Source organism: Silene latifolia, unplaced genomic scaffold (genome assembly GCF_048544455.1).
Source record: "Silene latifolia isolate original U9 population unplaced genomic scaffold, ASM4854445v1 chrun_scaffold_16, whole genome shotgun sequence".
Lineage (NCBI taxonomy): Eukaryota > Viridiplantae > Streptophyta > Magnoliopsida > Caryophyllales > Caryophyllaceae > Silene > Silene latifolia.
The window spans coordinates 538643-610731 of NW_027413123.1; the positions used below are offsets into that span (position 1 = coordinate 538643).

General features: G+C 37.5%; 1 protein-coding gene across 1 annotated transcript; it reads right to left on the minus strand.

The window, feature by feature from the left end:
* Nucleotides 1-14536: 14536 nt before the first annotated feature.
* On the minus strand, nucleotides 14537-52599 carry LOC141637288 (uncharacterized). Its single transcript, XM_074446846.1, has 4 exons — nucleotides 52293-52599; nucleotides 51772-51976; nucleotides 51376-51662; nucleotides 14537-14559 (listed from the first exon to the last, which is right to left on the minus strand). The coding sequence occupies exons 1-4, from the start codon at nucleotides 52597-52599 to the stop codon at nucleotides 14537-14539; spliced, it is 822 nt and encodes a 273-aa protein (XP_074302947.1).
* Nucleotides 52600-72089: the final 19490 nt, after the last annotated feature.

Consider the following 72089-nt stretch of genomic DNA (forward strand, 5'->3'; position numbering starts at 1 on the left):
TGATCTAGCAACATTCAAACGAAACAAACAAGGCTTAGGGGGAATGGGGGAGCCGTTGGGATCTACCTATTACAAACCAGGCATTTCATGCCGACATAACAACAAATTAAAGATACAACTCGATCTAAATACAAAGCTATACACACGACGCAATACATGGCCGTTTGGCCTAGAAAACCGTGCACAAGGGGGGGTGACTCACGGCCTACATGACACACGGCCTTGGGTCACTCCTCGTAATGCGTGCTTTCACTTAATCCCATCGAATTAGACATAGGGCTACGCATCAAAGCATGCATTAGCATAAACCGGGCCATGTTGCTTTAGACAACATGCGGTTTACTACGCTCCTACAAGCATTGGAGAACAACCGTCTAACCAAACAAGACCAAGGTTTTTGAAAAAGGTTTTGACTCAATAAAAGAAAGCTAACTTGAAAAAAAATACAACTCGATAACAAACGATAAAATACAAACAATGAAACAACGAGAAAACAAACGGTATAAAAACAAAACGAGAAAGGTAAATAAAACGGCCACCCCACGGCCCAAACCAACGGCCAACCTAGTTCCTAAGTTAGATTCATTGATTAGATCGAGTGATTGCGAAAGGGGATAAGAAACAAGTTAGAAAACGAGTAAAAAAACGATGTTGATTGATTGTCGGACGAGGGTGCATTCACACGGCCTAAAGGGTCTAATTAGGTCAAATTCGCTAATTAATTTAACTCATCGAGTGTCAATAAGAAGGTGCTAATCACGCACTCTTATACTAGCGAGAAATTAGGTGAAAGAGAGAGATGCATTCAATTATTTACAGAATCGTCGATTGATTTTATAACTTATGTCGAAGCCACCTATCGTGTCTAATTAGGTTATTAAATTAAATTAAAGTCATCTAAATACGTCATAGGTTAACAATCAGAGGTTAAACTAACATGCAACGGGTCCTAGGGTCTGCATCGATTTGGCGAAACAAAATGGGGTCGAAAACGAAGAACAAAGTTAGATAATTGTTTTATTTATGCCCTACCTTGAACACGAGGATATGTAAATGAGACGGGGGGTACGACCGACAGATGTAGCGGTTTCTTTTCCCATCTCAAGTCAACGCGGGTGTTCATAGTGGTACTTTAACTCATACTCGGACTAACTAGTTTCATAGTTAATTAAAACAAACGATAAACAAAACGAAAACAAACAAAAAACAAACTATAAAAAAGGCATAAAAAAAACGAAATAAAAAAGGAGAGAAAAGGGGATTTGATGCACCCTCAACCTACATGTATCGTTGACACCGTCTTGGGTCGTAATCGATGGTAGATTTTATCTCGAGAGGCCGTCGTCGACGAAGAACAAAGCAAACACGGGTTTTGGAAAGTTTCTGGACAGCGATTTTAAAACAGTGATATCTCCCTCGTTTCACGACGAAAATTCGATTCGAAAGATGTTTTGGAAACTAGAAAGAAAGGAGAACAAGGATCTTAAAGCAACCCTGGCTCGTTTTGGGTTAATGGGCACGAAAAACGAGCACAAACAGAACTGGACAGACAAGAGTAAACCGCGAAAACAGAGTGTTATTTCACTCTATTTTTCGAGGGATCTCGTGTACTCTCAAGGGCAATTTGGCTCGTAAATCTTTGTCTAATGTGTAGATGGATGTTATGTGGTTAATTAGGAACAAGACACTCGAATTTTTATGGAGTTTTGATGGAGGAACGAATGGGTTTTCGAAGAGGACACACAAACAGTTTCAGTTTGTGTGTCGGTTTTGTTTAGGGTTTTTGGAGGATGTTTAGGGTTTGTTTCTGAGGTTTAAAGCTTGTATGTGATGCTTGGATGTATGGAGAACTTAGAGGAATGAATGTATGGTGAAGGGGTGGTATTTATAGGGAGTTAAAGTAGGTTAAAAGAGAGGAGGAGGCAGTCGGGCTCAATCCCGTATGGCTGCTGTCCATCGGTTTTTGTGAGGGTTTGAGGGGGGTTTTCTTGGTGATTAAGCTAGGATAATATGGGTAGGATACTAGGGTATGGGTTAGGGTTAATGGGTACGGGTCTTGGTAGTGTTTGGAGCGGGTTTGGGCTCGAGAATTGGCGGCCAAAACAGGGGGCTCGGTTTATGCGTGGGCTGCTTGTGAGGGGTTTGGGACGAGAATTTGGGCTGCTTGTGAGGGGGTTCGAACATGGGTTGATGGGTATTGGTCTAGGTGGGTTAATGTACTCGAGATTCGTGCCAATTCGCAAAGGAAACGGGCTTAAAAACCGAGCTAAAACCGAGCTCAAAACACACGGTTAAAAAACGAGTTCTTCGCTTTTAAAATCGATTTTTCAAATCAATTAATAAATTAAAACAAATGACTTTTCAAATCAAGTATTCTCATAAAATGATTTTTCAAATCAATTATTTATTTTATTTTCAATAAAATAAACTTAAGAAAATAAATTCAAAATAAAGCTTTAATTTAAATATCATTTAAATTAAATGAATAATGAATTCACTTAAAAAACACATTAATTTTAAATATCATTTAAAATAACAAAATGAACTTACTAAAAACATTAATTTAAATATCATTTAAATTAACAGAATGAATTCACTAAAAACATTAATTTAAATATCATTTAAATTAATAAAATACTAAATCGTCGAGGCGCCCATTCCACCTCGTAAAACGAGCTCCAAATAATGACAGTGACAACTAAAGAATACATGTGTCCTATCATCATCGGGTGTTTGTCGGGTTCTCTATAAATTCCAATATCGACGGATACGGGTATCTACAATATCTCACATGATTCATGTAGATAGTTGCATATAGACTAGAATTCATGCATAGTCACTAATGGCCAAACCTATTCATTTCTACATTAGAAATAGTGTTTAAATCGGTTTGGGGAGGTTTGATCATAGGTGACCATAGTTTACTAGAAAACATGCATCATATAATATAGTTTAGATTGCATTCATTTGTTATATATGCATGTCATATAGAAATGCATTTAGCTAGAGCATGCATGAATTCATATCATATCATTGCATTTGTACTTTATTTCAAAAAAAAATATAAAAAAGAATAAAAAAAACATGTATTTCCTTTTTATTCCTACTCTTACATGTACATTGAGGACAATGTCCAAAATAAAGTGGGGGATGGGAATTTATATTCCAAAATGCATAAAAATTGAAAATTTTCGAAAAATCACAAAAATATGTCCATTAATTTCATAAGACAAAAACCCATAAAAATTGAAAAATTGAAAAAATCATAAACATGTTCTTTAATTTAGTAGTGTAGAATTGTATATACTTGTGTTTTTGTTCTCTTCTCACATTGATATAACACTACATTTGAGGCATTAGCAAGGGAAAATGAAGACCGCTTGGTATGATCGTTCTAATCTCTATTTCTCGTCCATTTCTTTTTCATTATATGAGGAGGATGGTGATACTGTCGTTTTGTACCAAAAATAAATACCTAAGTTACTACTAACAGAAGTCAGCGGTAAGTAGGGTCGATCTCCACAGGGAGGCTAAGTTGCTATCTATCTATTTAATTCGGTCTGTCAGGGTGTCACAAAAATGGGGGTTTGATTTGATTTAACTAACTAGAGACTAAGCGAGGGAAATGAAGAAGAAAAATTAACAATAGGAGAAGGGTAGTATGCTAAGAGTCGGTCCACCGTGGCAGCTATCAGATCTTATACTATCGGGAATACTAAGGCGATTAGACTATTGATAAGAAGAGCTATGGTCGTCACCTTTCGGTCCTTAAACCGCCCTAGAGCGTAAACAACTTAACTTTCGCCCTCACTGCAATACCCTATTGTAATTAAGCAAGCCTTCCCTTCCAATCTTTCGATCTAGGTCGGGGTTAACTAGATTTATGGTCTCCTGCATGCATTCATTCGACCGGATAACAATTAAATTGCCTAATACAATTCTTATCGCAGGGCTAATCTATTTAATACAATTAAAACATGCTACCACGGCTTCCCTAATCCTAACATACTACGGGGAATTTAGCTAGACATAGAATTAATAAGAGCAATAAATAAAGAAGGAGAGGGAATAATAACCATTAAATAAAAAGAGAGAAAGGAAGAAAGAATTACTGAATTCAAGAGATCCGGAAATGAACAGGAATAAAAGTAACAGTGTATAGAGAAAAGGGGAAGAGCAACGTGATCCTTGGATGATTACAAATGACATCCTAACTCCTATTTATAAGAAAATAGGAGTATAATTAAACCTAATGACGGAAAATAACTAAAAAGCCCAGCCCGTCAGCAAAATCCACTCGATCGAGTAACTAAATCACTCGATCGAGCAAAGGCATAAAAGGAACTGGTCGATCGAAAGGAAAAATAGTCGATCGAGTACTTATTCATCCTAAAACCACTCGATCGAGAAGAAGTGGCTCTCGATCGAGCAAATGGGCTCTCGATCGAATAGAAATAGTTCTCGATCGAGCACTTCTCAGCGCGTAATTCTTGCTTCGCGCACTGAACTTCAAACGGCTGCCATTTCTTCGTTACTTGGTCAAACAGGGTGATTCCGGTGGCATTGGAAAGCTAAAAGGACAAACTTTCATCTCCAATTGGAATCACCTGAATATCTGTTGTAGAACTCGAGATATGGCTCTTACAAGCAGGAACTAGCAAATTGAAGCACTCTCTTGGCTCGCCTAACTTCCTTACTCCAATGCGCATCTCAAAATAGCTTCATTACCGCTCCAAATTCAACTCATCTCCTAAATGAATGCGTAAGGACATGTTTTAGGCTTGTTTTCACTCCTTTCGGGTTCATTCCTGCAAATAAGACAAAATAACCCAAAGTAGCATATTCGGGGCATTTCGTAGCATAAAACCACGGTAAAAGCATAGAGATGCGTGCATAAAATAGGCTAAAAAGACTATATAAAATGCACGTATCAAATCTCCCCAAACCAAACCTTTACTCGTCCCCGAGTAAACTAAAATGCAACTAAAGGAACGGAAAAAGATAACTCAGAGCTAGCTACAAATGCCCACTTAAGCCAATTTAATGCAAGCAAACTAACACTTAAAGCTAAACAGTCAAATGCAAACGAGTTATAAGATGTTTATAAATAAAGCTGAACCGTCGACCTTGCAAGACCTTTAATAATGGACTCTCACGGATCACTCTTTCTCTCATGAAGCAAAGGGTGAACATATATATGTAAGAGAGAAAGGAAAATAGTCGCTCACCTAGACTACGACCCACATAAACATGCATGCAACTAATATGATAGACAATTCTAGCTACCTTACACACATTCCAACCAAACGAGGTCCTGTCACAGCCGAGGGCTTACAAAAATATGGTAAAGTAAGGCAATGGGTAAGAAAAGGCAAAACATTTATGGGAATGTGGAGGTATAGGTGATCAAGCTAGTACCTAAACAAAACCATATATCAACATCCGATTCCAACTCAATTATAGAATAAGCACAATGCCCTTCATTTGGCATAAAACTCACCAAACCGAACCAAAGATACTCCTCATATGAAATAAGATAGAACATAGGAGCAGAAACCGTCTCATCAAACATTTTTTCGAATTTTTTTTCTTCTTTCTTTTTCTATTTTTTTCTTTCTTCGGTTTCTTTTTCTTTTCTTTCTCCGAATTCCTTTTTTCATTTTCATTTTTTCAACTTCTTTTTTTTTTCTTTTTTCCACGTCTTTTCCATCAACCTCCTTTTCTTCATAAATTACCAACTCCAAAATCAATATGATACAAGCCAAAATTTGATATTATAGACAATATACCGCAGAACAATCTAAACTAGCTTGACAAGGCAGGCTAAATTTGGAATGTAGCTAAGGGTCAACAGGCAAATTTGGCTAATGTGGAGTTTAAATGGGTAAAAATGAAAGAAAGGGAAATTGTAAGCACCTCCCTGCATGTGACACCAACCACTAACCCGAATGTATGAAGGCAAAAAGCAATTGAATTTCATATACGTGCAAATTGATGAACATGCTATGCAAGGAGTATACTACTCACAATCCTACATGAAACTGGTCACAAATGACACCAGTTTATACGGCTCTAAATCTTAGAAATTATAAGTAGGTTTCCAAAATTTCAGGTCAAGTCTATATGTTCAGCTAAATTTAACATTAACTCGTAGATTATGCAAAAGACAAAGCTAAAAGATAACAGTTTAATGCAAGGCTTAAGCAAAAAGACAAATGCAGTGCAATTTCATCACTGAAATCTACCGTTCCGACTCAACCTATATGCTAAAATAAACGTGAAATTTTTTGAATTTTAACAATTTTTTCAATTTTTATGGAATTTTATGGAATTTTTTTGAATTTTTCTGAAATAAATAGCAATGCAAACAGAAAATTAAATGTGATAACTGAAATGCAAATAAAAACAATGTACAGACACAGATATGGATGCATAACCTCCCCAAACCAAACCGTACAATGCCCCCATTGTACCAAAACATGGAAAGGAGACGCAAACTAAAAGAGAAAAAGAAGTAAAAGCGGAAAAACTCACAAAATGCGCGAATAAGGGGAACTCCCCAAACCGACCATGAAATGGGAGGTTGCTAAAGCCCGGAAAACCGTCTCAGGAAGCTAATCCAAGTCAAATACACTCGATATCCGTCCAACAGTGGTCGATCGAGTAAATGGGCATCCAAAAACTGCTCAATCGACTGGAATAGTGGTCGATCGAGTAGATTTCTTCCTGCAGGCACTCGATCGAAAGGAATGGTAGCTCGATCGAGAGGATTTCTCAGAAAAAGTACTCGATCGAGTGGAAAAACCACTCGATCGAGCGATCGTGTGTACCGCAAAACATAATGAAAAACAGCCCCAATCGACAAAAACAAGCATCCGAGATAGTCTATGGTATAAAACCATTTATTACAACTGAAATTAAATAAAATGCAAAATAAAATCTCCGGGTTGCCTCCCGGGTAGCGCTAGCTTCAGTCAGGTCCCAGCCCGACCTTCTTTTTCTTCGAGCCTCTATAATTAATCGCAATCAAAACAGCTCAAAGCGCGCAGCAACCTATCAAATAGCTGCGCATGTGCTACACAACAGCATAAGTAGCACCAAAGTGGAATCAAGAAATAGGAAATAAAAATTTTTAACTTTTTAAGCCGAACAAATTTCCTGTGAGCGCTCCTAAATTTATCCACAAAATAAAGGAGCGCGGGAGCAATTGTCAATATATAAGGGTCCCGGTTCAGATTAGCAAACTTGAAATGATAAGGACGGTGAAAATTTGTTAAGTTATGCGCCCACATATGAGAGGGTGTAGCATTAAAAGAAGGAGCACAAATTAAACGAGGCAATATACTGTTAAAACAAACAATAATGAAATTATAAACACTACCTCGGGTTGGTTGCTCTCAACGACGGAATCACCGACAAAGGAGTGCATTACCTCATCCGTGCTAGGAGCAATTCATGTCTCGGTTGCTTCTTCATCAACCTCCTCGGTGGAATCCATCCCGTAAATCGCGACTTCAAGTGTATCCGACTCTGCTTTGTGAATAGGGGGTTCACCGTAACCTTCATCATCGTCAAACTCGTCATCCAATATGAACCCAAGTGACGAATTTAAGCTCCCAATGGCCAACTCAGCCGATCGAGCAGAGTAATCACTCGATCGATCACTTTCCTCCCGCATCTCACTCGATCGAGTAATAAAATCACTCGATCGAGCACTTCCCTCATGCATGTCACTCGATCGATAAGAAATATTACTCGATCGAGGACTTTCTTCCTGCACAGCGCTGATATCCTTGCATGCATTCTGGAAATACGATAGAAATTCTTCATCCGAAATATAGAAATCATTTTCAGCATCGGGCAACGCGGGTTCTTCATGGGAAAAACCGCTCTTGTTCAAGTACACCTCTTCTGGTTTCCGATCATTCAACCCGGCTGTTAACCTAGCAATTTCAGACTGCAGCTCAGCGACTTGAGCATCCATATATCTATCATATTCTAGAATTAAGGATTTCAGCTCCGCGATTTCTTTTTTCTGTATATCACGAGGATCTTGTTGCGGTGGCCATTGATGGGGTGGATGTGGCGGCACAACTACAGCTGCATTGTGCTCAGCAGCACCACATCCCCAAGATTTCTTCCTTTCCCAACTAGCAGGTTTCTCAGCTTGGGCTTCAAACTGAGCAATTAGTCGGGAGACAGATGTCATCTTGGCAAGAGGGATCGAAGGTACTCAAGCCTTCCCTTCGATAATCTCCCTCAGTAGTCTGTCTAATAAACCTGTAAGCCTATCAAAACAGCACTAAAGAAAAAGATAAGAACAGCCTCAAGGTACTTAGTCTTCCCTTGAGGCGAAAGGACAAACAAAATAAAACAGATAAAAAGCGTCGCCTCCCCGGCAACGGCGCCAAAATTTGATACTGTCGTTTTGTACCAAAAATAAATACCTAAGTTACTACTAACAGAAGTCAGCGGTAAGTAGGGTCGATCTCCACAGGGAGGCTAAGTTGCTATCTATTTATTTAATTCGGTGTCGGGTGTCACGAAATGGGGTTTGATTTGATTTAACTAACTAGAGACTAAGCGAGGGAAATGAATAAGAAAAATTAACAATAGAAGAAGGGTAGTATGCTAAGAGTCGGTCCACCGTGGCAGCTATCAGATCCTATACTATCGGGAATACTAAGGCGATTAGACTATTGATAAGAAGAGCTATGGTCGTCACCTTTCGGTCCTTAAACCGCCCTAGAGCGTAAACAGCTTAACTTTCGCCCTCACTGCAATACCCTATTGTAATTAAGCAAGCCTTCCCTTCCAATCTTTCGATCTAGGTCGGGGTTAACTAGATTTATGGTCTCCTGCATGCATTCATTCGACCGGATAACAATTAAATTGCCTAATACAATTCTTATCGCAGGACTAATCTATTTAATACAATTAAAGCATTGCTACCACGGCTTCCCTAATCCTAACATACTACGGGAATTAGCTAGACATAGAATTAATAAGAGCAATAAATAAAGAGGGAGAGGGAATAATAACCATTAAATAAAAAGAGAGAAAGGAAGAAAGAATTCTTTCGAATTCAAGAGATCCAGGAAATGAACAGGAATAAAAGTAACGATGTGTATAGAGAAAAGGGGAAGAGCAACGTGATCCTTGGATGATTACAAATGACATCCTAACTCCTATTTATAAGAAAATAGGAGTATAATTAAACCTAATGACGGAAAATAACTAAAAAGCCCGGCCCCGTCAAGACCAAAATCCACTCGATCGAGTAACTAAATCACTCGATCGAGCAAAGGCATAAAAGGAACTGGTCGATCGAAAGGAAAAATAGTCGATCGAGTACTTATTCATCCTAAAACCACTCGATCGAGAAGAAGTGGCTCTCGATCGAGCAAATGGGCTCTCGATCGAATAGAAATAGTTCTCGATCGAGCACTTCTCAGCGCGTAATTCTTGCTTCGCGCACTGAACTTCAAACGGCTGGCATTTCTTCGTTACTTGGTCAAACAGGGTGATTCCGGTGGCATTGGAAAGCTAAAAGGACAAAATTTCATCTCCAATTGGAATCACCTGAATATCTGTTGTAGAACTCGAGATATGGCTCTTACAAGCAGGAACTAGCAAATTGAAGCACTCTCTTGGCTCGCCTAACTTCCTTACTCCAATGCGCATCTCAAAATAGCTTCATTACCGCTCCAAATTCAACTCATCTCCTAAATGCATGCGTAAGGACATGTTTTAGGCTTGTTTTCACTCCTTTCGGGTTCATTCCTGCAAATAAGACAAAATAACCCAAAGTAGCATATTCGGGGCATTTCGTAGCATAAAACCACGGTAAAAGCATAGAGATGCGTGCATAAAATAGGCTAAAAAGACTATATAAAATGCACGTATCAGATGGGCTTACATGCCAAGGAGGATGTGGTGTATTTTGTTGTTGCGGTTTGTGTATCTATGTGTTGTTTGGAGTTGCATTTAGTTTATATGACATATTAGTTGGTAGAAGCATATGCATTAGGATGTTTATATGCTAGTTGCATCATGGCATGTGTTAGAAAATTTTGCGAAACCGTCTACTTGGGAAGCTTGACAAGTGTGTATAGGCCCTAGTAGATGCTTTTTGTTCTTGAGACTTTGCTTGTTAGAATACTTGTAAACACCCTAGGATGTGTCATGCTAGTTTCCTTTGACCCATGGATTAAGGCCTAGTCAAGAGTACCTTGTGGTGTGATAACTCCTTGGCTACCGTTTATTCCAAGGTGACCCTTGAAACCATGCATCCATCCATCATCCATGTTCTACCACATTTTTGTCATCAAAGGGAATGGGCACAAAAACAAATCAATTTGAGTTCAATGAAATGAAAAGTGAAATAAAGTTTGCAAAAATGCATCAAATGAAAAGAGGAGCAAAAATAGACTCCTATGCTTCAAATTTAAGGCACCCTCACTACATATGGGGTGACTTTGAAAATGTTCAAAAATAAAATGCAAAAAGTTGAAAAGTTGTCAAGTATTGAAATGCCAAAAATCAAAAAAGAAATGGCAAGGAAGTGTTCTCAAATGTTATATGCCACAAGAAATTGGGGGGAAAAACAAAAACAAAAGTAAACTCCCAAAGTGAAACTCAAATATCTATCGATCTCTTTATCCACTGTATCCATTTTTGTGCATGGTAGAGAGGGGACGACCCTTCTTCTTGTCTAGGCAAGAGGGGGAATTCCGCGATCCTCCAGTGTTTCTAACACCATAGGGAGTCTATTCTTGACAAAAGCATTTAACGATTGAGGACAAAGGTACCCTAGCTTGACACAACTTGGAGGTGATTTATTGGTATCCTTCTAGGCTTAGTAGTTTGAAGAAATTGCATCTATGAAAGAGTGTGTACCCTTGAATTGATTCCCTTGTAGATAATTTCCGCCACTTAGATGAGGAAAGTGGCTATTCTTTTGTAGATGCATCCATTACTTGTTTTGTGTGCTTTAATGATTGGATGTGTCGCCATTTTGGCAAGACCCACCTTGCCTTGCAAGAAGTCGTCCTACCTTATGGTTGTCTTCTTGTGAGTGGAAGGGGCGGAGTGAGACCCGCTAATTGTCTCATATCGGTTATATTAGTAGGTTAGTTTAAATAAAGGTCTAGTTTTTGTCACCTCTTTACTCGGGACGAGTAAAGGTTCGGTTTGGGGATATTTGATGTGATTCATATTTGAGCACATTTAGCCCCTAATTGAGCCTATTTTGCATACTATTATAACATTCTATGGTCATTTTATCCGTCATAATCTTCCTATTTGCTTTTCTATCGCATTTCATATGTTTTGTAGGAAAGAAGATAATAAGGCGGAAATTCCCGTCTTTTGTGCATATTCGGAAGCTATTTGACGATATTTGATGGACTAGTATGAAGAGGAAGCAAGAACTAAAGACCAATCCCGCAAGAATAAAAATTAAGTGAAGAAATGGGATGCTGCCACAGAATCCGAGCGGCTTACCCACAAGACGCCCGTCCCACAGTGACAACCCGTGCGTCCCAGCAACAAAGACGCCCGGATTCCTCCAAAGAATTCGAGCGGATACCCACGAAGACGCCCGTGCTCCACCTCAACAATCCGCCAGTCTTCTTCCTCGTACGCCCGGATTCCCTTACAGCAAATTTCGTTTCTTCTTCCTCCGTGAAAGATGCACATACTTCTAAAAAGACTAGCGTTTCCCTGCTCTAAACTCAAAAGTGTAATTACTAATTTAGCCTTAGTTAACCTAATGAATCCCTACTATAAATACCCCATTTATAATAATCAAAGAGAGGATCATTGGAGGGAGATTAGAAGAGATCTCTCTTAGCTAGAACAAATCCTTCCTTAAATTAGATTAGGAGTAGATTAGAATAGATTACTCCTTAATCTTTCCACAAATCTCACATTAATCTCTCCTTAATTATAATTCAAGTTCATTATTGGGTAATTAGAAGATTATTGGGTTTATTGGGAGATTGACAACCTTCCATCAATCATCAAGTTCTTCTATTATTATTTGCATTATTATTTTGGAATCTCCATAGGTATAATTCTCTTAATCCTTGTTTTAATTATTGTTAATCTTTCTTACTTGTTCATCATGTTTGGCTTTGTTAGTATGATTGACAACCTTATTAACATATTAAACTTGATCATGAGTGAGTAGTTACTTAGCTAGGATTAATGGGTAATTAGGGGAAACCAACATGGGGAATGATTCATGCTTAAATTAATATGCTTTCATGGTTTATTTGCTTGATTGTTATGATCTCAACTCATGCACATGTTATGTTTGATGAAATGCGAGCCTATGAATCCTTGCATGTTTTACCCATCACCTATCTTTTCAATGAGACTTGTAAGACATAAACCAACTCGAGTCTCATTAGACCATGCATGTTGTTGAGTAGGGAAGACTAAGTCGACTTGTAGGTGTTGTACAATCTAATCGATTCGGCTCCGGGACCCAAACTTTCATAGGATTGTAAGATATAACCCAACTCAATCCATCACAACAATAATTGCTTGCTTATAATTTAAGAACATGTTTGTATGATCAATTCCCATGAATCCCTTATGAACCCATGATATCCTAGCATTTTTAATCAATTGTTTACATATTTCCTTTTGTTGCTTGTTTATTGCTTTTATTAGATTAGAATCATCATCCCATTATAATTGTGACAACCCCAAGCACAACCATAATTAGATTGAATGAATTGAGTAACCACCGTCCCATGGATCGACCTCGACTTAACCACTAACTAGTTGTTTGTTGAGAATTATAAATGTGTTTGATTGGATGAGTGACGACATCACCCACATCACTCCTGCCGTGGAAAAGGTGGTTGACAAGAATGGCAAGACAAGACCACGAGAGAGACCGTTGGTGATTAGGTCTGAAGTGGCACAAGAGCGTCCGGCTCGAGGTCGAGAAAATAAATATGATAAAAATGACAAAGGCAAAGGAAAAATGGAAGAATAGCCTGAGTCTTTATTATTATTTATTATTATTATTATTGTTTGAAATAAGAAGGTGGAGTTTTTAGAATCCTAGCCTATTTTTTTTTTAACTTTATTTCTATTATGTAGCGTATTATTATTAAAAGAAATGAAATAAAAGAGGTTGATTGGTTATGAAACCATTGGGATTTTCTATTATTATTCTTGTCGAATTCTAAATGCATATGCAAATATCCTTCTATTTACATTTAAAATAATGGGTTGTATCCTGTGAAGGATTGCCTACGAATTCATTTAAAAAAATGAAATCAAACCCTTGCGCGTAGTTCAAGTAAATGTAAAAGAATAAGTGTTCTAAGCAAGAGCTTGTAGTGAACTAGAAAATAAGCATGGGCTTTTTACTTACTCCTAAAGTGTAATTCAATTTATTTGATGATATGAGGATGACAAATTGTCAAAATGCAAGAGCATGGTGACGTTAGCTTTATTTAGCTTAGCCTGTGTGAAATAATCTGTCACTTCCCTTAATTTAGAAGAATTATAACGAATTTAACAATGTTGATCAAAGGTCATAAACAAAATATATAAACAAAGTATAAAGGATTCAGAATTAACCTTCCGTCCTAGCAAAATTGGCCTAAGAACAATATCAAAATTGATATTCGCCTATCAGTTGCACCCAAGACGATATGAGATATGCCCTATTGATTGTGCTAGAATCGATCTAAAATTTTCTGTAAATTTTTAGTTGTTTTGTGTTTTTTCTGATGAGAGAGAGAGGCTAGGTCAAGAAAAAGAATTAGGGTAGAATAAACATCTCCCTTTCTTTCTTATACTGACCGAAATTTTGGAGTCAATTACGAAAGAAAAATCTTTCCTAATTTCGGCCAAACTGACCGAAATAAGGAGTATTATTCTCCTTATTTTTGGTCTTTCCAAAAATATATAGAGTGTGTTGAGTTGTCATCTAGTGAAGATCGAACCCATGACCTCTTGGTATGTGTACCCTCACTATTACCACTATGACACATTCATCTTGTTGATATTAAATATAACTGATTATATTTAATTACGAATTAACAGATTAATTCGTCCAAGCTAACATTACATATATTTAATTAAATGTAACTTATTATATTTAATTTACGAATTGACAGTTAATTCGTCTTAACTAATATTATTTAATTTTCATTAAATAATTGTCTCATCAACACATTGACTAACTGTTTAGTCATATTAGGCATCAATGTGATCATATTTCTATAACCACATCTCTCAAACACATCCTATAGGTGTGACCTTTAGGGACCAGTTGATCACCGCCATCGGTATGATAATAACGTCACACTTTCTAGCAAGCCAACCGTTATTAGGTAAACGTTAATCAACTGATTAAATATACGAAGTATACCCTTGTGAACCTATAAGAGATTTACAAATGTTATCACACTAATTTGTGGAGGACACAAGCTCCAACAAACTCCCACTTGTCCTCACAAGTGTATGTGCGATAACCGATTCTCATATCCTATAAAATTTCTCCCACTCAATGTAAAACAACTTGCAAATCTGAATACACAAAGGTCGTATGTTACAAGCGATCAATATCAAGAGTGGTTTCCCCGACTAGAGAGTAACTTAACTGATAAACGAATCAACATTCGAGCATGGCCATGCATTTCAGTTACAACTCCTCGAGTGGCCCTGAGAAATAACTATACCTGATAAGGGTTGGATATTTTCCTCAACTCGAATCCTGCAGATGTAAGCACGTATGAAATGACCCGAAAAAATATACTTAGCCTCCGATTCACTTGGACCGTGAGAAAGAAACCAAAGTCACCCAAAAACTGCCTTAATCTCAAGAGACAGTCGATAGTCAAAAGAATCGACTCTAGGAACACAATGGATGTCCTATTCACAACCTGGCACCGAATGTTTTTAAAAATTTAGGACTCCATTACGTTGTCACAAAAAAAAAAGTTGTCCTACGAGGTATCGTCATAATCTCGCATCTGTGATCAATCAGTCAACCGTTTGACTTATGGCTCGTTGAACCCACCATCAATCGACTGCACAATATAATAGCCGAAGTTATCAGCTCACATTGGCGATTATGGACCAAACAAATATAATGTAATTCAGTTCACTTTGTGGCGTTCAATGTTGTCAATACAATCCACATGAAAAACAAAATATTATATATTAAAACGATGAAGTTATAAATAGTATATGAAACGATAATGTATCAAATCCATAATCAACTACTACAACTCAGGAACATGTTTAATTCCCATGGAAATAACGTGCCCTTCATGCTTATCATAATTCAACGATTCAGTAGTAGAATCTGCTACAACACTCTGTCTGGAACTCTTCCAGTTGAGCGCAACACCTTTACGAGTGAAGACGAACCCGGACTGAGATTTTGAATCATCTCGATCCGTTTGGAAACTAGCGTCTGCGTAACCGATTGCGCATAGCTTAGTATCTCCTCCATAAGTCAATACCCAATCCTTAGTCCTCCGTAGGTACTTGAAGATGTTTTTAACAGCTATCCAGTGTGTTTCGCCTGGATTGCCTTGGTACCGACTCGTCATACTCAATGCATATGCCACGTCTAGACGTGTGCATATCATGGCATACATGATCGATCCTATTGCAGATGCATAATAAATACGACTCATGCGTTCAACCCCTTCAGACGTCGTGGGTGACTGAGACTTGCTCAACTGCATCCCCGTCGTCATTGGAAGGTTCCCCTTCTTGGAGTTGGTCATGATGAACTTCTCAAGAATCTTATCCAAATAAGACTTCTGACTAAGTGATAACATCCGTTATGATCTATCTCGGTAGATACGGATTCCCAAAATGCGCTGTGTCTCACCCAGATCTTTCATCTGGAAATGGTTCTTCAACCATCCTTTAACCGAAGATAGGAGAGGAATGTCATTGTCATACCTCAGATTTTTAAAATAGTATTTTAAATAATGGAAAAATGGTAGTAGTAATTTAGTTGGTGAATTATCGTTTTCTATTGTGAATTTTGAATTAGTCAACAGAGACGATTTCATGAGAGCTGCCTAGCTAGGAAATAATGAAGATGATATGATAATTATAGTACAATAATAGTAATAGGAATACAAGTACTAATAATATATATAATAATGTAATATAATATAATAATATAGGAAACCTAAACTTGTGATCCCACATACTCGTATATAAACTAAACTAAACCAAATCCTAACCCTTATTTTAATTTGTTAATAAAAAAAAAACACACGCCGAAAGCCGTAATCGAATAAGGACGGAGAGGCACGTGAGAGCTGCTCAGCAAGCGAGTCCGTCGTTGCATCATCATCGTATTCTAGCCATCATCACCTCCTTTTCATCGTCCCAATTCCTTCGATCGTCATCATGCCCTAAACTGGTTAACGTAAGTCATATGATTTCTTTTGTTATAGCAAGGTATAAGACCGTTTTACATTGGAATTTGCTAGATATATCCCCATTAAACATAACGGGTAAGATAGGATAACCCGAGGTCTATTTGGTTGGTCGTGTTGCCCTGTTTGATGCGGTTCCATCGGGTTTCGTCGAGGTCGTGCGTCGTGTATGAGTCTAAGGAATTATACGAGGATGAAGTAGCGGGCTGGCTTGATGATGGGTCACATAATTATAGTGTTTTCACACCTGTTTGTTGCCGTCGTGGCCGCGTCGTATAAGCTGCCCTGGTTTGGGCCTGTTTTATAGTCGTTTCTGATCGATTCGGAGTCGGGATAGTGGTACTTAAAAGGATGTTTGCTAGGTTGTCGAAGGGAGTTAACTTGGCATGATTTTATATCGTTTTTAGAGTCGGGAAGTGAGATGGGCAGAGCAGGTCATGGTGCTCTGTTAGATATTTGGGTGTGGGTTGCTACTTGTTAGTCGAGTTGTGCATGGTGTTTGTAGTTATGCGAGAGAAAGTTGTAGTCATGCTTGGAGGTCATGAGGGAGTCGGTTTTTGGCCTAAGTTGCGGTTGAACATGGTGTTATGCGTGAGGTTGGTCGAGTCCTTGGCTATGGCTAGTGTTGTCGAGTGAATTGGTATGTAGTAGTAATGTTTGGGAATGGTTTTAGTCATGGGTCTTTACGTACTAATGACGATGGGTGATCAAGTGGTATTTGGCATATTTAATTGATAGAATGAAGTTATGGATATTAGGGTAGTTTACATGTCATAGATGATTCAAGTATAATGAATATTGAATTAGGTAGTTTAGATTAGTTAATCTAGTTATTAATTAATATATATTATAATTGTTTTAGGTGACGGATTTGTGAAGGATCGATAATCAGATTCGTTGCTTTATTTCTGGACTGCTTGAACTGCTTAATTGGATTTGCTGGTACTTTGAGGTAGGGAAATACACTTGACTTCTTTTCGTGTTGTTGAATTGTGTTGACTTGTTTGTGTTTCATATGACCAAATTGTGAACGTGATTTGATTCGTGGTTGTTGATTACGCTATGATATGGTTGACTGAACGGTTCGTGTTGAGTGTGTTATCACAACATTTGGTAACTGGCATGATTTTATTCATTAATGTACATATTGTATTGCATTGTTTACTGTTGAGCATTCATGTGCATTGGAGATGGAGGATGTTGTGGTGATGTGGTGTGGTGATGATGATGTTGTGATAAGGCCCAGGCGGGTTCTGCAGGACTTGCCCTGGTGTCCTCAGCTGCGAGCTGGCAGATCGGCTACGGTCGATATATATATAGTCTACCGGGGATCGGTATGGCTGGGTTGTCCGGGTTATGAGTTATGAGACTGGTTATGAGATATGAGTTGAGATGGAGATGGAGGTGACGGAGGAGCATGCATATCATATTTTGTTTTTGGTTGCTTAATTGTTTTCCCTACTCAACCTCGTGGTTGACCCTGTGTATTCGTGAACACCTGTGATGACCCAAATATTGGCGAGCAGACTTGACAGGTTTAAGAGATAGAACGGGAGCTTGGTAGGCGTGAGACACTGGATCAGAAGACTTAGTAGCTAGATCATCACTTAGAAGACTTTCACTTTTGTTTATGTTAGTTCTTTGTATTTTGACGTTAAGGAGATTTTGTAATAATTAAGTTAAGAATAATTATATAAATTGCCTTGGAGTTTAATTTGTTATTCACTACCTCGGGAAACCGAGATGGTAACAGTCCGGTTTATTAGGGAATGTCTTGTTTAAGGCTCCTTCATAAACCGGGGTGTTACAAAGTGGTATCAGAGCGAACAATCCTCAGGCCTAAACCAATGAACCCAATGAACGTAGGATGTGTCTAAATAAAATGAACCCCTGGGAATAAACTGCTAGGAGCTCACAGTGCGGTTAAGAAGTCGCCCTTAATACGTACTCTTTTGCCCTCTCAGTTTTGAACCAGGTAACCCGAGATAAATTGAGTGAATGGGGTAGTTAGAAGGAAACCGTGGATATAATCGAGTAGGTGTATACCTTGAGACCCATATATTCTGACCATTCTGTAGGACAACGTTACGGTAAGTATTTTGTATGAATGATGACGTGATCATATGATGTTGTGGAGATGAGAAATAAATTTTCGAGTTCAGGTTGATAATCAATGTAGTGTTGGATTGAGGTAATCGTGAGCGTGAAAATAATTGCGAATTGATGATAACTATCTGGATAGATGTTGAATGATGTGTTGATAGTACTACTATGTCTAGTAATATGCGGTTATGTGATCCCGAAGCCATGCTAGTATAGTATTGTGATAGTAATTAGAAACCACTATTGAATTGCATGTTTATAGTCATAGCAATCGTGATTTCGATGTAAGGAATAGATCGAGATGCGAAGGGGTTCTAAGGGGTAGATTTTACGAAGTACATAGTGTGAGATTTAAGTTAGGATGGGTTAGTACCGATAGTATGGTTGTAAGAATTGGAACATAGTAAATGAATGACCTCGTGCTAAAACTCGTTTTATTTGATTTGACTCTTTAATTGCCCTTACTGCCAATTCTTTGCTGTTTATTACCTATGGATGAAAATTTTATGAGAGATAGCCTCGTGAGTTAGTGTTCATTTGACGTGGTTTCATACTGATATGCTATACGGGTTAGGAGTAATAAATATTTTATTGGGCTGTGGTCAGGGAATTCCTGTGCAGTGATGTTTTGACCAACGATTTTGTAAAAATCCTCATTTAAATTGTATTAATAATTTTTGCATAATTCCAACTCCATCGATCAGAAGATTCGCATATGTTTTCAAATTGATAAGCTACGAAAATTCTTAATGTCCCTATATTAAATGGTAAGTTTTTCAAACTGACCCAAGTTTCGGACCAATTGCTGTCACATACTTGGTTGGACCAACTGAGTTACAAAATCCTTTAGAAATTGAATTCTTGAGCTTTGAACCTCATTCTTTTCCTCACGAATTATTAACTCTCTGTATGTTATAAAAGGTAATATAACTCAAGTTTTCGTTGAACGGTTATTCATTCGTGATTTTGAAAGTGACAACGTGAATTGTGACTTGTAAAATGTGCGTTCTATGTTGAGCTTTCATATAATTGTTTGGTTATTTCATGAACCTTATTAATGTTACCTTATAATGGTTTATATGATGACAGTAGCACGCATGTCCAGTAGTTATGTATCTTAACAAGTGACAAAATTAAAGTTTAGTTGATAACATTGTTGGCATGATAGTACGAGTGAAATTGAATAGCTTAATTTGATTCTTAATCGAGGGTGAAATATTTTATATGAGTCCAGTTGTTTGTGCATTTTATATATGTCTGGCATGTTATAATATCTCTGGTGTGTTCATCATAATTATATAGTGGTCGGATATATATAAATATAAAACTATATTGTCATATCTGGGTAAAGTTGGTGGCGTTAAATGTTAACTTGATTGTTCTAATATACTCGCATGAATATTTATAGTAATTATGTCTAAATGTTTACAAATGGATGGTAGTAATGAGTATGTCTAAATGCTCACACATGTAGGATGTCATCTGAGTTCTCATGTCTTTATGTGAGTCTGTGTGTTTATAGTTATACTTATTACTTTCATGGCATTAATTTATTTCAGTCGAACCTAAACTTATGATGTGATAATAAATAGTGTTATTGTTCCTTATTGGATATGTTCATAGTTGTATTGTCAGGAAATGCTAAGGTGATTGTTGCAATCGTCACGATATTTGAAATATAGTTGATATAGTTACGATATGGTTACGATATTTGAAATCTACTCTCGAATCGATGAATTATAAGGAGATAACCCTTTGATGATTTACTTGTCATGCGTACGTTTAAATGATAGTCGTTATAGTTACGTTTAATCGAACCGCGAGACTGTTACATGTCACTTGATGCTGACTTTAATGAGCATTGTGAGAAGCTTTGTGCTGCCATGGACAAGTATGGCCGCAATGGGCACCCTCAGTACTTAACTAATACTCAGTTAAGAGCGTATACCCTTATCGATACTATCCCTGACTCTGGCATACTAAAGGACAGCAAACACTTCTACATGAGAGAGTTGTCCACCCATTGCATGAGGTTATGCCGTGACCCCAATTACTGCGGCGGGGCCAGATACCCGCCCGATCATACCTTTGACTTTATATCAGGCGACCTGAGATATGAATTTTACGCCAATGTACCTGATGCCGAAAGTACGACTGAACCACCCATGCCAGACCTTGGGGAAGAGGTGAACCAAGAAAGGAATGACATAGAAGGCACCAGAACCAGAGTAAGCGCGACCTAGGACTGTAGGTTAGGGTTAGTGACACCATGATCGGTTTGTTGTGAAACCGTGTGGACTTTTGGCTCCTTCTTGTTGTTTTCTAGTTTGATGTTGTATTTTAAGTCAAGCATGAACTAAGTAATAAGTGTTACTTGTTGACAATCAGTTAATTCCATAATAAAACCTTGTTTTCGACGTTAATGTTACTGCACAATCTTTTATCATGTGTTTTTTTTTTTTTTTTTTTTTTTTTTCTATTACATGTTGTTGACAGTGATTTTGTACATAGGGATATGAAAGTTGAAAAGAGGTTACGAGGACGTAACCATGTTTCTAGTCGCGTAGGATTGTAAAATCTTAATGTTTATATTGCACTTGTTTTTAGATTGTAGTTTTGATCAAGTTGATGTTTCGTTGTGGGGTACCTATGCAAATGAGTTCTATATGTTTTGTTCCTACTTCTGTTAGTTGATTGATGTGCAAGAGGAGAGTGTAGCTAAACTGCTGGTATTGGGTTATGAGTTATGGGGCCTATGGGCCGGGTTATGTTTACGGGAGTTATGTTTACGGTCCAGTGCGACCATGGTTATTGAGTTAATTGAGTTTGAGATCGAAATTTAGATGGAAGATGACGGTGTTCTCAGGTGGTTATTTAGTGTCATACATTGTGTTCTCAGGTAGTTATTAGTCGTAGTTAGTTGGGATAAGTGAAGATGAGTTAAACTTCGGGACGAAGTTTATTTTTGAGAATTGTTATTTTGTGTTTTTCTTTAATTTCAAATCATAATTTCGTGTCAACTTGATTTCACCTTGGGTAATATTTTATTTGTGCGGTCATGTCAATATGTGAAGGTCTCGAAGTTCGAGGACGAAGTCCCTTTAAGGGTGATAGAATGTGTTAGGAGTGTTAGGCATAATAGTCCCTTCTTGTGAGGAATGTTAGTTGAACTTCGAGGACGAAGTTCCTTTTAAGGGGGAAAGACTGTCATACCTCAGATTTTTAAAATAGTATTTTAAATAATGGAAAAATGGTAGTAGTAATTTAGTTGGTGAATTATCGTTTTCTATTGTGAATTTTGAATTAGTCAACAGAGACGATTTCATGAGAGCTGCCTAGCTAGGAAATAATGAAGATGATATGATAATTATAGTACAATAATAGTAATAGGAATACAAGTACTAATAATATATATAATAATGTAATATAATATAATAATATAGGAAACCTAAACTTGTGATCCCACATACTCGTATATAAACTAAACTAAACCAAATCCTAACCCTTATTTTAATTTGTTAATAAAAAAAAAACACACGCCGAAAGCCGTAATCGAATAAGGACGGAGAGGCACGTGAGAGCTGCTCAGCAAGCGAGTCCGTCGTTGCATCATTATCGTATTCTAGCCATCATCACCTCCTTTTCATCGTCCCAATTCCTTCGATCGTCATCATGCCCTAAACTGGTTAAAGTAAGTCCTATGATTTCTTTTGTTATAGCAAGGTATAAGACCGTTTTACATTGGAATTTGCTAGATATATCCCCATTAAACATAACGGGTAAGATAGGATAACCCGAGGTCTATTTGGTTGGTCGTGTTGCCCTGTTTGATGCGGTTCCATCGGGTTTCGTCGAGGTCGTGCGTCGTGTATGAGTCTAAGGGATTATACGAGGATGAAGTAGCGGGCTGGCTTGATGATGGGTCACATAATTATAGTGTTTTCACACCTGTTTGTTGCCGTCGTGGCCGCGTCGTATAAGCTGCCCTGGTTTGGGCCTGTTTTATAGTCGTTTCTGATCGATTCGGAGTCGGGATAGTGGTACTTAAAAGGATGTTTGCTAGGTTGTCGAAGGGAGTTAACTTGGCATGATTTTATATCGTTTTTAGAGTCGGGAAGTGAGATGGGCAGAGCAGGTCATGGTGCTCTGTTAGATATTTGGGTGTGGGTTGCTACTTGTTAGTCGAGTTGTGCATGGTGTTTGTAGTTATGCGAGAGAAAGTTGTAGTCATGCTTGGAGGTCATGAGGGAGTCGGTTTTTGGCCTAAGTTGCGGTTGAACATGGTGTTATGCGTGAGGTTGGTCGAGTCCTTGGCTATGGCTAGTGTTGTCGAGTGAATTGGTATGTAGTAGTAATGTTTGGGAATGGTTTTAGTCATGGGTCTTTACGTACTAATGACGATGGGTGATCAAGCGGTATTTGGCATATTTAATTGATAGAATGAAGTTATGGATATTAGGGTAGTTTACATGTCATAGATGATTCAAGTATAATGAATATTGAATTAGGTAGTTTATATTAGTTAATCTAGTTATTAATTAATATATATTATAATTGTTTTAGGTGACGGATTTGTGAAGGATCGATAATCAGATTCGTTGCTTTATTTTCTGGACTGCTTGAACTGCTTAATTGGATTTACTGGTACTTTGAGGTAGGGAAATACACTTGACTTCTTTTCGTGTTGTTGAATTGTGTTGACTTGTTTGTGTTTTATATGACCAAATTGTGAACGTGATTTGATTCGTGGTTGTTGATTACGCTATGATATGGTTGACTGAACGGTTCGTGTTGAGTGTGTTATCACAACATTTGGTAACTGGCATGATTTTATTCATTAATGTACATATTGTATTGCATTGTTTACTGTTGAGCATTCATGTGCATTGAAGATGGAGGATGTTGTGGTGATGTGGTGTGGTGATGATGATGTTGTGATAAGGCCCAGGCGGGTTCTGCAGGACTTGCCCTGGTGTCTCAACGGTGCGGATCGGCTACGGTCGATATATATAGTCTACCGGGGATCGGTATGGCTGGGTTGTCCGGGTTATGAGTTATGAGACTGGTTATGAGATATGAGTTGAGATGGAGATGGAGGTGACGGAGGAGCATGCATATCATATTTTGTTTTTGGTTGCTTAATTGTTTTCCCTACTCAACCTCGTGGTTGACCCTGTGTATTCGTGAACACCTGTGATGACCCAAATATTGGCGAGCAGACTTGACAGGTTTAAGAGATAGAACGGGAGCTTGGTAGGCGTGAGACACTGGATCAGAAGACTTAGTAGCTAGATCATCACTTAGAAGACTTTCACTTTTGTTTATGTTAGTTCATTGTATTTTGACGTTAAGGAGATTTTGTAATAATTAAGTTAAGAATAATTATATAAATTGCCTTGGAGTTTAATTTGTTATTCACTACCTCGGGAAACCGAGATGGTAACAGTCCGGTTTATTAGGGAATGTCTTGTTTAAGGCTCCTTCATAAACCGGGGTGTTACAGTCATTCCCAATCAAGAGTATGTCATCGACATACAATATCAAGAATACAATCGTGGTCCCACTCGACTTGATATATAAGCATGGTTCCTCGATCGATCGAGTGAAACCATACTCTTTTATCACCTGGTCGAAACGATGATTCCAACTCCGAGAAGCTTACTTAAGTCCATAAATGGAACGCTTAAGCTTGCATACTTTCTTAGGATGCTCAAGATCTATGAAACCTTCGGGTTGCACCATGTACAACTCTTCCTCCAAATAACCGTTTAAGAAGGCGGTTTTCAGATCCATTTGCCAAATTTCATAATCATGAAATGCGGCAATCGCTAAGATTATCCGAATGGAACGTAGCATGACTACAGGTGCAAAAATCTCATCATAATCCAATCTGTGAACTTGAGTGAAACCTTTTGCCACAAGTCATGCCTTATAGATATCCGGTTGCGCGTCTATAGAACGCTTTATTTTGTAAAGCCATTTGCACTGTAGAGGTTTTACCTTATTAGGTAAATCAACTAGATCCCATACGTTATTCTCATGCATGGAGTCCATCTCGGATTGGATTGCTTCGAGCCATAGCTTTGAGTCGGAACAGGCCATAGCACCTTTATAGGTTGCGGGTTCATTACTTTCTAGGAGTAAAACGTCATTCTCCTCGACCATACCAATGTATCTGTCCGGAGGATGAGAGTCTCTACCCGACCTCCTAGTTTCCTCAGGAATATTAACCGTGTCATCAGTTGGAGGAACAGCTTCCTCCATCTGTTCCTCGGTTGTTGGTTCTGGAATCTCCGACTGCTCGAAGGTTCTATTACTCGTCTTGTTCTCGAGGAATTCTTTCTCTAAGAATGTCGCACTAGCCGCAACAAAAACTCGATGTTCGGTAGGCGAATAGAAGTAATGACCAAATGTTCCTTTTGGATAACCTATAAAGTATGTCTTGACCGATCGCTGGCCGAGCTTTTCCTCGTGTCGCCACTTGACATAAGCCTCGCAGCCCCAAACCCGAATAAAGGACAAGTTAGGGACCATTCCCTTCCACATTTCATATGGAGTCTTGTCGACAGCTTTAGAAAGACTTCGGTTAAGTATAAGAGCGGCTAACAAAAGAGCATAACCCCATTATGAATCAGGCACTATCGTGTGACTCATCATGGATCGAACCATATCAAGTAAAGTTTGATTTCTCCGTTCGGACACACCATTCAATTGAGGTGTTCCAGGTTGAGTTAACTGCAAAACGATTCCACAGTCTTTCAGGTGTTTATCAAACTCATTTGAAAGATATTCGCCACCCCGATCTGAACGGAGTGCTTTAACCTTTCTACCCAGTTAGTTCTGTACCCTATTCTGGTATTCCTTGAATTTCTCAAAGGATTCACTTTTATGCTTCATTAAGTAGACATAACCGTATCTACTCAAATTGTCCGTGAAAGTGATAAAATATCTATAGCCATCTCTAGCAGTAATTGACATAGGTCCAAAAACATCAGTATGTATGAGTCCTAATAGGTCACTAGCGCGCATTCCAACACCTTTGAAGGAAATTCGAGTCATCTTGCCAATCAGACATGATTCACACGTGCCATATGTAGAAAAATCGAATGCGGGAATAGTCCCATTATCGACGAGTTTCTTCACGCGTTTCTCATTTATGTGTCCCATTCGACAATGTCATAGATAGGTTTGATCTTTGTCACCAACCTTTATTTTCTTATTATTCACATGTAATACTTCTGTGGTTTGGTCTAAGATGTAAATTCCATTCATGGAAACTGCTTTGCCATAAATCATTTCATTGAAAGAGAAAATACAGCTATTATCCTTTATTGAAAATGCAAAACCGTCTTTAGCAAGTACGGAAACTGAAATAATGTTCTTAGACAAACTGGGTACATAGTAACAGTTATATAAAAATAACTCAAAACCACTAGGGAGTTGGATTATGTATGTTCCCTTCGAGACAGCAGCAACTCGTGCTCCATTCCCGACTCGCAGGTCCACATCACCTTTTTCGAGAGGTATGATGTTCTTTAGACCCTGCAAATGATTACACAGATAAGAACCACAACCAGTATCTAGTACCCAAGTTCCGAAACTTGCATGGTTAATCTCAATCATGTGAATATAAGATGACATACCAATAGGAATGACGCGGCCTGCTTTGATGTCCTCACGGTACACGGGACAGTTCCTCCTCCAATGTCCAGTCTTGTGACAATGGTGGCACTCAATGTCACCGCCCTTGCTCTTTGCCTTGCCGTGTGAGCCACTAGTCTCACCAGGTGCACTCTTACCGTTTCCTGGCTTCTTAAACTTTGGCTTACCTACAGCTAGGTCGCTATGAGCCTTGCCCTTACCTTTACCTTTGTAAATCGTGAGAACATCCTGCTTCACGCTCCCACTCAATTTCATATCCTTCTCGGTATGTACAAGAAGGGAGTGTAGCTCATGAGGACTCTTTTTCAAGTCATTCATGTAGTAGTTCGCCCTGAAAAGGGCAAAACCATCATGAAGAGAATGAAGCATTCGGTCAATGACAATGCTCTCACTGATTTTACAATTCAGTGCCTCCAGCTTCTCGACATTCTCAATCATGTGAAGAATGTGTGGGCTAACCGGTTGGCCCTTCTGGAGTTTCGCATCAAAGAATCGACAGGTATGCTCATATGTAACGATTCTCGGTGCCTTTGAGAACTCGTTAGTGAGCGTGGTGAAAATCTTGTTTGCACCTTGGGCAATGAAGCGTCTCTGCAAATTGGTTTCCATTGCAAAGATGAGTATGTTCTTTATCGCACCCGCTTCCATAACGAAATCACTATAAGCGAGTGACTCGTTGGCTCCTGCATCGGGGCCTGGGTTGACCGGTAATGGCTCAGTTAAATACCTGGGCTTACCATCAACAGTGGCAGCATTCCGTAGTGCCGCCTCCCAGTCCGCAAAATTGGACTCATCATTCTTCAGTCGAGTGGACTGATTCATTTGGTCCATAAACATTTTTAGCCAGGACGAACGATCTAGTGTGGCACTAGGCATTGGGATTGCGTTATTTCCAGCCATTTGTTGTAACAGTATTATCGATAATAAACGTGTTCTACACTGCGAAAGAAGAATAAAATAATAAGTATGTGCATTGTTTTGATTTTAAGTCTAATGAACTAATGTCATAATGCGAAGACTCAAAACATTTATACAATTGACCTCCCTCAAGAATTATATAAATGACCCCAAGACACAATTCTCTGCAAATTAATAAGCTAACCTTTTAGCTAATTCTACCGTTAGAATTCTTGGTCGATAAATTTCTGTAAATTCTATCTTTAGTCCATCATAATCACGAGAAACTCTTCGGAATATGATGTTGAGATAAACTAAGTCAACACAACTACTTACCCAACGTAGAAGGGGTCATATTAGGCCTACCGACGAAGAAGGGATTCATAGATGTTTGCCCTTATAAAGACTAATCTCAATTTCCGTTTTAGAGGGAGACCCCATCATCTTTATTTTAATTCATTTTAAGTGAACTATTATCTAGCATGCGAGAATGAATAAACTAAGGTGATGGCTTATAGACTGTGACATCTGCATGTCCATGAAAACTAACATACAACCTATATGAGTCAATTTTCATGCATTTTAGAAGTAGGTGGTTTGGTTTTAAGCGGAATATGATGCAATTACTAACATGTGAATGAAAAGCAATAATAATAAAAAAGGTAAAAAACAGTAAAAGTCCTAGTGTGGCCTATCCTATCAAAATGAACAATAAATACAAGTTTGGAATCCATCCTTGGACCCGACAAGCTTGTCTTGATGTTCCATCTAAATCCATGTAGCGGGAGTGAGCTTGAATCTTCATCTTTAGTCTTCTTTGAAATTACAATAAATAAAATTACATAATTGACCTATTTATTACATTCTAATTTCAAAACCCAAAACTAAAATAAAGGAGATTCGAGATCTCATAATTACATAAAAAATCATGTTTCCTTCATTACGAAAACATAATTTGACTAAGGCCACACTAAGTAATACAAATTACAACCGATTGCAAAAATTAAATACGTAAATAAAAATCATTCATTCGATTCATTCAACAAAATTAAAAGCATCAACTAAAAATAAATTAAACATACATGACACAATTCCTTAATTATGTTGATTAATTTATCCAAACCACCTATTTAAATTAAATTAAGTGACAATTCCGCAATTAATCACATTAATTTCATTCTTAATCCATATTAAACTTGTAATATGAATTCTATCCGTCAAAATTCTAAACTGCTTTAAAATAACTCGGTATCTTTTAATTGTGAACCGATTCACAATAACTAATTGGCCAAATAAAAAAAAAAACAAAAAGAAAAAAAAACTTTCCAAATATTTTTTTTCTTTCGGCAATTAGGAAAACAAAAAGAAAAACTTCCAAAATTTTTTTTTTTTTTTTAAAAAAAAATTCTGCCGTGAACAGTAGCAGAACCCAAAAAAAAATTATGGCTAAAAAAAACAAGAACCCTAATTGCCCCTTTTTTCTTTCTTTTGCGGCAATATGCCCTTAAAACAAGATTTGATGACAAAATTGTTTACCTTTGCTATTAGTACATGATTAGCATATGAAATAATAAACATGATTAATTTATATGCCAAAAACTATATAGCAAAAACATTCTTTTTATCATAAACATGACGATTCCATTTAATTTGAACTTAATCTGCATTAAATCAAAAACTACCAATTCTTCATATGATAATTTTAACTGATTAAAAACAATAATATAAAAAATAAAATGGAAAAATATCATCAAACTTAAAAGAAAAACGGCAAAAAAAAAACAATTCGGCACTAAAAAATTTTTTTGCCGAACCTAAAAATTTTTTCGAAACCCTAATTTTTTTCGAAAATCCTCATTGTTCACATAAAAATTTATGAAAATCATCAAAATCAAAATCGTGGCCTATTGCTCTGATACCATTTGTGGGAAATAATCTGTATACTTCCCTTAATTTAGAAGGATTATAACGAATTTAACAATGATGATCAAAGGTCATAAACAAAATACATAAACAAAGTATAAAGGATTCAGAATTAACCTTCGGTCCTAGCAAAATTGGCGTAAGAACAATATCATAATTGATATTCGCCTATCAGTTGCACCCAAGACGATATGAGATATGCCCTATTGATTGTGCTAGAATCGATCTAAAATTTTCTGTAAATTTTTAGTTGTTTTGTGTTTTTTCTGATGAGAGAGAGAGGCTACGTCATGAAAAATAATTAGGGTAGAATAAACATCTCCCTTTCTTTCTTATACTGAACGAAATTTTGGAGTCAATTACGAAAGAAAAATCTTTCCTAATTTCGGCCAAACTGACCGAAATAAGGAGTATTATTCTCCTTATTTTTAGTCTTTCCAAAAATATATAGAGTGTGTTGAATTGTCATCTAGTGAGGATCGAACCCATGACCTCTTGGTATGTGTACCCTCACTATTACCACTATGACACATTCATCTTGTTGATATTAAATATAACTGATTATATTTAATTACGAATTAACAGATTAATTCGTCCAAGCTAATATTACATATATTTAATTAAATATAACTTATTATATTTAATTTACGAATTGACAGTTAATTCGTCTTAACTAATATTATTTAATTTTCATTAAATAATTGTCTCATCAACACATTGACTAACTGTTTAGTCATATTAGGCATCAATGTGATCATATTTCTATAACCACATCTCTCAAACACATCCTATAGGTGTGACCTTTAGGGACCAGTTGATCACCGCCATCTGTATAATAATAACGTCAAACTTTCTAGCAAGCCAACCCTTATTAGGTAAACGTTAATCAACTGATTAAATATACGAAGTATACCCTTGTGAACCTGTAAGAGATTTACAAATGTTATCACACTAATTTGTGGAGGACACAAGCTCCAACATAGCCAGGGGCCGTTTATATTCCGTGCCACAGGAGCGACACGTGAGGTTACGCGAGGCGCATTTTGTTCCTATTCTAGGCATAGTAACGTTTCAATTGGTCGAGGTTTGTCGGGTTGGCAAATTCATTCCCATCTAAGTCTGTGATCCTAACCGCACCCCCTGGAAGTATGGACTTGACTAGAAACTGTCCGGCCCAGTTGGATTTAAACTTTCCTCGTGGATCAACAGGTAAAAGAGCTCTAATTGATTTGAGGACCAAGTCTCCTTCTTTGATGTTCGTTGGCTTAACCCTTTTGTTGAAGGCTCGTTTGATACGTGCCTGATATGTTTGCACATTATGTAATGTGCGCAATCTTCGTTCATCCAGGAGGATGAGTTCTTCATATCTATCCTTCTTCCAATCGGCTTCCGGGATTTGACTTTCGAGTAAAATACGCAAGGATGGTATTTCGAGCTCGACTGGTTGCACGACTTCCATGCCGTAGGTCAAATAGAAAGGGGTGGTCCAAGTGGGCGTCCTAACAGATGTGCGATATCCCTATAAGGCAAATGGTATCTTGCTTGGCCAATCTCGATAGTTGTCAATCATTTTCTTAAGGATTGTGACAACGTTCTTGTTTGTTGCCTCTACCGCGCCATTAGTTTGTGGTCTATCTGGCGAGGAGTGGTGATGCTTGATTTTGTACTTGGCTAGCAATTGCTCAGTCTCAGCCTGGAAATGTGACCCATTGTCACTAATGATCTCATGTGGGCAACCGTATCGATAGATGATGTTGGTTTGTATGAACTTCGCCACATTCTTGGCTGTAAGACTAGTGTAGGAAGCCACTTTTACCCATTTGGTGAAATAGTTGATTGCCACTAGAATGAAACAGTGACCTCCAGTTCCGGCTGGCATGATCTTTACGATGATGTCGATTCCCCAAGCAGAAAATGGCCAAGGAGATTTCATTGTATAGAGTAATGAAGGAGGGACGTGTTGCACATTCCCGAAGATTTGGCAGTTATGACAATGTCTGATATATTTGATGCAATCCGATTCCATTGTGGTCCAATAGTATCCTAAACGCGTGATTTTCTTTTCCATCATGGGTCCACTCATGTGAGGGCCACATTCTCCATCATGGACTTCTTCCATCACTTTCCGTGCCTGTGAATGATCAAGGCAACGTAGGATTACGCCACGAGGCGTTCTTTTATATAATTCTCCTTGCATGAGGACGTATTGGGAAGCTAGTACGCGTATAGCACGTTGTCCCCTCTTGTCCATATCTGGTGGATAGGTGCCATTAAGTTTGAAGTTCAGGATTGCTTGGAACCAAGGTTCCTCTGTAATTTCTTCTCCATCTGTGATTTGGTGCACGTAAGCCGGTTCTGACCATCGTTCGATGCATAAAGGCATTTCTACCATATTATCTGGCATATTAATCAAAGATGCAAGATTTGCAAGAGCATCTGCAAATTGATTCTCTTCTCGAGGTAGATGTAGGTATGTTACTTGATCGAAGAACTGGGCTACTTGGTCTATTCTGGCTTGATAAGGTGGTAGGCTTTCACTTCGAATTTTCCAAGATCCCGTAATTTGGTTGATGATCAAAGATGAATCTCCATGTACGCGAAGATTCTTGATGCCTAAACCTACTGCTGCTTGTAATCCGATGAGACAAGCTTCATATTCTGTCGCGTTATTTGTCACCTCGAAGTCGAGTTTAACAGATATTGGTGTATGTTCGCCTTCAGGAGAAATGAGCAACACTCCTATTCCAAACCCTCTCAAGTTTGATGCCCCATCTAAAAACAATGTGAATTTAGGATTGAATTTAGCACATGCATTAGGATGTATATGTGAACCCCCGCAATAAAGCGAAAAAAATAACTAATAAATTAAAGCAAGATTTGTGATATTTTAAAAACTTTTAAAGTTTAAAGCGCGGGTTCATTAAAATCCGAAACATAAATAAAGAATGCGGAAATAAAGATTAAATTTATACAAACATGATAGTCAAGGTGAGGGAAAATATATCCCTAGAATGACAAGGAAGCGGGGAAAAGATATCCCACGAATAAACAAGTAAGGGGTTTCTAAACTAGCAACTATGGTCCAAGGTTTTAGTTCTCGCTAGCCCACACGTCTTCCCCACGTAAGCATCTTCACAACCTGTCATTCATGTAAACATGAACGCCACAGTCAGTGGAGAGTAACTCAAGGTTCTCCCAGCCACAATATGTCGAAATGCAGGTAAACAAACACTTATTAAACATATTGATCATGCAACATATATGAATAATAAAGAACAAGAGAATATAATTGATTAATCATGATGAGATAGGCATAATACTTTCTTAATGGAAAAGGCATGATATATTAGAATAAATATGCAATCAAGGGCATAGAACAACCAAGTCAACCAACTCATATTGACACGACTCACAAGTGTAAGACCAACGCAAAGTGTAGACGGAGTATCCGACTCAGAGGCTACCTTTAAAGCATGTCCGAGATACCACACACAAGACTACATCCTAGACTCCAACCTCCTGGTAGGACGACGATCATAATACGGTCCTAGTCTAAACCTGGATCCAGACTCTCAGGATGGACGTCACCCGATTCGACATATGATATACCAATCGTATCTAAGACTCGAAACATGGCACACACTCGTAACCAAAGGTCGAGTAACCTCTAATCGGAAACATGGCACACACCCGTAACCAAAGGTCCGAAGAAAGGCGGAAGGATATCCTAATCCGGAAACATGGCACACACTCGTAACCAAAGGTCCGAAAGAGGAAAGATAACCCAATCCGGAAACATGGCACACACTCGTAACCAAAGGTCCGAAAGGGGAAAGATAACCCAATCCGGAAACATGGCACACACTTGTAACCAAAGGTCCGAAAGGAGTAAAAAGGAATGTCAAGTCGTCACACAATGTAAAACGTCACACTTGAGTCACAATAAGAGTAAGAGTGATCATACAAACATCTTATGACACGGGGTCACTAATGTCACATTCATACTCATGGCTTGCATCTCACCATAAGTACGGATGGGAACATCAACCCCGACGATCATATCGCAACTAGAGGGCTTATAGCTCACCTCTAGTATCCGATAGGACCGAGACTCTCCGACAGAACAATACAAGACATTATCAAGAATATGACCTTACCAAGCGATACGAATCAACTTGGAAAGAGACTAATAATGAAATGCGTCGATGCTAATCTAAATAAGACATTTTACGCCAAATTATGTTCATGAATATGAATAAGTAACCCAAATCTTTAATATTTGTCACTTGAATAAAAATGTAAATAAATGGAAATGAACCATTTATAACAAGCAAACAAGCATTCAATTATAAATGACTCAATTTTAGATAAACCATTTACTACTCACAAGGCATGAATAATTACATTGGACTCATATTAAGATGGAAACATGTCATTTCCTAGACAAATGAGATAATTAATAAATGTATTTCATAATTATAAATCATGTGAGACAAAGTATATAAATGAACGATAATTAATAAATCACGTTATATACTCCACCATATGGAAAATTAAATAATACGTATCTATCACATTTGGCAACTAAAACAAACACCCCTAACACGACTTGAGGAGCTACTTGGCAGCACCCAAACACGGCCTCAACCCGTCCCAAAACGGTCCACATCACATCACAATCTCATACCAAAAACAGAGTTCAGCTCATCCTGTCACGGCTCCCAAGCCGAGACCAACAAAAAGCTAAAAGACGGGTTTACCGAGTACTACAACTACCTAGCCAATCTTATATACATGAGATAGAAGTCAATAACTTACGTTTTCAACCAACAATTCTAGCACTATAATTTCTCAGCTCAAACATGTTAAAAACAGTCCCAACTCAGCCTGAATGCAACCGTAATTAAACTGTCCAAAACAGTCCCAAAATGCACAGTAAAACCATCCTAATAACAGTCATTCTCACGCCCCAAAACAGTCCCGAAAGGGATCATTTGCACGCTCAGAACTATCTGCATAAAACCGTCTCCAAAACAGTCCACCTTTCGTCTTAAAACAGTCCCGAAAACTTACACAAAGCCATCCCCAAAACAGTCCAATTTAAGAGCACATTGAGACGGAAACTCGTCATATAGAGCACGAGTCACAAAAGTACCTCAAGTGAGCATATAAGTTATAGCTCGAGAGATGGTTAGCGTAGAGTTATGGTCACCTTGGTAATAACTAGTATCAAACACACGCTAACCACAAAAAAATTGTAAAACTAATGATGGATACCCAAAACTAATGATGAATACTCAAATTGTAGAATACAGAGAAAGTTACTACACAACTTTGGCTAATATTTCCCGGCTCTCGATTCTAATAGAGTATTATCCCAACATATTCAACCATCCAAAAGAGTAAAGCATAAAGGACCGATATTTAACATATAAGGGCATGTAAAACGACACATAAGACGGAAATTTTGACATTTTTGTCGAGTAACCTATCACCGTTACCTTTTTGCTCTCCTAAACGTCCAAGAAATCGCCCCAGGATGATCTTAAACCCAAAAATGGTACAGAAAATCTCAAAAACTGGATCCTTTGAAAGACGACCGAAATGCAACAGACGAAAGCTTGGCTCTTTTTTACATAGAAGGAAGGAGAATGAGAAGGGGAAGCTAATGGTGTAAAAATCATCGAATTTGGTCGAGAAACGGAGGCGGGATCGGAGTTTGAATGAGGACGGAAATGGAGTTGGACGGAGCTGTGTTTGTGTTGTTGGTGCTGAGTCGTTGTGCAGGGGATAAGAAAAGAAGAGGAAAGAAGGGGAAATGGGGTCACGCCTAAAAACAACAACAATAAATAATAATAATATATATATAATAATATATAATAATAATAATAATAATAATAATAATAATAATAATAATAATAATAATAATAATAATAATAATAATAATAATAATAATAATAATAATAATAATAATAATAATAATAATAATAATAATATTAATAGGAGATATTTTGAAGGTGGGTGAATGTGTTGTTGGTTTTTGATTGGTCCAGATTAAAGTGGGTGCAAAATGAAATGTGACGGTCTATAGCTAGACGGAATAAGGTCTCGAGTTTATTTTAACTTGAGACGGGAACTAATATTATTACTGTCGCTATTATTATCCGACCAAAAATATGTATACATATATTATTATATAAATCATGCCTCAAAATATAATTTAAGAATACGTATTCTTATACAAGTGAGCTTCTACATAATACGCTTATAAAAATCGTGTTTGACATAAAAATAATTAAATTGAGTAATTCAAAAATATGAAATAAAGAAATCAAACGGTTTAATAAATTTTAAATGTCAAAATGGGAAATTCGCGGGTGTTACAATCACCCCACCTTTTAAAAAGTTTCGTCTTCGAAACTTGAAAGTAGAAATGAAAGGTTCTATAAAATAAAACTGGAATTTTAGAATCGGTAACCAAAACATTTAAAAGATTACTTATCGTAAGAACTAAAATTCTTTCAAAAGTTTCAAATAAGATTTTCCAACAGAACCAGATTCTCATCAAAGGAACGGAAGTGTTCTCGTTACGTATTCAAGAACATCACATTCTAAATCAAAGATAAGGTCTAAAGGCAAGTCATTTGTATAAATCAAAGATCAAAATACTTTCAAAAACATTAACGAAGGGTTTTCAAAAGTACAAGTCTCATTCGTGGAACGAAATTGCCCTCGTCGTGCACACAAGAACGCTAACTTTCCAAGACAAAGACAGATTTAAACCAAAAACCAATCGCCGACAAGCGTAGAACAAGTTATCAAACGTCTCCAATAACAAGTTCTATCATCCGATCAACGTCAAAATCAAAAGAAAAAGGCAATCCACTCAAATTTTCTCTTGCAAAAGCCAAAATAGAAATGAAGATTTCTCATTTAAACTCATAAGGGAATCAAATTCCCGAAAATATAACATTATACTTTGACAAAAATCATAAATAGATCAAAGTTTAACAGAAATTGGATAAAATTTTAAGAAATCACATGTTTAGCAATTAAAATCATGATAAACAAGTTTATACTCAAAGAACAAATGTGGAATTAAATCAATTTTTTTTTTAATGGATAAGGTTTTGTAAAAGTAACATAAACTTTCGACAACGAAACAAAAATGGTAGCTTGAAAGTTTAGACATTGTACAAAAAGGAAAGTACTTAGACAACATAAAACCAAAGTACGTTATGAGGGTTCAAACTCAACTAATCAAAAGAGCTATGATGAATTTCATCGGGTAAGAATTGAAGTCAAAGTTACAAGGATGTAAAAGATAGGAGTTTTTATAGGTCACTAGCATCAAACTTAACGTAGGGGCAAGATGAAACGAGGAACAGAGGTATGTACGGTAACGCTTATGGTCAAAGAAGAAAGGAGATTAGACGACAAGGGAACGCCAGATAGTCAACTCTCAAATAACACAACAATCTTAAACGGTTTCTAAAACTTCCTAATAAAATAAATCTCACAACCCTATTACCTCTAAGGATTCCTCAAGATAACTTACGTCACTCTACATCTAAGCTATTCCATGAAACAAAGTACTTCACTACGCTTGTGATTCAACAATTCCCAATCATTAAACATCCACAACGACTTCCCCAAAACAAGGTCAAAACTACAATAAAGGCTACACTCATATCTAACAACGTCAAAAGGTAACACCAACCTATGTATGGTTATCAACATCCTAAAGGTATCCCTTTCCAAACACAAATCATAAACCTTACTCCATGTTTACTCCTAAGATAACAACGCTCAACCTACTAAGTCTTCAAATCCCAAATATAATCAACAAAGCCAAGTTCTATAACTCTAGTAACATAGGCAACTCACTCTTAACACACAGAATCCACCAATCAATTATACTCACTTTATCAAGATCCAGGTATAAGAAATCAAGTGTGTCTCATCACACTACCTAAGTCTTTCCAACATCAAATTCTCTCAAAACCAGGGTTAAGGGTCAAACACAAACAAACTCCATAGAAGTCAAATTTCCCAACCAAGGTCAACATTCCTCAAAAGGAAGAGTACTATCGAAAGGCGTAAAAGGGAGGATAAGCAAGGAACAAAGGACAAGTTAGGGGTACAAGAGTAGCTTTCAAAGTAAAACGGAAGAGAGTTTAGAAGAAGGAATAAGCATTAGAAGTAAAGAACAGGGCAAGGTATACAAAGAATGAGAAACATCATCAAGGAAGTAGAAGCATTCTTCAAAGGTTGGACAAATCTTCAATGCTCGACAATAGGCACCAAATCTTGATCACCACAATGGTAAGTTCACGGTTATTGATCCAAGGGTACAAAAATAATTAAATGACAATCAACAAACATGTTAGAACCTAACAAGGAGCAAACACACTACAGACTACCACCTTAGGTCCTTAAGTCTACCCATCTCTCATTCATTATTCAAGGTCAAGTTCACATTTAAATTTGGGGTACACGTGTGTGCGTCGGGAGCAACATAGGCTCTGATACCAACTGTGAACCCCCGCAATAAAGCAAAAAAAATAACTAATAAATTAAAGCGGAATTTGTGATATTTTAAAAACTTTAAAAGTTTAAAGCGTGGGTTCATTAAAATCCGAAACATAAATAAAGAATGCGGAAATAAAGATTAAATTTATACAAACATGATAGTCAAGGTGAGGGAAAATATATCCCTCGAATGACTAGGAAGCGGGGAAAAGATATCCCACGAATAAACAAGTAAGGGGTTTCTAAACTAGCAACTAAGGTCCAAGGGTTTAGTTCTCGCTAGCCCACACGTCTTCCCCACGTAAGCATCTTCACAACCTGTCATTCATGTAAACATGAACGCCACAGTCAGTGGAGAGTAACTCAAGGTTCTCCCAGCCACAATATGTCGAAATGCAGGTAAACAAACACTTATTAAACATATTGATCATGCAACATATATGAATAATAAAGAACAAGAGAATATAATTGATTAATCATGATGAGATAGGCATAATACTTTCTTAATGGAAAAGGCATGATATATTAGAATAAATATGCAATCAAGGGCATAGACAACCAAGTCAACCAACTCATATTGACACGACTCACAAGTGTAAGACCAACGCAAAGTGTAGACGGAGTATCCGACTCAGAGGCTACCTTTAAAGCATGTCCGAGATACCACACACAAGACTACATCCTAGACTCCAACCTCCTGGTAGGACGACGATCATAATACGGTCCTAGTCTAAACCTGGATCCAGACTCTCGGGATGGACGTCACCCGATTCGACATACGATGTACTAATCGTATCCAAGACTCGAAACATGGCACACACTCGTAACCAAAGGTCGAGTAACCTCTAATCGGAAACATGGCACACACTCGTAACCAAAGGTCCGAAGAAAGGCGGAAGGATATCCTAATCCGGAAACATGGCACACACTCGTAACCAAAGGTCCGAAAGAGGAAAGATAACCCAATCCGGAAACATGGCACACACACTTGTAACCAAAGGTCCGAAAGGGGAAAGATAACCCAATCCGGAAACATGGCACACACTCGTAACCAAAGGTCCGAAAGGAGTAAAAAGGAATGTCAAGTCGTCACACAATGTAAAACGTCACACTTGAGTCACAATAAGAGTAAGAGTGATCATACAAACATCTTATGACACGGGGTCACTAATGTCACATTCATACTCATGGCTTGCATCTCACCATAAGTACGGATGGGAACAACAACCCCGACGATCATATCGCAACTAGAGGGCTTATAGCTCACCTCTAGTATCCGATAGGACCAAGACTCTCACAACAGAACAATACAAGACATTATCAAGAATATGACCCTACCAAGCGATACGAATCAACTTGGAAAGAGACTAATAATGAAATGCGTCGATGCTAATCTAAATAAGACATTTTACGCCAAATTATGTTCATGAATATGAATAAGTAACCCAAATCTTTAATATTTGTCACTTGAATAAAAATGTAAATAAACGGAAATGAACCATTTATAACAAGGAAACAAGCATTCAATTATAAATGACTCAATTTTAGATAAACCATTTACTACTCACAAGGCATGAATAATTACATTGGACTCATATTAAGATGGAAACATGTCATTTCCTAGACAAATGAGATAATTAATAAATGTATTTCATAATTATAAATCATGTGAGACAAAGTATATAAATGAACGATAATTAATAAATCACGTTATATACTCCACCATATGGAAAATTAAATAATACGTATCTATCACATTTGGCAACTAAAACAAACAACCCTAACACGACATGAGGAGCTACTTGGCAGCACCCAAACACGGCCTCAACCCGTCCCAAAACGGTCCACATCACATCATAATCTCATACCAAAAACAGAGTTCAGCTCAGCCTGTCACGGCTCCCAAGCCGAGACCAACAAAAAGCTAAAAGACGGGTTTACCGAGTACTACAACTACCTAGCCAATCTTATATACATGAGATGGAAGTCAATAACTTACGTTTTCAACCAACAATTCTAGCACTATAATTTCTCAGCTCAAACATGTTAAAAACAGTCCCAACGGCTACCGAATGCAACCGTAATTAAACTGTCCAAAACCGTCCCAAAATGCACAGTAAAACCATCCTAATAACAGTCATTCTCACGCCCCAAAACAGTCCCAAAAGGGATCATTTGCACGCTCAGAACTATCTGCATAAAACCGTCTCCAAAACAGTCCACCTTTCGTCTTAAAACAGTCCCGAAAACTTACACAAAGCCATCCCGAAAACAGTCCACGTTAAGAGCATATTGAGACGGAAACTCGTCATATAGAGCACGAGTCACAAAAGTACCTCAAGTGAGCATATAAGTTATAGCTCGAGAGATGGTTAGCGTAGAGTTATGGTCACCTTGGTAATAACTAGTATCAAACACACGCTAACCACAAAAAAATTGTAAAAATAATGATGCATACCCAAAACTAATGATGAATACTCAAATTGTAGAATACAGAGAAAGTTACTACACAGCTTTGGCTAATATTTCCCGGCTCTCGATTCTAATAGAGTATTATCCCAACATATTCAACCATCCAAAAGAGTAAAGCATAAAGGAACGATATTTAACATACAAGGGCATGTAAAACGACATATAAGACGGAAATTTTGACATTTTTGTCGAGTAACCTATCACCGTTACCTTTTTGCTCTCTTAAACGTCCAAGAAATCGCCCCAGGATGATCTTAAACCCAAAAATGGTACGGAAAAGCTCAAAAACCGGATCCTTTGAAAGACGACCGAAATGCAACAGACGAAAGCTTGGCTCTTTTTTTCATAGAAGGAAGGAGAATGAGGAGGGGAAGCTAATGGTGTAAAAATCTTCGAATTTGGTCGAGAAACGGAGGCGGGATCGGAGTTTGAATGAGGACGGAAATGGAGTTGGACGGAGCTGTGTTTGTGTTGTTGGTGCTGAGTCGTTGTGCAGGGGATATGAAAAGAAGAGGAAAGAAGGGGAAATGGGGTCACGCCTAAAAACAACAACAATAAATAATAATAATAATATATATATAATAATATATAATAAGAATAATAATAATAATAATAGTAATATATAATATTAATAGGAGATATTTTGAAGGTGGGTGAATGTGTTGTTGGTTTTTTATTGGTCCAGATTAAAGTGGGTGCAAAATGAAATGTGACGGTCTATAGCTAGACGGAATAAGGTCTCGAATTTATTTTAACTTGAGACGGGAACTAATATTATTACTGTCGCTATTATTATCCGACCAAAAATATGTATACATATATTATTATATAAATCATGCCTCAAAATATAATTTAAGAATACGTATTCTTATACAAGTGAGCTTCTACATAATAAGTTTATAAAAATCGTGTTTGACATAAAAATAATTAAATTGAGTAATTCAAAAATATGAAATAAAGAAATCAAACGGTTTAATAAATTTTAAATGTCAAAATGAGAAATTTGCGGGTGTTACAGTATAAATGTTAGTTGCATCATGGCATGTAGTTTGCATGTTAGAAAAATTTTGTGAAACCATCTACTTGGGAAGCTTGACAAGTGTATATAGGCACTAGTAGATGCTTTTTCTTCTGAAGATTTTGCTTGTTAGAATACTTGTAAAACATCCTAGGATGTGTCATGCTAGTATCCTTTGACCCATGGAATAAGGCCTAGTCAAGAGTACCTTGTGGTGTAATAACTCTTTGGCTACCGTTTATTCCAAGGTGACCCTTGAAACCATGCAACTATCTTTCATCCATGTTCTACCGTATATTTTGTCATCAAAACGGGAATGGGCACAAAAAGAAATTGTTCAAAAATTTGAGTTCAAGAAATGAAATGAAAAGTCAAAAAGTTTGCAAATGCATCAAAACAAAAGAGGAGTAACAAAAATGAAAACTGCTATGCTTCAAATATAAGGCACCCTCATTACAAATTGGGGTGTCTTTGAAAATGTTCAAAAGAAAATGCAAAAATTTGAAAAATTGTCAAGTATTGAATTGCCAAACATCAATGAAATGGCAAAACGAAAGTGTTCTCAAATGTCAAATGCCACAAGAAATTGGGAGAAAAACAACAACAAAAAGCAAACTCCCATATGAAACTCAAATACTATTGATCCCTTTATCCATCATATCCAATTTTGTGCATGGTAGAGAGGGGACGACCCTTCTTCTTGTCTAGGCAAGAAGGGGAATTATACGATCCTCAAGTGTTTCTAACACCATAGGAGTCTATTCTTGACGAAAGCATTTAACGATTGAGGACAAAGGTACCTTAGCTTGACACAACTTGGAGGTGATTTATTGGTATCTTTCTAGGCTTAGTAGTTTGAAGAAATTGCATCTATGAAAGAGTGTGTACCCTTGAATTGCTTCCCCTTTAGATAATTTTCGCCACTTAGATGTGGAAAGTGGCTATTCTTTTGTAGATGCATCCATTACTTGTTTCGTGTGCCTTAATGCTTAGATGTGTCGCCATTTTGGCAAGACCCACCTTGCCTTGCAAGAAGGCATCCTACCTCATGGTTGTCTTGTTGTTAGTTGAAGGGGCGGAGTGAGACCCGCTAATTGTCTCACATCGGCTATGTTATTAGGATAGTTTAAATAAAGGTATAGTTTTTGTTACCTCTTTACTCGGGACGCGTAAAGGTTTGGTTTGGGGATATTTGATGTGACTCATATTTGCGCACATTTAGTCCCCTACTTGAACCTATTTTGCATATTATTATAGCGTCTCATAGCTATTTTACCCGTCAAATGCTTCCTATTTTGCTTTCCTATTGCTTTGTATTTGATTTGTAGGAAAGGAGACAATTAGGCGGAAAATTTCTGCCTCTTGAGCCTATTTGGGAGGACATTGACGATCTTGGTTGAATGGGTATTGAAGGAAGGGTAAGAACTAAAGACCAACATTGCAAGAATAAGAAGTATGCGAAGGGAAGCATTGTGAAGAGGAATCCGAGCGTCCAAGGAGCTAAGACGCTCGTCTATGGAGCCCGTAATCCGATCGTCTCGACTCCTCAGCCGCTCGTCCCTCCATGCAACAATCCGAGCGTCTTACCTCTTGGACGAGCGGACCATGGCGTCTTCAGCAAAGATGCCCATCTCTCCGAAATACTTTCGATTCCCTGCTTCGAACTTAGAATTGTTAATTACTAGTTTAGCCTTAGTTAACCTAATGAGGCACTACTATAAATACCCCATTTTGATGATAATCAAAGGCGAGGCTTCCACATTAGAAATTATTCTTAGATTAGATTAGGAGTAGATTAGAATAGATTACTCTTTAATCTTTCCACAAATCACATATTAATCTCTCCTTAATTATTGTTCAAGTTTATTACTTTTGGGTAATTGAAGATTATTGGGTTATTATTGGAGGATTGACAACCCTTCATCAATCATCAAGTACTTCTATTATTCTTTGCATTATTATTTTGGAATCTCAAGAGGTATAATTCTCTTAATCCTTGTTTTAATTATTGTTAATCTTTCTTATTTGTTCATCATGTTTGGCTTTTGTTAGTATGATTGACAACTTATTAACATGTTAAACTTGATCATGATTGAGTAGTTTCATTTAGCTAGGATTAATGGGTAATTAGGGGAAACTAACATGAGGACTAATCATGCTTAATTTAATATGTTTTCATAATTAAATTGCTTGCTTGTTGTGATGTCAACCTATGCACATGTTATGTTTGATGAAATGTTAAGCCTATGAATCCTTTCATTTATAACCATCTCTTATCTATTCAACTTGACTTGTAAGATATAAACCAACTCGAGTTTTGTTAGACCATGCATAGAAGTGATTAGGAGGAATGTAAGTCGACTTTTAGGTGTTGTACAATCTAATCGATTCGGCTCCGGGACCCAACTCTTCCTAAGAACCGTAAGACATAAACCAACTCGGTTCCTTTATAACATTAATTGCTTGCAACTTTGTGAACATGTTTGTATGATCAACTCCCATGAATCCCCTATGAACCCATGATATTCTAGCACCTTTAATTACTTGTTTATACCCATATTTGCTTTATTTCTTGTTTTACTTTATCGCTTGCATTAGTTTAGACATAACTACAAACCCAAACAAATTGTGACACTAGCTTAAATAGAGATAGATAGACTTAGAACCCAAAGCACACCGTCTCATGGATCGACCTCGGCTTACCACTAACTATTTGTTTGTTGAGTTTTATAGATGTGTTTGATTGGATGTGTGACGACCAACTCTTGTCCTATCAAAATGGCGCCGTTGTCGGGGATGGTGCTATGTGATTAACTTCTTACTTGTTTGTCTATTTTGATTTTGCTTTCACCTTGAGGAACTTGTTCCTCAAGGATTGTTCTTACAATTTTTGTGTAGTTTCCATGCTTGTAGTTGTTTCCTTGTCTTAGCTATGATGGCTTAAGACTTAGTTTATGGAGTATGTGGTGGATCTTTTGATTATGACTATGGGTATGGGGAGTTTGAGGAGCAAGTCAACACAAACCTACCTTACTATTTGTACAATGAAAATCCTAACTACTACCCCAAATTTCCCAACAAAATGACCACATCCAATATCAACAACAACCACCCACCCAATACCCACTTCATCATGAATTTCAATTTCTACAATACAACCCTTTTCACACCTACCCACAACAAAAAGATGAACCCATTCAAAATGTGATTCTCCAAATGATGGGAGATCAACAAAACTTCTTCAAACAAATGCTAGAGGAAAGGCAAAAGAGGGACAATGTTCTTCAAGGCATTGTTGCCCAAGGTGAGGAATTGAAGACTCAAATTGCCCAAATGAAAGAGTCCCAAGTAACTACTCCCCACCATTCCTCGGACATTGATCATGAATGTGAATTTGAAATAGTAACCTTTGATATGGAAAATGAGAAGTGGGAAGAGCAAATCTCCTTGAGCTCTTATGAGTATGAAAGTGTGGTATTTGATGAGGAAGATATGAGGTTGAGTAAGCCAAATACTCTTAGCCTTTGTGAGTATGAGGGCGTGTCTTTTGATGTGAACTTTGAGATGTTGGAGAAATAATTGAATAAAGCGCCCATTTATTATTCATATGAATATAGCAATGATGACAAGACTATAAAAGAGGCATACGAAGAATATGTGTCTTACAAGGACCTTTGGAATAGGGGAGAAGAATGGACTTGTGATATCACCTTGCTTGAGGAGCCTATCCTTGAGATATTTGAGATATCTTATCATGAAGATGAATGACCCTTCCCTATTGCCCATAAAGATTACTTAGCACCCACCATGGAGCCAATGATTGTTGGAGATGATATGGTGGACCTTCTTCAAAAGGTCAAAGCATCATACAAAGGATATTTGATGGAAAAGCTCAAAAAGAAACTTGCACATGAAGCTACTTGTGGAAATTTGGCACCCACAACATCAATTCCAAAGGTACCCTGTCATCAATGCTATGAGAATTCTCCTTCTACTCTTGAAGGATTTATAAATTCAAATACTATCATCATCACCAAAGTCGAAGAAGAAGGTAGTGAGTGGAAGTCTCCGGACAACCATGAACCATACTTCCTACCTTATGCTAACAAGAATCATGTGCTAATTCGTTTGAAGCATCGTGAATATTCAAGTGCCAAGAAGAGGAAGAAAACAAGAATGAATGACAAATTCCCTTGGCCAAGCTTCGTCTTGAAGTTAAGGAAATCATACTCATGCTTATTTGGAGCTTGTTCACAAGCTTTTGATCTTCTATTAAGAGCCTTAAGCTCTATGGACAAGAATTTCTACAATATGAACTAGTTTGGTGGAGTCCTATCTCAAACCACCATTTGTAAGATATTTCTAGGACCTTTACCTTGTATAATATTGTACATTTTCGCATTTTTATTTACAATTTCTTACTGAGAGTAGTGAGAGATTGTTTTCTTACATTCTTATTGAGCAAAATTTCATAAAAAGATAAGGAGGAATAGCAAAAGGGTGCAAGGGTATGATCTTGCAAAAGAAAAGAAAGAAAAGTCTGAAGAGCAGCGGAAGACGCTCATCCCGAGGCCTGGACGCTCGTCCTCAGCTTTCCTCCAGGTGGTGTTTAGTTCTGACACGAAATCCGAGCGGATTATTTCCAAAGACGCTCGTCCAGAGAAAGACGCCCGTATTCTAAGTTGGACGCTCATTCTGTAGGATACCTGAAGAAATTTTTGGGACTGAACTGGAATCCGAGCGGATTCTGAAGAAGACGCTCGTCCAATTTCAGCCGCTCGTCCCAGAAACAATACACTCGTCTTTTGTTCCTCCTGGAAGAAGCAGGATTTCTGTAACGAAATCCGAGCGGATTTTTCTTTCGGCGCTCGGACCACCTGAGGAAGACGCTCGTCCCGTTCATGAAGACGCTCAGATTTCTGCGTTTTCCTTGGATTATCCGCCCAGGCCCGACCCTCAGACGCTCGTCCCACCCCTCATTTCTATAAAAATACCCCCACCATCCCTCATTTCCTAATCTTATCTAAACAAAATCCACTCATCTTCATCTTCAAACACTCCATTCTCAACAAAAACCAACCAAACCCTAACTTTCCCAAATCAAAAATGATGAACCTCAAGGGAAAAGCCAAGAAGCTTGTTGAAGCCGCTACCAAGAAACGCAAGGGCTCATCTTCTTCATCCCCTCAACAAATGATGGTACCAAGAAACTTTCATCCCGTGATAAGAGGAGCGGTGGAGCAACTTGAGTACTTTCCGGAGGTACTCTTCACATCTGATGGCCACTGTACTGAGTTCGTCAAGTTGCTAGGTAAGCATTACGGACCGACTCAGTTTATTGACACTAGGGTGTTAGAAACCCTAGATATAAGGTACCAAACCAAAATGTTCTTTGACGGTGTGGGGATTGGGAAATTATTCCATGCCCATGAAGAGACGTACCTTAACCTTACCTTGGAATTTTTTAGTAGCCTTCGTATTGTTTCGAACACAAGGAACAATGTTGGTATGGAGTTCCGATTGTGCAACCTTGACCATAGCCTATCACTTGACCAATTTGCTCAAATTTTTGGTCTTATTGTACCAACAAACAACATTAACAAACCCTCCGACTTTGATGTGTACCTAGTATGGAAGGCTATTTCCGGGAGGGATTTTATTCACAAAAAACAATGCTACACCTTTGCTACTCAACACCTGGTGATTCGCATCACCGAACGTTTCTTAGCCGACACCATTAATGGGAGATATGAGCAAGATAGGTGCACTCTCCTCGATTTGACATTCCTTGAGTCCTATCTAAATGTCCGGGGGACAAGGAGGTACAACTTCAATGCCCCCCTTGAGATGCTTACGAGATTCTATGATTTCTCTCAAGGGAACTCCCAACTTAAGACCTTCGTGATGGGAGGTCTAATTACTATCTTGGCAAACTACTTTTGTCCCGGGTTCAACGCCCATGGGACTTATACACCTCTTGAGGGTAGTACTTTGATTGATGAGGACGCCGTCTTCAACCACCACCGGTGGTGTGCCTACACTCAAAATGGGAGTGTATAATGGTTCACAAAAGGGTGTTCCTCTATTGTTCTTTAGGGGTGGAATATACCCGGTACCGACCCAAGGCTGAGCCCGTATTCTCCTAGGCCGAGCTACCTTCTCGACATCCAAATCCTCGCCAACCCTCCTCAAAGAGAATAAGTACCCCGCCAACCTCCACAACCTCGTGGGATATCGGCAAGGCCCATTCCCCCACCGTCCTATGTGCCTAACCCAGCATACCCTACTCCTCATACGCCATTCACACCACAAATCCCCGATGCTCCGGATATGCATGACTTGATGAAACATATGAAGAAGGTTGATCTCGGAGTACACGATGGGCGGGTCGATAACTACATGGCCCTTTATCCTCAGTACTACAAAATGGCACAACAAGGGTATATCGACCCTAATGGCCCTCGACCATCTTGGGCTCAACCACATCTTTTGTTCCCTAATCAAGGGAACCAAGCCGGGAACTTTGATTGTCAAGGTGGAGGATACTCTGGTCAAGGAGGAGGGTATGACCAAGGAGGAAGCTCTAGTAGGTATGACTACCACCAAGATGATGATGACGAGTGAGAGATGCCTACCTCACCACCTCCATTTGTATGATACTCTTCTCTCCCTCTCTTTTGTATAGTGCATTGCATTTAGTTTAGCCTTCACTTGCTTTTGTATTATATTTCATATTGAATTTGCATTAGTTAGTTCATATAGTATAGTTGCATTGTAATATATCTCACATGATTCATGTAGATAGTTGCATATAGACTAGAATTCATGCATAGTCACTAATGACCAATCCTATTCTTTTCTACACTAGAAATAGTGTTTAAATCGGTTTGGGGAGTTTTGATCATAAGTGACCATAGTTTAAAACATGCATCATCTAGTATAGTTTAGATTGCATTCATTTGTTATATATGACATGTAGAATTGCATTTAGTTAGAGCATGCATTCATTCATATCATATCATTGCATTTGTATTTTATTTCAAAAAATCAAAAATCCAAAAAAAAATGTACTTTCTTTATCATTCCTACTCCTACATGTACATTGTGGACAATGTCCAAAATAAAGTGGGGGATGGGAATTTATATTCCAAAATACATAAAAATTGAAAAATTTCGAAAAAAACTCAAAAATATGTTCTTTAATTTCATAAAAAAAAAAACCCATACAAATTTTAAAAAATTAAAAAATCCAAAAACATGTTCATTTCCTTTGTAGTGTAGTCTTGTATATATTGTTTGCATATATTGTGTTTGTTCATCCTTGTTCACATTGATTGACTACGCCACATCCGAGACATGAGGATATTGAAGACTGCATGGTATGATCTTTCCAATCTCCTTTTTCCTCTTTATGTTAATGACTATGTGGCTTTATTTTGATTGATGCGGTAAAAAAAATGTGAATTTAGGATTGCATTTAGATTATTTGGCATCCAAGTTGGTAGAACCACATGCATTAGGATGTATAAATGTTAGTTGCATCATGGCATGTAGTTTGCATGTTGGAAAATTTTTGTGAAACCGTCTACTTGGGAAGCTTGACAAGTGTATATAGGCCCTAGTAGATGCTTTTTATTCTTAAGACTTTGCTTGTTAGAATACTTGTAAAACATCCTAGGATGTGTCATGCTAGTATCCTTTGACCCATGGATTAAGGCCTAGTCAAGAGTACCTTGTGGTTTGATAACTCCTTGGCTACCGTTTATTCCAAGGTGACCCTTGAAACCATGCAACTATCTTTAATCCATGTTCTACCGTATATTTTGTCATCAAAAAGGGAATGGGCACAAAAAGAAATTGTTCAAAAACTTGAGTTCAAGAAATGAAATGAAAAGTCAAAAAGTTTGCAAATGCATCAAAACAAAAGAGGAGTAACAAAAATGAAAACTCCTATGCTTCAAATATAAGGCACCCTCATTACAAATTGGGGTGTCTTTGAAAATGTTCAAAAGAAAATGCAAAAAGTTGAAAAATTGTCAAGTATTGAATTGCCAAACATCAAAGAAATGGCAAAACGAAAGTGTTCTCAAATGTCAAATGCCACAAGAAATTGGGAGAAAAACAACAACAAAAAGCAAACTCCCATATGAAACTCAAATACTATTGATCCCTTTATCCATCATATCCACTTTTGTGCATGGTAGAGAGGGGACGACCCTTCTTCTTGTCTAGGCAAGAAGGGGAATTCCGCGATCCTCCAGTGTTTCTAACACCATAGGAGTCTATTCTTGACGAAAGCATTTAACGATTGAGGAAAAAGGTACCCTAGCTTGACACAACTTGGAGGTGATTTATTGGTATCCTTCTAGGCATAGTAGTTTGAAGAAATTGCATCTATGAAAGAGTGTGTACCCTTGAATTGCTTCCGCTTTAGATAATTTCCGCCACTTAGATGAGGAAAGTGGCTATTCTTTTGTAGATGCATCCATTACTTGTTTCGTGTGCCTTAATGCTTTGATGTGTCGCCATTTTGGCAAGACCCACCTTGCCTTGCAAGAAGGCATCCTACCTCATGGTTGTCTTGTTGTGAGTTGAAGGGGCGGAGTGAGATCCGCTAATTGTCTCACATCGGCTATGTTATTAAGATAGTTTAAATAAAGGTCTAGTTTTTGTTACCTCTTTACTCGGGACGAGTAAAGGTTCGGTTTGGGGATATTTGATGTGACTCATATTTGCGCACATTTAGTCCCCTACTTGAACCTATTTTGCATATTATTATAGCGCTCATAGCTATTTTACCCGTCAAATGCTTCCTATTTTGCTTTCCTATTACTTTGTGTTTGATTTGTAGGAAAGGAGACAATTAGGCGGAAAATTACTGTCTCTTGAGCCTATTTGGGAGGATATTGACGATCTTGGTTGAACGGGTATTGAAGGAAGCGCAAGAACTAAAGACCAACATTACAAGAATAAGAAGTATGCGAAGGGAAGCATTCTGAAGAGGAATCCGAGCGTCCAAGGAGCTAAGACGCTCGTCCAAGGAGCCTGCAATCCGAGCGTCCTGACTCCTCATCCGCTCGTCCCTCCATGCAACAATCCAAGCGTCTTACCTCTTCGACGAGCGGACCATGGCATCTTCAGCAAAGATGCCCATCTCTCCGAAATACTTGCGATTCCCTGCTTAGAACTTAGAATTGTTAATTACTAGTTTAACCTTAGTTAACCAAATAAGGCACTACTATAAATACCCCATTTTGATGATAATCAAAGGGGGGGCTTCCACATTAGAAATTCTTTTAGATTAGATTAGGAGTAGATTAGAATAGATTACTCTTTAATCTTTCCACAAATCACATATTAATCTCTCCTTAATTATTGTTCAAGTTTATTACTTTTGGGTAATTGAAGATTATTGGGTTATTATTGGAGGATTGACAACCCTTCCTCAATCATCAAGTACTTCTATTATTCTTTGCATTATTATTTTGGAATCTCCATAGGTATAATTCTCTTAATCCTTGTTTTAATTATTGTTATTCTTTCTTCTTTGTTCATCATGTTTGGCTTTTGTTAGTATGATTGACAACTTATTAACATGTTAAACTTGATCATGAGTCAGTAGTTTCCTTTAGCTAGGATTAATGGGTAATTAGGGGAAACCAACATGGGGATTAATCATGCTTAATTTAATATGTTTTCATAATTAAATTGCTTGCTTGTTGTGATGTCAACCTATGCACATGTTATGTTTGATGAAATGTTAAGCCTATGAATCCTTGCATTTATAACCATCTCTTATCTATTCAACTTGACTTGTAAGATATAAACCAACTCGAGTTTTGTTAGACCATGCATAGAAGTGATTCGGAGGAATGTAAGTCGACTTGTAGGTGTTGTATAATCTAATCGATTCGGCTCCGGGACCCAACTCTTCCTTAGAACCGTAAGACATAAACCAACTCGGTTCCTTTACAACATTAATTGCTTGCAACTTTGTGAACATGTTTGTATGATCAACTCCCATGAATCCCCTATGAACCCATGATATCCTAGCACCTTTAATTACTTGTTTACACCCTTATTTGCTTTATTGCTTGTTTTACTTTATCGCTTGCATTAGTTTAGACACAACTACAAACCCAAACAAATTGTGACACTAGCATAAATTGAGATAGATAGACTTAGAACCCAAAGCACACCGTCCCATGGATCGACCTCGACTTACAACTAACTAGTTGTTCGTTGAGTTTTATAAATGTTTTTGATTGGATGTGTGACGACCAACTCTTGTCCTATCAGCAGTGATATGGAATTCCCAAAGACTAATACCATTCAGAATATAGGCATTAACCCACTGTCCCCAAACATTTGGAGCATTGGTCTCAAGTTTTGGTAGCCAACCCATCATCTGAGCTTTGTTCCAACTCAATATCTCTTTAATATCCAGCTCACCTCCCTTTCGAGGCCTACACAAACTTCCCCAGCTCTTAAAGACCATTCTCATGTTACCATCAACAATGCCCCAGAGGAAATCTTTGCACATTTTGTGGATTTTTTTAGCAATTCCTTTAGGCAACAAAATACTAGCTCCCCAAAGTTCTGTATCCCAAAAATAACTGAATTGATAAGAGCAATCTTACCAGTATAGATTAATCATTTATTAGCCCAATGTGTAATTTTGCTTCTAACCTTATCGAGCAAGGGAACAAACAGTCTATGAGTTACCTAGCCCCAAACAATGGGATCCCCAGATATCTCACAGGCAAGTCTCCTTCTACATAGCCAGTGGTGGTGAGAATAAGATGCTTCAGCTGAGGATTAACTCCTCCAAAATACAAATTAGATTTCATTGGATTGGCTTTAAGTCCAGAGTAACTGGCAAACAAAGCCAAACACTTATCCACAGCTTGAATTGAGGGAAGATCTCCTCCTGTAAAAACCGAAAGATCATCAGCGAAAATTAAATGTGTTAAGTTAACCTTAACACATTTTGGGTGAAAAGAGAAACCTGGGTAAGAGGGGAGTTGTCTAAGGAGCCGGGAAAGCACTTCCATACATAAAAGTGAAAAAGTATGGGGAGAGGGGTCTCTTTGTCGAAGACCTCTTTTTCCAGGGAAAAAAAACCTTCAGTAGTGCCATTCACACAGAGTGAGAAATGGGAAGAAGTAACACAAGCAATTACCCAGTGAATAAACTTGGGGGGAAACTAAATCTATGTAAACAAGTAGTCAAGAAGCTCCAATTACCTGAATCAAAAGCTTTTTGTATATCTACCTTGAGAGTGCATCGAGGAGTAAAGAGGCTTGTATTATATTTAAAAGCCAGCTCATGAGTAAGCATGGAGTTGTCAAACAAGTCCCTACCCTGAATGAAGGCAGCTTGTTCCAGTCCAACAATGTCACCCAACACAGTCTTCATTCTATTAGCCAAGATCTTGCTCACTGTCTTATAGAAGACAGTGCAGCAGGAGATAGGTCTGAATTCAGTAACTGATTGAGGAGCCTCATTTTTTGGAATAAGAGCAATGCAAGTGGAGTTAGCAGCCCATGGCATCCTTCCAGTAGTAAAAACTTCCTACACTGCAGCAATAAAATCAGGGCATGTGATCTGCCAAGTATCTTTAAAGAAGGCAGATGAGTAGCCATCAACTCCAGGGCTCTTGTTTTTGTCAATGGAAGGGAGAGCATCCTAGATCTCTTGAGGAGTGACCATACTATCCAAATGTGTGGCATTCTGCAGGATATGATGGGAGAATAACTCAGGAGGAATGGGGTGGATACTTTCCTCAGAACCAAGTAGGAGCTTATAATACACTAAAAAAGCCTGAGCAACTTCCTCATGGCCTCTACAAACCCTCCCAGTGACATCAGTGATAAAATAAATAGTGTTCCTACTCTTCCTTGCAGCAATACTAGAATAGAAAATTAAAAAGAGAGACAATCGAAAACCCTAATGAGAGGCGATTTTCAGGCGAAAAAAAGCTTGCTTGCAGCCATTAATTAGGGCTCTTTATTACGTTATTATGGCACGAAATTCAGCAAAGAAGACTCGTAGTAATCAAAGATCATCAACTAAACGTACTGTATCTGCAAAGAAACCTAGAAATGGCCATAATAATGGAAGAAAGAGAGGACCAGAGGAGGAGGAGGTTTTACGTACTAAACCTATGCATGAGATACATCCTGTGACTGGCCTGTCCTTTGATGATGAAGAGGATCCAGTCCCAACCACAGCATGGGTTACTCAACGTGGAAAGAAGACGGAGGCTAAAAAGGATGGTGGGGTTCCTAATAAAGAGAGCCCTAGTGTAGTGACTGTTATTGAGGAGCCTGTTACTGAGGATATGCTAGAATTTACGCCTGAGGATGTCAAAGAGGAGGTAGAATATTCAAATCAGGCAGTATATTGTTTTGTTCTTGGGGCTAATCCTCCATGGGAAGTTTTAAATGGTTTTATCTGTCGTATATGGAGCAAGTTTGGTATAGATAAGGTTTCATTTCTTCCTAATGGAGTTTTTTTGGTCAGATTCAAGGAAATGAAAGACAGAGATGCTATACTTTCGGCTGGTTATCATATGTTTGATAACAAGCCACTCATTGTCAAGCCATGGCAAGTTAATGTTGATCTTCTAAAGGAGGATGTAAAAGTGGTCCCTGCTTGGGTCAGATTACATGGTCTGCCACTAAAATTTTGAGGCAAATGCCTCCCATCCATAGCTGGACTAGTTGGCAAATACATCAAAAAGGACGTAGCAACAGAGGATAAAACGAGGCTAGGGTTTGCTAGAACCATGGTGGAACTCACAGTGGGACCAAAATTCCCTAGTTCTGTAAAATTTAAAGATGAGCAGGGCAAGATTGTTGTGATAAATGTGGAGTATGAGTGGAAACCGACCATTTGCACTAAGTGCAAAGGCATGGGTCATGAAGAGAAGAATTGCAGGAGGGTGAGTCAGAAAGCAAAGCCTGTTGTAAGGGTGTGGAAGCCAATCCCAAAACCTGTTGCTAATGACAGTAAGCTCTCTGCAATTGAATACCCTGTACTGACTGCAGCTAATGGGACTCCAGGGAAACGTGTGACAACTCCCACAAACAAAACGCCTGATCAAGTAATCATGACACCTCAGAATGTCCAGGAAAACCCAACTCAGGAGGACTTGAACTCTAAAGATGGTACTAGTACCCCCACTGCACAAAGTTCTCAGCAAGTGATAGTAAATGATATTGGTAACCCTCCTATCCAAACTGATAATAATGAATAACATTGGATTTTGGAATGTTAGAGGCTTCAATAATGTAAATAAGCAACATATAGTCAAGAATTTCATTAATAGACAGAATATTGGTTTATTTGGATTATTAGAAACAAAAATAAATGCTGGAAATGTGGGTAATATATCTCATAATTTGTTTGATGGATGGTGTGTTACCACTAACTGCCATACTCATAAGGGTGGGAGAGTTTGGATCATCTGGCAGCCAAGTCTCTTTGACCTTTTAGTCTTGCAGTATAACCCTCAATTCATACATGCTAAGGTTACTGTGGTAGCTACTCAGCAGGTGTTCTACCTCTCTATGATCTATGCTTCCAATGATGGGAAAGAGAGAGTTGAGCTATGGAATTGGTTGAAATCTTTTGCCCTACAGTGCTCTGATCCTTGGGCTCTGGCTGGGGATTTTAACACTGTCATTCATCCTGATGAGAGGATGGGGGGACACACAAAGCAGGAAGATATGGAGGATTTTATAGAGTGTCTAGGACTTTGTGGCATGACTGATATACCTGCTACTGGTGCATTCTTTACATGGAATAATAAGCAGGATGCTGAGCATAGAAAGTACAGTAGGCTTGATAGATTCTTAATCAATAAGGAATGGGTGGAGAGAATACCAGATATGGCTGCACATTTTTACCCTGAGGGTCTTTTGGACCATACTCCCTGTGTGGTGAGTAATCTGAAGCTGAATAAGAGCAAAGCTAGAAGCTTTAAGTACTTTAATATGTGGAGTAGTGCCACTAATTTCCTATCAACTGTGAAAGAAGTATGGGACAGTCCTGTAGCTGGGACAAATATGTTTTGTGTGGTCAAAAAAATGAAGGAGTTGAAATATAAACTTAAGGCTCTTAATAATGATTGCTTTTCTGATATTGAAAACCAGACCAGTCAAGCTGCCCATTTGCTAGCTGCTGTTCAGGCCCAGATTGCTAGTTCAGGGATGAATGCTGATCTCATTGACAAGGAAGTGAACCTCATGGATAATTTAAGGAAACTGACTGCAGCCAGGGATAGTTTCTTGCAACAGAAATCAAAAGTACAGTGGATGGAGGAAGGAGATGCCAATACTGCTTATTTTCACTGTGCTATTAAGAAGAGATGCCTGAGAAATAGAGTGATTCAAATAGAAGGCAAGGAAGGAAATCTATGCAAAGAAACATATACCATTCAAAATGCTTTCTTGACTTATTATGAGGACCTGCTTGGTAAAAGGAGTCCAACTGAGGAAGTCAAGCATGCTGTGTTGGCCAAGGGCAAAAGTTGTAGTCCTGAGCATGCTGCTATCCTTACTAGTGCTATCACTTATGAGGAGGTCCAACAGGTAGTCTTCTCTATTCCTAAGGACAAGGCCCTTGGGCCAGATGGATACTCCAGTGGATTTTTCAGGGATTCATGGGACTTGATTGGAAAGGATGTGTTTGCAGTGTTGCTGATTTCTTTAATACTGGTCAATTGCTTCAACAGGTCAATGCTACAAATATAACACTTATTCCAAAGTGTGATAGGCCTACATCTGTCAAACAATTTAGACCTATTGCTTGTTGTAATATGATCTACAAAGTTATATCCAAGCTGCTATGCAACAGACTGGCTCTTGTGCTACCTGACCTTATTCATGACAGTCAGGGTGCTTTTATCCAAGGTAGGTCTATCATTGAGAATGTGTTAATCTGCCAAGACATTGTGCATATGTATGCAAGAACTCATGTGTCTCCTAGATGCCTATTCAAAATTGATCTTCAGAAAGCTTATGATACTGTGGAATGGGATTTTGTGGAACAACTGCTATCTGGTCTTCATTTCCCTCCTCACTTCACTAAGTTGATCATGGCTTGCATTACCTCTACCTCATTTACTCTAGTCCTTAATGGAAATAATTTTTGTTATTTTAGAGGATAGAGAGGGCTTAGACAGGGTGACCCAATATCCCCTCTCATATTCACAATTTGTATAGAGTATTTGACTAGACTTATTGCTTTTGCTACTGAAAGATGGCCTTTCCATTATCATCCCCTATGTAAGAGCTTAAGCTCTCTCACCTGATGTTTGCAGATGACCTCCTCATGTTCTGCAAAGGGAATGCACACTCTATTATCCTCCTTATGAAGGCTTTCACCTCTTTCTCTAATGCTTCTGGTTTGAAAATGAACAATACCAAGTCTGAAATGTTTTTTAGTGGGATGAGCTCTGAACTCAAAAATGATATCTTGAGAGCTACTGGATTTCAGGAGGGTACAATGCCATTCAGATATCTAGGGGTTCCAATTCAATTTGGCAAAATCAGCAAGAAGGATTGTAACTGCTGTTAGAGAAAATTATCAACAGGATTAGAGGTTTGGGTGCCAAAAAACTCTCTTATGCTGGCAAAATCACTCTCATCAACTTAGTTCTAAATACTCTCCATAGCTATTGGGCTACTATGTTTTTAATTCCTAAAGCTGTAATCAGGAGAGTTGAAGCAATATGTAGAAACTACTTCTGGGATGGGAGTCCTGATTATCATAGAGTCCCTCTAGTAGCTTGGGATAGGGTTACTATGCCCAAAGATGCTGGTGGTCTTGGTGTAAAGAAAGTGGAAGAGTGGAATTGGGCAGCTGTTGGTAAACTGGTGAACTGGGTGTATACCAAAGCTCATAGATTGTGGATACGATGGATCAGTAATGTTTACTTGAAAGAGCAAGACGCGGTCTTACTCTCCCCTCGCAGATGCTCCTTGGACTTGGAAGAATGTCTGCAAAGTCAAGGATAAACTGAAGGATGGATTTGGTGAGAATTGTTGGTTACCTGATGAGAATGGTTATACACTCAAGAATGGTTATAAATGGCTTTGCACTCAACAACCTAAGGTGGACTGATACTCTCTGGTATGGAATAGCTGGAACATTCCCAAGCATTCAATCATTACGTGGTTTATTATGCAGGAGGGGCTAAATACCAAAGCTAAGCTATACCAGATTGGCTTTTGTGAGGACAATCTTTGTTTAATCTGTGGAGATCAACCTGAAACGATCACTCACTTATTATATGAGTGTCATTACATTTAATGCAGAATCGGGGCGCTCTTCTTGTGCCTGGATGGGGAGAGCTTTTCCTACTATTACTGAACTTCAGAATGGTAGGACAGGCAGTCTACAATGGAAGGCAATGACTATGATATTCAATGTTTATCTTTATACGATATAGCATCAGAGAAACATCACCAGACTCCATCAGTCTGTTGTGAGGCCTGAACTGTTAATTGCTCAGATAGAGGAGATGGCAGGAAGAAGAGGGTGCAGCAAAGTTGGCCCTGGGATGTCTAACCGCACTAATGGGTGGTTAAGCTGCTTGCAATGAGGCTTGGTTATCTGTTATGCTGTACGTTTTTTGTTTGATTTTGAGCTTACCAGGGTTTGAACCCCTAACCTTGTATATGTATCTTGGTTCCTTGATATAATATATATACTCACATTTCACCTAAAAAAAAAATACTAGAATAGAAGTATCTAGTATTCACAACACGAAATTGCAAGTGGTGGATCTTAGCCTTATGAGCCAAAACCCTCATCTCAGCATTCTTCAACTGCAGATATGAAGAAGTAAGGGCCTTCTCTTCCACCAATAAATGCTGATTAAGGGCGGAAGCTTGAAGTAAAAATTGGCAGTGGAAAAGCCTATCTTTAGCTTCACCAACTCTATGTTAAATCTTGAAAACTCATTATAGTGAATAGTCCTGAATGGCTCTTTAAGCCTCCTCGGCTTTGAGAATAAGGTATGAGTGTTAAGACACTCACTGCAACTTGCACGCAGGAGCTTACCCACGCAACAAAGCACCAAAACCCGCAACCTGACAAACAAAACCACTACAAACCCCTACAACGCAACCACCATTAGTAGCACATCAGCATGTATTGCCACAAATAGCGGCGGAAATAGTAGTAGAATTAGCAACGACAGCAGGCAGAAAAGAAAAAGAAAAAACGACGCGAAAACTGAACACGACAGTATAACTAAACCTGAAAAAGACCTCCTACAACAAAGCAGCCACCACCACAACTAAACAGCACTACCACCAGTCCAGGTCTGAGCAACCAATCTGCAACAAGACGGCGGAGAGACGGCAAAAAACACGACAGCAGCACAAAAACTGTGCAAAACCGTGAAGATGGCGACGATGGATGTTGGAGAGGCAGCGGGACTGGAAAATACGATCACCGGAGACTGGCTGCAGATTGCCCGGAAAGACAAAAACACCAGCTTTCATAGATAGAAAAATAAAAGTTTACATGAAAATGGTGGGGAGCCGAGAGACAATCTAGGCCCCCACACCTTAAGCAACAGCAAAGCTAAGTCTAGTAAAAATATAAGCGGCCACTCGAGCTCCCGCATCCTGAGATACCGAGAATTTCTGGATCCGCTTGAGCAAGGCAACAACATCCGAACCCCGCTCCCCAAGCGAAGAGAAAGAGAAGGGAAGGAAACCATAACCAGCTGCCGCGCATAAATCCCTATACTTAGCACACTTACGCTTAGCAGCATCAGCTACAACCCGCCCGGGCACAAAATCCATCATCCCAGTCTGAGTCAAGGGGGAAGACCCTGTCAAATCAAAGCACGCATCACGCCCTTTGTCCCAGGAATAAAGCATCAAATCCGCAGGACGAAGAGAGCCACCATGTCCGTCAACCAAACCGATATCAACCTCCTTACCCGTATAAATACCAGACCTACAGCAGATGTCGAATAAGGTGTCACGAACGAGGTTTTGGCGATGCTTAACACCCACAGTACCAGTACAAGAAAGAGCGTGGTCCCCATCATCATCATCAGCAAAAACCCAAGAGCAAGCCGGACAAGGCCTAGATACCGTGAATAACGGAACACCTAGTCGATATCCAAGCACACTACGGTAAGTCCTCCCGTTCATAGTTTAACCAAACCCAGAGATAGGAACCGCACGTAACTAATCCGAGGAGTGGGCACCCTGCTGAGACTTCCACAACGTAAGCAGACGCGGTGTCAAAGAGAACAGATTCTGAAGCAGCAACAACCGTCGCGAAATAATTATCTGCCAATTTATTCATAAGTTTAGGGGCAGCGATTTCACTAGGATCACGTAAGAAAGCAGAACCTATAGTCTCAGAAAACACCCGCAAGGCATCGTCAAAAGAAGGACCAGCATCTACAATACCAGAAGGTCGTAGGAGCTTAGCCTGCAAATCTGCAGACTGCAAACGGGACGCCAGAAAGACATAGTGTAAAACATCTCCCACTGCATAAACACCAAGCCCACCAAGATGAAAAGGGAATGTAGCAAGGCGCCACCGCCAATCCCCAAAATCAGGTCCGGACGCGGTGACAATACGTTCCAAGCTGAAACGAAGGGCGGCATCAAAAGGAAGATGGGCCGAACCAAAAACACAGGGGGGCAAGTACAAAGAGAGTAATAGAGCATAGAAATATCAGTACAAGCTCTAAGCAGAAGCAACTCACATTGTGGGTCCTCAATCCTCGCGACCAAGTTCATAAGCTCAATGGTCTTAGTCACACTCTTCGCCACAATCTCACTGCCAAAAATAGGACAAGTACTGACAGATCCACCCAAAACAGTGACACCACGCAAGGGCCGAGCAATAGAAGGAGGGAAAACACTAGGAAGCCGATTCTGAGGATCCTTAATAGGCCAAAAGACCTCTGTCTTAACAACATTAAGATGGAGTCCAAAACGAGGGCCATCTGCCATAATTAAATCCAAAACTCTCCCCACCTCCAAAGTGTCCCCAACAATGGTGCCAACATCCAAGTACCATGTCTGCATAGTAAGGTCTCAAGAGTCCCGGATTTTGCACACTAAGGGATGCAGAACCAAAGCGAAAAGCAAAAGGCCCAAAGGATCACCCTGCTGGACACCCTGACAAGACCACAAGCAATGCTCCCCATAATAAAGACGGGTCGGGCCAGAGTAACAAAACTCTACCCAACGGGAAAGAACAGGACAACGACGATGGACTTCCTGAAGCATGGTCGCACGATCAACAAGGTTGAAAGCATTCTGGAAATCAACCAGCAACATAGAAAGTCCCACATCAGCACCACGGACCTCAATAAGCCGATTCAAGGCATGCAAGATAACCTCTCCTCCACCGAACACCCCAACCCCAAACTGAAGACTAGCAAAATAAGAAGACAAAGAAGGACCAACCAAAAAAGCACCAACCTTAGAGACAAGACGTCTCCAGACAGTGCCAATAGCAATAGGATGAACACCACCACCCGGTTTAACAAGCGGCGTGAGCGGAGCACTAGCAATGTACTCACCAAGAGCTAGAGGACACCGACCCTCAAGAAAAAAATTAACCACCCTAGTAATAGAAGTGATCAAATCATCAGAGTTAGCTAGAGCAGCGCCACTCAAACAGTCCATAAAGTGCTGGGCACGAAACCCATCCCTCCCACAAGAAGTGCCACGTGGGAAACTCCGAATCATATGCAAAACCACTGCCGAAGAGGCAACAAGGGGATGATAATCCACAGGCAAAAGAGGCAATGAAGGAGGTGGGGCGATAGGATGCTTCTCTCGCAAGGCCACAAGAGTGGCATCAGAGTAGGGGGTGACCCCGGAGGAAGAAAGCACCCAAACTGCAGCACTATAGTGACCATCACAAATCTTCCGCCGACATTGACGGAGGTTAAGCTCACTCAAATCAAGATCCTCATCCACATAAAACGATGAAGGACCCTCATCTAAACACTCCCGCAACAGCTGCAAACCACCCCCAGGCACCCCCCCCCCCCTAAGCAAGGATAGCCCTAACAATACTCTCTTTCTAACGCTGGCGCCTAATAAAGGTCCTACGCTCAAGATTACTTCGAGGAGCGAAGGTCTTAAGCAGACAAAGTGGGAACACAAGCAAATGAATCTAGCAGGAGAGATCACCAAGAGAATCGGCCACATCATCCAAGACCCCCTTCAAAGCCCGAGCAAACCCAAGGCGACACTTATGAGGTATAGATTTCACGGTGCGAAAACCCAAAAATAACAAACGATCAAGCGAAGATATAGACCACTGAGCAAGCTCAACCCCATCATCAGACGAAATAACCAATGGAGACGGAGCCAGGAGTCTTGGGATACCCTGAATAATAAAGTTATATAGGCCATCAACACACTCCGGAGGCGCCACAATATCACCCCGACTATGCCGACATCTAGAGCGATAGGTACGGGTTTTAAAGCACACCCCACACAACCAGAGGCCCATCCGCTTCAAAGTAATCTCGGCATTAGAGAAAACAGTCAGACTATCAGTAAGAGTTTGACGCGTAAGTCCCATAGCACCATCATGACAATGTCGGTCCTGAAATGCTTCTGCCACGCGGCCTTAGTAAGGCCCCTACCATAACCATCCAGACAGTCATGAATACCCGGAAAAGGACAATGAAAGCGCACTAAATCAGGCATGAAAGGGGAAGAAAAACCTTCCTCCAACCCGCACGAAAAATATAGCCACCAAAGAAAACCCCCAAGACGAACACCACCACACCGGCACACTCACAAGCAGCTAGAGGCTCGAAGAAGACAAAGCAATCCAAAAAGAAAGCAAAAAGAGGTCTAGCAGACAGCCGCGACAACCACCAACAAACCACCCACTCCGGTTGTGGTCAACAACCAACCTGCGATATCTTAACACCACGACCAGCCTAACAAGCCAACCCGCAACATCCACCACAGCAACAACTCACACACGGAAGAGGCGGCAGTCAGCAGGGCAGCGGCCGGACACAGGGGACACCAAACCACCAGTGACCGACAACTAACCGTAAAGAAAAAAGAAGCAGCAGCAAGTGAAAAAACGAATGCGAAGAAAACAAAAAAAGAGAAAAAAACACACCGGCAGAAAAAACCCTAAGGCAATAACGTCAGCCACCACAGCAAAGGCCAGCGACTTGAGGTCTGAAGGCCAAAGAGTGGTGGCGCAAGGGAACACCGACGCAGGCATGCGGCTATGACCCTGCAATGGACGAAACTCTCTCGCAAAAACCCCTGCAACAGCGCCCACCATAAAAACCAACAACGACCGCCCCTGACCGGCGACGTGAGGTCTAAAGGTCGACGTGAAGTGGTGGTTGGCGGTGTACGGCGGCAGGTTGACGTGGTAGCAGACCAGATCGCCTATCTTATTATTATTATTATTATTATTATTATTATTATTATTATTATTATTATTATTATTATTATTATTATTATTATTATTATTATTATTATTATTATTATTATTATTATTGTTGTTATTATTGTTATTATTGTTATTATTTTTGTTATTGTTATTGTTATTGTTATTGTTATTGTTATTGTTATTGTTATTGTTATTGTTATTGTTATTGTTATTGTTATTGTTATTGTTATTGTTGTTGTTATTATTATTATTATTATTATTATTATTATTATTATTATTATTATTATTATTATTATTATTATTATTATTATTATTACTATTATTACTATTACTATTACTATTACTATTATTACTATTACTATTACTATTACTACTATTATTACTATTATTACTATTATTACTATTATTACTATTATTACTATTATTACTATTATTACTATTATTATTATTATTATTATTATTATTATTATTATTATTATTAGGGTTATTTAATGAGAATACTATGAACTATGGTTGCCCTTCTCAAAATATTATAACCTATAAATTAACTACGCTTACTAGCAACTATTGACTCCCTCTTCTCCCATTACACTAGGTGACCTACTACCCGTTTAGCAAGTAAAGTCTTCCTTTCTTTCTATACAAACCCATCCATGACCCACCCTACCTTTGTCATCACCACATTACCAATACCATCCGCAACACCATCCACCTATAACCACCAACCCGAACTCTCCGACCACATAATTCAGACACACGCCAATCATAACAACACCATGCCAACCCAAACCTCCCAAACTCTAAATTAAAATTTATCCCTAAATTGATTTGGGGATCTAGGGTTATGGAAAATTACATCTATTGTTGATGGAGGAGCACATTGATGACGACAATGAGGCATGACGCGCTCCACTTATGCTCTATGAACCACCACAACTTACGTCACTCAACAAACAAGTGCAAAGCACTCATATTGCTACAATCTCTCTCATCATCTACATCTATGAATCCCATTTTCGCAGTCGTTTACTAATTCAATCGAGTTCTGCACTGAATTGAACAAATGCGAGGTTAACGTATCATTTTGCTGTTGCTGAACTGGAACAGCTTTTCCTGAATTATAAATCTCATAGTTAATGATTTGTTGTGCATATTATTTGCTTTATCTTTATTTTCCTTGGAAAAACGTAATTTAAGTAGCTTTTGAATGAAATTGTGTAGTGGTGAGTAGGGATAATTGTCGACGATGTCAGTCATCAACCGTCAAATGGTGGGATGTGGAACGAGATGATCGGAACTGATCAGAAGATGGGGACAAGTTGCGGCTGGTCAGTGATGAATGGTGGTTGAGAATGATGTAAATTGGAGAAAGATTGAGCGATAGTGGTTGGGACTCTTGGGAGGGTGTTGTAGTGCTGCTTTTAAAGGAAAAAAGGGGGCCACTTATAATTTTTAACCTGCTCCAATCGGTAAAAAGATGACCAATCCCGTTCTAGAAAAGGGAGTGCAATAGTTGCTAGTAATCATAGTTAATTAATAGGTCAGAGTATTTTGAGAATGACACTCATAGTTTATAGTATTATTGTTATTATTATTATTATTTCTATTATTATTATTATTATTATTATTATTATTATTATTATTATTATTATTATTATTATTATTATTATTATTATTATTATTATTATTATTATTATTATTATTATTATTATTATTATTATTATTATTATTATTATTATTATTATTATTATTATTGTTATTATTATTATTATTGTTATTATTATTGTTATTATTATTATTATTGTTATTATTATTGTTATTATTATTATTATTATTATTATTATTATTATTATTATTATTGTAATTATTATTGTTATTGTTATTGTTATTGTTATTGTTATAAATAATAATAATAATTATTATTATTATTATAAATAATAATAATAATAATTATTATTATTATTATTATTATTAATATTAATATAAATAATAATAATAATACTATTATTATTATTATAAATAATAATAATAATTATTAAAAATAATAATAATTATTAAATAATAATAATAATAACATAAATAATAATAATAACATAAATAATAATAATAATAATAATAATAATAATAATAATAATAATAATAATAATAATAATAATAATAATAATAATAATAATAATAATAATAATAATATAATATAATATAATATAATATAATATAATATAATATAATATTATAATAATATAATAATAATATAAATAATTGTAATAATAATAATAATTATTATAATTATAATATTTTATGTAAACTTTTTTTTTCTTTTAATGAAAGCTGGACGCATATTATTATTAGGGTTACTTGATAATCACTACCAACTTTAACAGTCTTTTTCATAATGACTACCAAGATAAAAAAAGTTCCATAATCACTACCCTAAAGTCATCTCCGACTTAAAAACAATACCAGTTTGCCTGAAAACGTCATTTAAATCTTGAAATTTAAATTTCCCACGTAAAATCTTTTATTTCATTCCAATTTTACCCTTCCCCTTGTTAATTATAAGCTTCTCTTCTTCCCCTTCCCCTTCATTTCTTCTTGTTGTTCTTGTTTATGCTTTAGGTATGTATGCTTCCTCCTTCAATTTATTTTCCTCTTCTCCATCTTTTTTCTTCATTTCTTCATCTTTGTTCTTCCTTTTCTTCTTTTCTTTGTTTCTTGCTTTGTACTTCGTTAATATTTTTTGCCTCTGAAACAGGAAATAGAAGGTTAAATGCGGACTGTAATTAAGTGTCATTGCCGTGTCCCATGTGCTGTCATGAAGTTATGGACAAGGGACAACCCAGAAAGAAGGTTCATGAGTTGCAAGTTTTGTCATTGTGATTTTGGCAATGGTTAGATTTTGATCAAAGTGAATGGCAAAGGAATGTTATTAATCAAGTTATGTTGGATAAGCAACTTTTGGCTAGTGAGAAAAATTTGCTCAAGTCTGAAAATGATCATTTGAAGGAGAACAATGACAAGCTTAAAGCCGAAAATTCATTGCTTAGGTCGAAGATTATGGAGCTTGAAAGGGATGTTTTCTTCCCTGCATACACTTACACAAACACTTGTGTCTACAGTATGTTGTTAACTTTTGTTGCCATTGTGCTCATAGTAAAATTCATACCTATTTTCAATGTCATGATGTTGGAGAGCCTTCTTCAATGAGTGCTTGTTAGGGAAATTTTAGCCTACTTCTAAAGAAACTGGTTTCTTGAAGTCAACCTCAGGGTTAAACATTGGCCATAATACCCTCCCTTCATCTTCAGATCCAACCAAACTTCTTAAATCATCATCATCATCAACATACTTTTCATTTCCAACTACTGGATCCACTTCCTCAAAACCTCTAACCACCCTAAAAAGCGACAGGGACTTGTAAACTTTCTTAATTAGTGACACATCTTCAGCTGCTAGAAATATATCAACTGCCCTTAAATATTCTTCCCCCAAATTAAAATCAACATCAAAATGGTCATCTTCAGAGTCCACATCATTTACCTCAAAATCATGCTCCCACTGAAGCTTATCAAGTTGGTTTACTTTGGCAACTGCCTTCCTCTTTCCCTTACCCTTGTCAACTGCCTGACTCCTCTCCTTGCCCTTGTCAACAGCCTGACTCCTCTCCTTGCCCTTGTCAACAGCCTGACTCTTCTCCTTTCCCTTGCTAACTACTTGAATATTCTCCTTCTCAATTTGGTTCCTCTTCCCCTTTCCCTTTTCAACTCCCTGAATCTTCTCTTCTTCAACTGACTTTCCCTTAGCTATTTTCAATTTCTCACTATTCCCCTTGTTTGCCCTTCTCCTTGGTTGGAGTTTCCCCTTAGCCTTAACTACCTTATCAATGACAATATGAGGACTGGGGAGATGATTTCTTAGACTTTTTCTTATAGGTGTGGTAGTGTTAGGTTTAGGAGAAGGAGATTTATGAGATATAAGAGGACTGATAATGGTTATGGCCTGGCTGTTGCTACTATTAGGGTGATTTCTACCACTTTTTCTTGTAGGTAGAGATGGATTGGGCTTTATCTTTGCTTAACTTTTGGAATCTGGGGGTGGATTTTTGGGTAAAGGGGAAGCATGTGAACTGAATGCATTTTGTATCTTTAAAGAAGGATTCTTTGGGACCACATTTGGAATAATGTCAGGGAAGGTCTTCACATACAAATCTAACCTATTCAGACTTTATTACCTCAACCATATCCTCATCCCTAGCAATTACTACCCTTCCATTTTTAAGATTCTTCCCAAACTGCATATAATATATTATAGGAACATAGTTTTTGCCAACTACCTTTCTGGCTATGTCATACAAAAACCTATAACTCATTTGATTTGAATAAACCTCAAGTATAACATTAGTCGCACCATTACCATAATGAGTTTTGCAATTCGCGTATTTAAAATCACCCCTAAACTGGAGCGTAATGTTCATTCTAAAAGGTACCACGTCCTCCATTCTACATAAAACAACTGATTAAAATAAGAAATCATCATCAAAAGCAACAACTAGATAAAATACAAACATGAAATGGGTATTAAAATAGGAACTGAACATAAAAAACAACAACTGATTTAAAAACAAACACAAAATTTGAATTAAAATAAGAATTTCAACATCAAAATCAACAACTAAATCAAAAACAAACCTGAAATTATTAAAGTAGATCATTAGTAACAATAAAACAAGAAATCAAAATAAAATTGCAATAACATCACCTAAAGAACAATAATTACAATAGAAGATTTGAAATTTTACCTGGGATAGACGAACAGCTCAATAACAAAAACGGATTTATTGAAGAACACGGGAAAACAGAAAGATCGAATCAATAATTTCAGAAAAGGGGGAAAATTTTAGGGTTTAGTAAGAGGATAAGAGGAGTAGATTGATTTCTCGTATGAAAAGAAAAATGGAGTTGAAGAGTTGAAGAGTTATGTAGAAGGAAGGGGTGAACTGGTCACTTTTTTGTTAAATTTGACGGAAAATGCAAACTGGTACTGTTTTGAAGTCGGAGATGACTTTAGGGTAGTGATTATATATGGAACTTTTTTTTTTATCTTGGTAGTGATTATGAAAAAGACTGTTAAACTTGGTAGTGATTATCAATTAACCCTTATTATTATTATTATTAGTATTATTATTATTATTATTATTATTATTATTATTATTTTTTTTTTTATATAAAATGCGCGCAGCTTTCATTATAATAAAAATAAAAGGTTTACATGAAATTGGTGGGGAGCCGAGACACAATCTGGGCTCCCACACCCTTAGCAATAGTAAAGCTTATTATTATTATTATTATTATTATTATTATTATTATTGTTGTTGTTGTTATTATTGTTGTTGTTGTTGTTGTTGTTGTTGTTGTTGTTGTTGTTGTTGTTGTTGTTGTTGTTGTTGTTGTTGTTGTTGTTGTTGTTGTTGTTGTTGTTGTTATTGTTATTGTTATTATTATTATTATTATTATTTTTATTATTATTATTATTATTATTATTATTATTATTATTATTATTATTATTATTATTATTATAATTATTATAATTATTATAATTATAATAATTATTATTATTATTATTATTATTATTATTATTATTGTTTTTGTTGTTGTTGTTATTGTTGTTGTTGTTGTTGTTGTTATTATTAGGGTTTTTTGATAACTACTACCACAGGTAATCCACTTTTTGAGAACTGCTACCAAAGTAAAAATTTTTAAAAACTACTACCATAATCCTTGGTTCGGTAAAAAATCAGTACCAATTAACACCGAAGCCCAATTAAAATGAATCTCAGCCATTAATTTCAAATCCTTAGATTAAGTCATAATTTCTATTCCTAATTTACCCTTCCCCCCTTTCCTTGTAAGATTACCCTCATCCTTACACATTACACTCTTCTACTCAATTAATCCTTCTTTAACCTCTACTTTGTTTCTCCCTATTTTTGATTTTTTCAATTGAATCGATTCATTCATTCTTTCTTTTTGAATCTATACTATCGGGTAACATTACCCTTCAATTCATTCATTCTCTCTCTTGCTAGTCCATTAACCCCTCTTTAATCTCTCCTTTGTTTTCAAATTAGGGTTTATATTTGATGTTTTATTTATATAAAATCTGGTTTTTTTTATATTTGATTCAAAAATAAAAACTTAAGAATAAAGGGTAAAGAAGGATTTAATCAGCCAATCTATAAACAATTACCTCGGGAAATTAATTAACATCTGAAATTTTTACTACTAATATCTAAATTAAAGGTAAATTAAGAATTAAGAATAAAGGGTAAAGGGTAAAGAAGGAAAACAAAACTAAGAATGAGAAGAAAATGCCGACAAATTGGGGAAAGGTAAAAAAAGGGTACTTTGGTGGATGAATTATAACGTAAATCTGGGAATGAGAAGAAATTCTTCAAATAATTAAGAAGAATGGCAGGTTCGATTTGTTTTAGATGAAGAAATATGAGAAAGTATGAGTTAGTGAGGTTGATTAGTTAGGCTAGAAATTGTGTTTTATTACTGGTTAACAAAGGGGAAAGGTAAAGGGAGGGGTAAATTTGTCTTTTCAAGTGAAAAATTGAGCTTTGGGGTTAATTGGTACTGGTTTTTTAACGAACCAAAGATTATGGTAGCAGTTTTTAAACTTTTTTTACCTTGGTAACAGTTCTTAAAAAGTGGATTACTTGTGGTAGCAGTTATCGAAAAACCCTTATTATTATTATTATTGTTGTTGTTGTTATTATTATTATTATTATTATTGTTATTATTATTATTATTATTATTATTATTATTATTATTATTATTATTATTATTATTATTATTATTATTATTATTATTATTATTATTAATATTATTATTATTAGTAGTAGTAGTAGTAGTAGTAGTACTACTACTACTACTACTACTACTACTACTACTACTACTACTACTACTACTACTACTATTATTATTATTAGGGTTGAGTTCCGGTGAGAACGGGCTTATGGTGAGAACAGATCTCAGCCGTCCATTAATCTAATTTGACGGCTCTGATATGACGCACGTCATTACCAGTCCATCTGAGCTGTCTATGCATAAAATATACGCTTAAGATTATATAATATGACTATCTTTAAACATTCCATAAAAAGGAGAGAAAGTCCGCATCTGCACAAAGTGAAATTTACGGAACAAAATCGATTGATTTCATCATAATTATATTCATTGATTTTCTATTCATCTGCAATTTTCGATAAATTCATCATTTGTCTTCTTCATTCGTCTGCAAATTTCGATTAATTACAAAGAACATCGCGTAATTACAACAAACATGGGCTAAGTTGATCTTCATTAATCTGCAGTTTTTCTCTTCTTCAATCAATATTAAGGTATGTTGAATCAGATTTATTAAATTCGTTTCTCAATTTATTGTTAAGATTGATTTTTTAATAATGTTTAATATATATTTCGTGAAATTCGATGTTCGTCTTGTAACTTGATTTATTTTTCTGTCAACATTGATTTAAATGTGTGTGATAATATTTTCTTATATCAATTTTATGAGAGGAAGTGCGAAATTAGGTATAATGATAATGTGCTGTAATGTCTTAATAATGACGTGTCTTATGGAGAACACACTGTCAAATAAATGTTCTATCAGTTTAATTGTAATGTGCATTATTTGTAGTTATAATGTGCATATAATTATTATCATGCATGTAATCTTAGAAATGATGTCATCATAGATTTTCCCTGTTTTTGAGATGAAAAGACTCAACTGTTCAGAATGACTAATATATATATATTGCAACTTGGTTTATGACGGTTAATGTTACCACTATAAAAGATTATGTTTTACAAGTTACATATTCTTTCAAAATGTCAAGTAAAAACGTAAATTAAATTGAAAATGCACATTATATTTTTTCAAAATATACATTGTATTATATATAAAATAAGATGTTCAATTAATTAAATTAATAAGTGTATTCATACTACTGTTCATTGAAGTGAAATGTCCTTCCAGTTTAAATGTAGTGTGCATTATGTCTAGTTATAATGTGCATGTGATCATGACCTTATCCATTACTGTTTCCAATATAGCATTAGTCTCACGTCTGAATTCTAATATAGCGTTAAGTATATGGACATATACTTCAAAATATAACTTACATAAGCCAAAATAAATAAATTCAATTAATTAAATAAATTAGATTTACAATGCATATTATATTATTTGAAAATTTACATTTTATTATTTACATAGGAACACTAAAAGATAGGGAAATAAAAGATAAAGAACTAAAAGATTTAATAATTACTAAGATTATGATGTGACTGTTCATCGTTCACGGTTTTTCAAACTTGTATTTGTGGCGAAATGACACTATTGCAAGAATTAGTTTCTTCTACTCCTCTAAACCACTATATAAATAAACGAGTGCAACAACCAACTTACATGCAATCCTCACTTCTTCAGCATTATCTTCAATCAAATTATTTACTCTTCAATAACAAAAATGTCTCCCCCTCAATGCCGCACACCACGCTACCAAAATAATAACGACAAAATTATTTTCATCAACGGTTACAATGACTGGAGAAAACGCTAGTTCATTAATCCATGGATTAACACTAAAGATGATCATGTCATTCAGATGGCTGAACCATCAGACACCATGACTCTTCATCCATTTTTGGGAAACCCACATGCTGTTTTTCTGATCTTTGATAGATTAGAGAAGCAAGAAAAAAAAAATATGGCCGAGGTCTGCAAGACCTGGTCATCTTGGTTCCTTATAGGAACCGACACCATAAAAGTGGACATTGATTTTCAGTAACAGTTGGTTGCTGAAAATAATAGGGGAGTTCTTTCTCTAACAAGGGGAGGGACATTGGTGGAAAGATTCTGTCTTTGCAGAAGTTTTTCCACCAGAAAATAAAAAAAATGTCCATCATAGACGAAGACGACAACAACAACAACAACAACAACAACAACAACAACAACAACAACAACAACAACAACAACAACAAGAATTAGAAAGAAATTATAGGTTGTATGATGATAAATCTGGCAGTGAGGGTTATTATGACTCTGACTGCTAGATTATTTCTAGTTGTGTTATTTTTTCTTGTTTCGGAAGCCTTAAATTGGCTTTGTTTTGAAAGCCTAAAAGTGCTTTTGTAAATATTTTTATTATTAATGAAGTATTATTATATTATTATATTGTTTATTTCTTTGTTTACTACTCTACATCAAACATTCAATTCATTTTGTATAATCTAAATCGAAATCCACATGAATATTTCATGCAAAGCTGATTATATATAAATAATTTTACAAATGAACATTATCAGTATAATAAATGTTCCTTTAAAAGCATGACAATCGACAAAAAATTCCTTTTAAAAGCATGACAATGGACATCTGCAGGAATACATCATCTTATAAGCCTTCATTATTTAGAAGTAAAATTGCTTGTGTTTATTACCCTATGCAGAATTTTCACTGAAGAAATGTCCTATCAGTTTAATTGTAATGTACATAGTCATAATGTGCATGTAATTGTAATGTGCATCATCTGTAGTCTTATGGAA

Excerpts from the sequence above, each read along its gene's own strand:
- LOC141637288 (XM_074446846.1), bottom strand. The coding sequence starts at position 52,599 with ATGCCATGGGCTGCTAACTCCACTTGCATTGCTCTTATTCCAAAAAAT. Across the intron at positions 51,663-51,771 it reads ATCCCATTGTTTGGGGCTAG|TTATTTTTGGGATACAGAAC; the intron begins GTAACTCATAGA and ends TTATCAATTCAG. Across the intron at positions 14,560-51,375 it reads TAATGCCTATATTCTGAATG|ATTTGCAAGTTGTTTTACAT; the intron begins GTATTAGTCTTT and ends TTGTGTATTCAG.